We start from the raw sequence: 60,948 nt of genomic DNA, 5'->3' as shown, positions 1-60,948 counted from the left end.
TTGATGACGTCAACAGAGTGGCTGGTAGTACTGAATAAAAGCGGTGGTGTCCTGGACCAGCAGCAGCAGGCTTTGTATGGACAGAGCCTGCTGAGTGCTCGCATCACTGCCAGAGGGGGAGGGCGGGTGCCGCCCCAGCACCCACGCAGCTTCCCAGAGCCGGCTGTCTCTGTGGGGCCACGGGTGGGGACAATTATGGACTCTGAAGTTCAGTTTGGAGATTCAGATCTCTGAGGTCCTCCTGAGATCTCGCCCTGGCTGTTACCACTCCACCCTCGGGTCTCTCCCACTCCATCTGCGTGAAGGTGGTGTCTAATCCCCGTTTGGAGCTTAAAGACCTAGTCGGGGGCCCTGCACACAGTAGGACATCAGGAAACACACACTAAATGAGTGAACAAATGCACCAGTCAAACCGTCACTGCCTTTCCTGAGGACTCTTCACAGCCCTGGGGTGGAGGTGCAGGCTCTCCTTGGCGACCACACCCCAGCCTGGCGAAAACGGGCCTACCCAGATCTGGATCCCGGAGGAAGACGGGGTCTCGGCAGAAAGATCAAGCACGGAGGAGATCCTCTTTGACAAGAAGCCCTAACCAGGATCCAGACACGAAACTTAGTTGCAGGAAGGCATAGGTCGCGGCAAGTTTTAGGAACCCCAACATCCCGGGACCTGGGGAGCCCTTTCCTGCCCTCCTCCCAACAAAGGTCTGTCTGGGGTTTAGAATTCTTGGAGCCGCAAATGGAATCCCCCTGAGGTGGTCCAGCCTACTCAACAGCAATACCCCCCAGCCCCCACTTCCTTTGCCTCGGGAGTGGGGACAGTTTCCGTAAACTCTGGGCGGCTGCAGGGAGGACGGAGGACCTTCAGGGACGAGCTCCTGGGAGGATCTCCAGGGACAGACCCAGCTCCCCGGAGGCCCAGAGTGGGTGGTAATCGGGGTTTCAGCGATGGGGCGGGGGCTGCAAGAGCTCCCAGGGCCCAGGTCCTGGGTTGGCTAGAGTGGGCTCCTGAGAACCCCAGCACCAAGGATGTGGGCGCCCTCACCACTAGAACTAGCGAGGTCAAAGACCCTGGGGACCCCGCACTTCCAGCCAGGACAAACCCTTAGCAGCTAAACCGGACGTCACCAAGCAGAGCAGGGCATAGCCCGACAGCCCTAAAGTTGAATTTCTCTCTCTGGGAGCACCAGCCCCTCCTTGGTCAACTGCAAAGGATCCCACGGTACCCCGGCGCCTTTCTCCCTGTGATCCCTTCCATGAGCATCTCACCGCGCCCCATTTGGAGATGGAGGAATGGTGGTTAGACCAGTAGCAGGACTGGCCAGTCAGGATCGCCTATCTCTGAGCTTAGCGGGTCCCCGGGACCCATGGGTCCCACTTTCTCCACTCAGTCCACGCCTGTCACCGGTGGCGCGCGCTCCTCTGGGCGCCCACCTGGGTGCAGGGCGTGCGGGGCCGCGGCTTTCAGACCAGGCTCACTCGCACGCCCTTCCTCTGTCCGGGTCGCCGGGGCTCCGCCTCTGGACCCGGTAAAATGGACTGAAGGATGCCGATCTCCCTGCTCGCAAGTTTATCCCGTGGGGTTGCGGCAGGGGCATAACCGCGTCGTCTCCCCCCACCCCACCCCTCGCTTCCCGCCCCCGCGGCCGCGAGGGAAGCGGGCGAGCGCTAGGACCGCGCCGCTCCGCCTCCCGCCGCTATAAGAGGCCGCTCGAGCCCCACGCGGAACCGGCTCCGTGCCGCTATCCCCGCGTCTCCACCCGGCTCGAGCTCAGCGCAGCCGAGGCAGTCCCCGTCCTGCGTGGGGCGCCCGGGGCCCCGCGGCGCACCATGGGCGCTGCCCACTCGGCGTCCGAGGAGGTGCGGGAGCTCGAGGGCAAGACCGGTTGTGAGTACCATACGGTGGCTGGGCACCTTCGCCGGCGGGGACCGTCGCTTTCATGGCCCCGCTTCGCGCCGCCGCGCTGTGTGACCTTGGGCTAGTGGCTGGCCCTCTCTGTGCCTCTTTCTCCGGCTGCTTCAGATGGGTTCCCGCCAGCCGCTGTGCGGGCGACGTCGCCGGGAGGGGTTGGCGGGGACCCCGGCCTTGGTGGGAGGGTGGCCCGGGAGGCGACATGACCCAAGACTCTCCCGGGCCGGGCGGAGCCGGGCAGGTGGCCGCGGCTACGAGGGCTGGCAGCCCGGGAGAGCGCCGAGCGCGCGCTGCACCGGCAAGTCTGCGGCTGGGGATGAGCCGGGAGGAAAGTTTGGAAGTGGCGGGACCCGGAGGAGCCGCGCGGTCCGCGGTGACCTTAGGCGGGGGTCACCCTGCCGCCTCCCCGTGTGTCCCCGCTCCCCGGCTGCAGGCTCGGGCACTCTGCCCAGAGTCCTCCGTGCTAGCCCGCACTCCCCGGACCGCAGAGGCCGGGTGGGGCGCGCGTGGGGGAAGCGCCCGTCCGCCCCGCGCTTGACCCTGGGCTCGGAAGCGACGGGGGGACCTGGACTTGCGCGTGGGCGCAGCTTGCTTCGGTGGCCGGACAGAGCCAGTTGTTAGTTCTGCCAGGGCTGTGTGACCTTGGGCCAGTCAGTTCTGGTCTCAGTTTGCCTCCTCTGAGGAATGGGAGGCTGGCGCGGCCCCGGGAATGCTGCGGCAGGAGGTTGCTGCTGAGTTGAAAGACCCCAGTCAGCCCCACCCGAGAGGGGATCCGGCTGGCACCCGCCTCCCCAAAGCCCGGTGAAGTCATAGGAAGTCCCCAGCTGCTGAGTGTCTACACCGCGCACACGGTATGTGAAGTGTGCAGCGGATCCGCGAGAGTCGTTTGTTCGGCCCGCTAAGGGCGCGCGCCGTTGGGGCGGTCCCGGCGAGCGCCGACTGTAGGTGCGCTGCCGCGAGTGTGTGCGCACCGCGTGCAAGAGGAACGGTGTGCGAGCGGGAGTGTGTGCACACTGTGTGCAAGCCCGGAGTGTGTGCACACTGTATGCAAGCGGGAGCGTGCACACTGTGTGGGAGACCAGCAGGTGTGTGTGCAGTGTGTGAAAGTATACACACTGTGTGCGAGGCAAACGGAAGTGTGTGCTCGATATGTACAGGGATGACTATGTGTGCACACTGTGTAAAACCCGGGAGTGTATACACACTGTGTGCAAGGCAAGCAGGAGAGTGTGCGCACCGTGTAAAAGCCGGAAGTGTATACACATTGTGTGGGAGGCAAGCAGTGTGCGCACTGTGTTGAAGGCAACAGAAGTGTGTGCACGCTGTGTGATCGCGTGTGCACAGTGTGCACTGCTGTTTGAAGCACGGTTTCACGTTGGGGCTCAGGCTGCTGTGATCTGGGACACGCCCTGCCTCAGTCTCCCCAGTTCTGGGACTGCAGGGCAGCGTCTTCCCCCTCCCCCTTTTGTATTTTCTCTCTGAATTCATTTTACTGACCACAAACCAAAAGTTTCATAAACCTGTCCCGAGGCCCACGTGATGGAGGACGGCAGGAGTCCCCGCCCACTTCTGACTCAGTTTGACCTATTGCCAGTTGCTGTCCCAGCTGGTGTGGGGAGAGCTGGGATTCTGGCCGCAGATTGGGTCCCCACCGGAGCAGCACCCAGGGCCTTCTGGGGGAATTCCTGCGGGCTGTGGGTTTGACAGTGACGGGCTGCAAGGCATGCTGGGAGCCTTGTCAGTTTCCTGGGCCCAGCCTCCCACGGTGACAGATGCTCAGGCTCAGTGGCTGCCTGGAGGTGGCTGGGGTGGCTTCTTCACTTGCTGCCTGGGCTCAGAATTCATTTCTAAAAGGAGTTGGAGGGGAGAATCCCAGGTCCCCACAACCCCAGGAACAGTGTTTCCTGGGGTCCTACAGGCCCTGAAGGTGGCAGGTATGGTTTGAGCACTTTCACCCATTTGGCAAATCTATATGGACTAGAGTTTTTCAGGATTTTAGAGGATGTGGAGGTGACCCAGAGAAGTCAATATTCCCAAACAGGATGCACAGCACACAGATCCACCCCATTGGCATTAAGTTTCCAGGAACAGGAAACCGGGGGGAGCGAGGTGGGGAGGGATAGGCCGGTAACTAAGAAGGAGCCAGTTTTGTGACAGTGACCAGAACACTAGAGTGGCAGGTGCCAAGGCCCTGTGGCAGGAGGCAGTTGGTCAGTGAGATTGGCCGATGACACAGCAGTCCTTCAGGCTCAGCTGCACTGCAGACCAACATCAGGGGTCCCTTGTGTTCCTGTGCCTCAGTTTCCTCTCCTGTCAGATGGACGTAGCAAGAGTGCTTCCCAGCTCTCAGAGCCATATTGAGCTATTGAGCTCTTGGTCCCTGTATCCCTGCTGTGTGACCTTCAGCAGGTCACTGCCTCTCTGGGTCTCAGTGCCCACCTGAGTGTCACCTCTGAGCAGTTGTGTGGACCTGGGAGGTGACATTAGCGAGGAAGCTACTGGACGTGGCGTGGGATTGGACAGGATCATGATGTGAGAATTTTCGGACGGCCAGTTGGACACCACTGCACTTGGGCTCATGTATACAGGCACCAAGAACTTTACACAACACCCAGTAGGTCTTCACCCACATCTTCCGGGAAGCAGATAAGGCCGTTTCCTCTCCTGAGGGGAACTGAAGCTCAGAGAGGGACAGCGTTTTGCTCACAGCACCAGAGCTAGGAGTGTCGGGTTGGGAGAGGGAGAGTTGTCCACCATGTTGTGACCTCTGGGGCAGGAACCGCTGCCCATGATGCATTGTTCTAACTTTCCTCACCCCAGGACCTTTGCACAAGCCTTTCCGCTGCCCCTCTACTCTGCACCATCATGATCAATGTTTGCTGTTTATATGGGAGAATCTTCCTGTCACCTCCTCTTGGGTTAAGATTTCAGGGCAGAGTTCCCACCACCATCTAGGGCCCTGAGAGAATTTGCCTTCTTCCAGAAAACTTCCCTGCTTGGCCGCTCCCATGCAGCCTCGGTGGATACCCTCAGACCTGGTCTCCCTTGTCCCACGCATTCCTCCGCTCCCACCTCAGACCATCACCTGCCTCCCTCTAAAATGTGCTGGTCCCCACGGAGTTGCTGGCAATGAGACCATGGGAGGCTCACATGGGGGGAGGGGGTTTCTGAGCTCTTTATAACCCAGAAAGTATCGCTGAGACCAGGACTGCCAACCCCTACAGGCCTTGTCCCCTCCAGCCTGAGTCCCCCCCCCCCAGGGAAAACCTGAAGGGAGCTCAGGAGCTCGCCTGCCCCCACAGGGCACACCCAAGGCTGCGCCCCGCCTCCCTCCACAGTGAGAACTGGTTGACTCTTGTCTCAAGCCTCCCTCTGAGCACCCACCTAGACTGTTCCAGAGCAGCTGAGGACCTCAGCCTCTTTCCACCTAGGAGAGACATCAGGTCAGGGCTGTGACCCTCGGGATTCTGAGCTGGCCTGGTGCTCCCTGCCCCCCCAGTCCCCGCCCTACTCCAGAGCTCCTGATTGAAGGCAGACAGGAGGATGCTGGGAAAGGCAGGGGGTCCATCCTCCAGTCTCCAGACCTGCAGGGAGGCCAAGAAGCTGTCAGAAGAAGCAGAACCTTGGGCCGGAGCTCAGCCCTTATGGCAACATTGGCAGCGCCATGCTGTTTGCCCAGCGCCAAGTAGCCCGGGAGTCAATAACTAGGACTTGTTCCAGGGCCCTGTGGGGATGCTGCTGGCCCATTGCATGGATGAGGTCATAGAGGCTCTGCAGATGGATGGGGGGGAGAGCAGGAGGACGGAGTGGGGAGAGGGAAAGGGAGAGGAAGAGGGAGCGTGCCTCCTCTACAGGGGAGAGCCAAGGACCACTGGGGGGCCTGGATCCTGCTTTTTTTCTATTGAGTTCTACCCTTGAGGAGGCCATTGCTCGGGCCATAATCCTTTGTCTTGTAGAACTCTGGCTGGAACCCGGGGTCCTCACTAGGCAAGTGCTTCACCAGTTAGCTGCATCCCTGACTCACCATTTAAAAAATTTTTGAGACGTTGTAGACTGGCCTTGAACTCAGGACCCTCCTGCTTCAGCCTCCCAGCAACGGCACCTGCAGCTTCTTCACTGCCTAGGAGCCCTATGTGTACAGACCCTGGATGAGGGGTGGGGGATGGGCGGGACCTCTGTCCCACAGAAGCTCGAGAGTCTGAGGTGCAGGGGGTAAGCTGGCACGGGTGGGGCTGGCATTTCCTGTGTTCTGCCCCCAACTAAGGCATAAGAGCGTCAGCCAAAGCCTCCTTCCTCAGCAGCAGACCCTCCCAGGGAGCCTCACAAAAGGGGGCTAACCCCACAGCTCTCTCAGTACAAGAACATGGGAATCCATCTGTGTCTAGGAGGTGACAACAAGCAGGCACCTGTTATCCCAACAGAAGGAGCATGAGTTTGAGACTGGGCTGTCTCTAGAAAATGGGGGAAGAGATTAGATCAGTTACTTTGTTTGTTTTTGTGAAACAGGGTTTCTCTCTGTAGCCCTGGCTGTCTTGGGAAGGTCTTTGTAGACCAGGCTGACCTGGAACTCACAGACATCCTCCTGCATCTGCTTCCTGAGTGCAGGGACCAAAGGAGTTCCCCACCACACCCAGCAGCTTCTCTCCCTCCCCCCTTTTCCTCCCCCCTCCCCCTCCCCCTCCTGTAAAAGTTCATGGAGGGTCGGGTCGGGATCCTAGTGTGACAGCCCATGGTCACATAGATGCTGAGTTGGAGTCCAAAGCAGCCCCTCCAGTGAGGTTTCAAATGCAGGGGTGGGGTGCAGCGGGAGGGAGGGAGGGAGGCAGAGACCCCAGAGGTAAAGGACAGAGCCTGCAGCCCCAGGGGTCCCTGGTGTGCCCAGGGGAGACCTGCGTGTTACAGCCACAGGCTGGTGTACTGAGTTACTCTGGGCCTCAGGGATGACAGCACCGGTTCTGAGGGATACGGAATGTTCAAGCGTGTTTAGTGCTGGGCAGTTAGGTTGGAGTGGGAGTCGCCCCCTCTGTCTCCTGGAGGCTTCCTGGGTGGCTTAAAACTTGGGTTGCCTGTGAGAGAGCAGGTGGCAGTTGCTGGAGTTAGGGACCTGCAGTAATGAGTTTCCCCGTGCTCCTTCCCACACGGCCTACACACCCAGCCCAGTACAGGCATGCTATTTTGTTTTGAGCTGATGCCCCCACCCCCGGATGTAGCAGGGAGGTTAATCAGAGCTCAGGCATACAGCCGGCTGGGTGACACAGACCAGACGGCTAGATGACAGGCCAGACAGTGCCGTGCGCACAGATGAGCTCCTATATCCCCAAAGTGCTTTGGTCTCTGGTGCCTTAAGCTAAGGGATGTGGGGTTTGCGCATCTCAGAGGGACCTGCTGCTCTAGGAAGAAGGCAGGCCAGGGCCAGGGGGAGGAGCAGGGGTACCAGACAGCTTGTCACGTCCTCCAACTTCATCATTAATTCATGAAGCCAGAAGGTCGACTGGGCATTTCCATCGGTGGCAGCCATTACCTTCCGCACTAGGACAAAAAGGTTCTTTGTTGTCCCCGCAACATGACCTTTGCGGACAGACGTGCTGTCAGCAGTGGCCTTCCACTTGCGAGGCGACAGGAAGTGTTCGAGGCCATGCCAGGGCCTCGGGTCCTCTAGAAGAGGAGGCAGGAGGCAGAGACACTGCTGCTGAGACTGAGCCTCCCAGAGCCCCTTCATGAGGAGTCTGGCTGTGCCTCAAGGCCCTCTGTGGAGAATATCTTGCCACAAGGGCCACAGCTGGAAGAGGCAAGCTTGGGCTAAGTATCCGTCTCAAATCTAGAGGGCTCCCGAATACAAACTTTCTGAGCACTGGTGTGATACCCCAAGTGGAAAATTCCTCCCCATCTCATGTGATAGATGAGCTCAAGACACATCAGGGAGACTTCATGGGGGAGCGCAGTGGGAGGGCACGTGCCTAACGTGGGAGAGACTTTTGGATCAGTCCCCAACACCACAAAAAACAAAGTAGATACCTTAAAAATAAATGCTGGGCAGTGGTGGTGCATGCCACTAATCCCAATACTACGGAGGCAGAGGCAGGGGGATCTCTGTGAGTTTGAAGCCAGCCTGGTCTACAGAGTGAATTCCAGGACAACCAGGGCTACACAGAGAAACCCTGTCTTGAAAACCCAAGTATGGGCTGGAGAGATGGCTCAGCGGTTAAGAGCACTGACTGCTCTTCCAGAGGTCCTGAGTTCAAATCCAAGCAACCATGTGGTGGTTCACAACCATCTGTAATGAGATCTTCTGGCCTGCAGGTGTGCATGCAGGCAGGATGCTTATATACATAATAAATAAATAAACCTTTTTTTTTTTAAAAGAAAACCCAAATATAAACACACACACACACACACACACACACACACACATACACACACACACAGTCTCAGCCTATGGCATGCCTGCTGAGCATGTATTGAGCCCCTGGGTCCAATAACCCAGCACTACATAAAACCAGTGTGGCGATTCCAGGATTTGAGAGGTGAAGGCAGGAAGATTAGAAGTTCAAGGTCATCCTCAACTACATAAGGAGTCTGAGGCTAGCCTGGGCTACATAAGACCCTGCCTGGAAACAAACTATTACATAAAATAACTTTCGTGTCTCGACTTGGGCCCCATCTCTAAGATACCGCACCCTTTCACAAAGTAGCACCTGAAACATGCACCTGAAAAAGGATGCTAAGGCTTTTAAATCGTTGTAATTACAGGGTGATTACCTCTGCAGCTGGCCACATTCCAACATAAACGGTGATTTAAATTATATTTGCCTGTGCAGGTCAGTGCTTGTGTGGGTGCATACCCCACAGCACAGCCTTGATGGCAAGAACCTCTACCCTCTGAGCCATCTCGCCAGCCCTGCGTGGCAGTATTTACATCCAAACTCCATAATGTCCTCTTATCTTCAGCATGCCAAAAGTGAGATATTATCTCTCCCATTGTGCTTAATTTAGTCTGGCTACCTGGTTTTATTTCTGAAGCCTGCAAGCTAGCTAATTATCCTTTTGGGCAAACATCTCATTCAATACATTTTTCCATAGATTTCCCAGCAAGGGTCTTATAAACTGAACTCTCTTCTGCTGGTGTCTATGAATGAACATTGGGCTGGGTATAAAATTTTAGCTTTCTAGGCAGTCCTCTGCTCCCAGTGTTCTGTTTGGGATTACTGTTGATGAGGTTTTGTCTAACGGGTTTTTGTTGTTTGTTGTTGTTAAAACCTATTCTTGCTCTGTTTTAAAATTTGTGTCAGTGTTTTTTATACAATCCTGTCTGGGAATGCATTATGCTGTTCCAATCTAAAAAGGATTCATATCTTCATATCACAAAAATTATTGCTTCTCTATGAGTGATCTTATAGTGGTTCTTGTTACAAATATGTTGGATCTAGTAGTTGTCTTCTGAACACCTCTTGACCTTTTTTTTTTTTTCATGTTTTCTTTATTGCTCTGAGCCATAGCGAGCTTCGTTTTCTTTTCTTTTTTAATATTTATTTATTTATTTATTTATTAAGTACACTGTAGCTGTCTTCAGACACACAAGAAGAGGGCACCAGATCTCATTACAGATGGTTGTGAGCCACCATGTGGTTGCTGGGATTTGAACTCAGGACCTCTGGAAGAGCAGTCAGTGCTCTTAACCACTGAGCCACCTCTCCAGCCCGAGCTTCGTTTTCTTAGGTTACCTTCTTCTCTCCAGCTAAGTTGTAGCCTTTACTCATTGTGCTGGCTAGTTTTAAATCAATGTGATACAAATCAGAGTCCTCCCTGAGATCCTGCTGTAAGGCATTTTCTTAATTAGTGATTGATGGGGGAGGGTCCCGCCCACTGTGGGTGGAGCCATCCCTGGCCTGATCGTCCTGGGTTCTGTAAGAAAACAGACTGATCAACCCCTGAGGTTGTACTGAAGCCCGTAACCAGCACCCTCCATGGCCTCTGCATCAGCTCCTGCCTCCAGGTTCCAGCCCTGTTTGAGTTCCTGTCCTGACTTCCTACGGTGATGAAGAGTGGTGTCGAAATGTAAGCTGAATAAACCCTTTCCTCCTCAAGTTGTTTTGGGCAGTAATAACTAACCCTAAGATGCCCACTAAAGTTTTAAAACTCTAATTAATTACAAATCGTCTACAGGCTCACCCTGTAGAGTTTGAATATCCTGCTTTGATTTGTGTGGTTTGGCCCGATCTTGAGTTCAGGTTCTGCTGGGGCTTTCCTTCCCTCTTACAGGGCTCCTGTGTGTCCTGAGCCACAGAAGTGATTTCCAGGGTGCTCTGCACCTGTTAAGTTTCTCGGGGTTCTCATCAGTCTGCAAACATTCCCTACGTAGACTCAGTTTGGGACTGAGGTGGGGAGGTTCAGTGGAAAGTGCTTTGCCGCGTGTGCGCATGTGCGTACGTGCCCGCGTCCGGTCCGGGAATGTTTTCCAGCACTGTGCATTTTTGACCTGCGTGCGGCACCGGCTGTGGAGTGGCGGAAACATTGCCCTCCGACCCCCTGGGTGTGGATGGCTACCTTTTGCATGTCAGTGTTTTGTGGGGTCCTTAAGTTTACCCAGATCCAGGGCCAGGTGGGTCTCTCAGTGGGTTTAAAGCCTCCATTTTCGGCATCAGAGCTTGTAGCCATTCTAACACTGTCCGGCAACTTCAGCTCATGACCCTGTGGGGTCTCAGTCTCTCCTTGCTTCTGGCCTTTGGGTATGTCCTCCTCCTTCCCTGTGACAGGTTCTTGTCTGGCATCCTGAGCTGTCCTTGAACTGGAGACCCTCCTGCCTCAGCTTCCTAAATGCCGGATTTATGTATGTGCAACTCGGCCCTGCCCAGGGAAAGCCGTTCCTTCTAAGCTTAGCGGGTTATGTAGGTGGGTACTGGTTTCCTCCAGTGGCCACGTGTTTGGAGTGTCTGGTGAAGCCCGGCCTGGTTCTCTCTCTTCACTCTGGTTTAGGTTGCATGTGAGGTAAGTTACTGCCGCTTGATTCAGCCTCAGATAAGTTAGCTGAGAGAGTTCTGAGGGCGGGGCGCGGCTGTCTCCTGGGTGCTGTCACATTCCGCCCACTTTCTGAATGTCTGCATGGATGGAGGTTGCCTCCACCCTTCTGAATGGCTCCATCGTAATGCAGAAATGTAATGTGCCCCTCGCTCTGGTGCTCTCAGCTTTTGGATACAGAGCGCAGCAAGCGGCAGGAAGAACAAGCCCTACCTGTGGTGTTCGGAGTTGTGTGACCCTCAGGGAGCCTCACTGCCTCTGGGACCCTGTCTCCTCAGCGGCGAAGTGGGTGTGCTGCCTGCACTTTGAGGAGAGCTGAACTGTCGCTTGCCTAGCCCTGGCTCAGCTCCTGCCTGAGTCAGGCTGTCACTCTCTTTATTCCTGCTATAAGGCAAAAAGTAAAGAGCAGAGTAGAGCTGGGGGGAGGGCGGGCACACCGCAACCGTGGTGCTCGGAGCCGCGCTTTCCCACTCTTACAGCGTCTTGCATTGCCTCATCCGCTCAGCACGCAGCGTGCTCACGGGGCACGTGGCAGGACGAAGGCGGTCCACCCATCGTGTCTACTCCCCACCTCCCACCCCCCAGGGATGCGTTCTGTACAGAAGAAGCCCACAGTGTCCCCAGCAGGACCCTTGGTGCCCAGAGTGACAATGGAGGGCGTATCAGAGATGTCGTAGGCTAGGCCGGCTCTGCCCCCGGGAGTTGGTAGCTTTTGCACGGGCCCGAAGTCTCTATGAAAAGGGTCTGTGCTCCCGGTTGGATTTGAAAAACCATTTCCAAAAGGCCAGGTGCATCCTTGGTAGAATTTTAAGTCCATGGCAACTGGGTGGGCGCGACCGAGGCGTGGTTGCCAAGGCAGCAGGTGGAGGAGGGGTGCTCACAAGAGAGGGCAGCTGGCACAGGATCCCCTGCGAGGAGGCTCCGGAAGCCCAGTCTCCGTTCCTCCCTCCCTAGCTTCGAATTAGTCACTGCTGTGTCTGGAGCCCCAGGTGGCCTCCCTGTAGCGCTCAGAGCCAGCAGAACAGCCCTGAAGATTGGGGTTGTAGGGCACCGCAAGCCAATGATGGCCAGGCTAATGACTTGTTTCTCTAACCAGCTACATAGACGCTGATTTTTTTATTTTTTTTTTTGTTCGTTTGTTTTTTCAATTGGAGCCAAGGTTCACGTGACATAAAATTTGCCATTTTAGGCCCGGGGAGATGGCCCAGTCAGTAAAGTGGCACCTGTGAGCACAAGGCTCTGAATTGAATCCTTGGTACTCATGTAAAATGCGGTAAAAACCTACATCTATCCGCAGCACTGGGGATGCAGAGGCGGAGGAGCCCTGGGGCTCCACGGCCAGTCCTCCGCTGACTGAATCTGTGAACTCAGGTGCAGTGAGGGACCTGGCTCAAAACCCAAGGTTGACAGTGACAGAGGAAGACACCAGATGTTGACCTCACCCTTCCCACAGGCCCCCATGTAAACACACAAGCGCACCCACATACACACATGTATCTGCATATACACACACGCACGCACACACAAGCACACATGTACACCCATGTATACACATGCACACAGTTACGTATACATACGTGTGCACACACAGGCACATACACACAAACACATACACATATATGTAAAGACAAGTACATACATGTGCACACAGATATGTATACACATGTGTGCACACACATACAGGCACATACACACAAACACGTACACACATATGTAAAGAGAAGTACATACATGTGCACACAGTTATGTATACACATGTGTGCATACACATACAGGTACATACACACAAACACACATGTACACATGTATGTAAAGACAAGTACATACATGTGCACACAAGTACACCCTCTTGTATATGTACACACATACATATATGCATACTTACACACATACACACATATACACATATACACATACACACTCACCATTTTAACTACTGTGAACAGCTCGGTTGAATTCAATGCATTCAGTGTTCTAAACTACCATCTCGGTTTCCAGAACATTCCATCACCCCCCCACCACCACCAATTAAACTCTGTACCCACCCATTATCCATCTTTATCCTCTCCTCCTGCCCCTTGCCCAGCAAGAGTCCTGCTCCATTCCCATGGAGTCACCTGGCACATCACTTGACATGTAGACCAGGTGTGGACCAGGTGGCTTTGGTGCTGGCTATGATGTTGTCAATGCCCTGTGTGCCAGTGAGGGTACCCGTGGCCTCTCTTGACTGTGAACAGCCCAATGCATTTCTCCTTTCATGCAGTCATCCACAGGAGACAAGGCTGTTGCCACCTTGGAGAGCTGTGAATAGTGTTTGTGACTGAGATGGCATGTCACCACGGGAGCCACTTCCCAGGAGGTGGGAGGTGTTATTGTTTTCTCAGAGGAGGAGGCGGCAGGCAGATCGGCAGAACGGAGCCTTAAGGAGGGGCTCAGAGCTGCCTCTCCTTGCTGCTGGCCTGGGCCTGGGCTGATCTCTACGTTCATGGAGAGTCCTGTGTGGGCAGAGTCCTAGCCTGTCTATGAGATACTGAACCACACAGCTCCTCGTACCCTGAGAGTCCCCAGATCCTGCTTGGTTGTGCCCCTTGGTGTCAAACATCCATATTCAGGTGGTGTGGCTGCTGGGCACAGCGGGAGGTAGGGAAGCTTAGGGAGCCTCTGAGGAGAGCAGGGTCAGGCCCCTCTGGCTGATTTGCCTCTCAGTGTTTGGCCCTTTGCTTCTCTCTGGGTCCGCTGCACCTGCTGCTCCCACAGTTCCTGGCCCTTTCTGGCTCTATACCGGTCTTGGCAGGAATCCTACGTTCCCTGAAGGTGAAGGTTCTAAAACTTATCTAATGGATAAAGCCAGCAAAACTCCCCCTGCCATCTCCCCCCACCCCCATACCTCATGTCTCAGGCTGCAGGGATCCCCATCAAATGATCCTTCCCACCCCACCCCCAGAGCTGGAAATACCTTTCCCATCACTCTTTCCAGAGAAATGTGAGGAGCAGAATTCATATGGCCTCCTGAGGCCTCGTTATTACGTTATGTGGGTCACATGTCGACTTGGTAGTATTTCAGATATCGTGAACTAAAGAAAATACAATCCTAAAATTAATTTCACCCGCACGCACGTGGGCCAGCTGTTATTAGAAACTCTAGGAAGCACGATTTACCACTTATCAGAAGCACAGGCAAGGTGGCCACACCTTTGAACCCAGCCCTTGGGAGGGCAGAGGCAGATGGATCTCTGTGAGTTTGAGGGCAGCTTGGTGTGAGTTACATAGTGAGACCCTGTGTAGAGGGATTTTAATCCACCAATTTGGCTGCTCTGGCCAGAGGTCACACCCAAAGGCAGCCTAGGTCTGTGTGTTCAGGCTGGAGTACAGACACACCCTTAGTACATAGCGTTAATCCCTTTGACTAGAATACAGACACGGGGTTGGGGATTTAGCTCAGTGGTAGGCGCTTGCCTAGGAAGCTAGCAAGGCCCTGGGTTCGGTCCCCAGCTCCGAAAAAAAGAACCAAAAAAAAAAAAAAAAAAAAAAAGAATACAGACACGGCTTTAACCCTTCTGGCTGGAATACAGATGTGCACACACCTTTAATCCCAAACAGTGAAGGTAAAGTTAGTTTGTAGAAGGAAGCAGCCAGCATGCACGTTTGAAAGTAATGTCTAATTGAGAGGCAGACAAAGTGATGAACTGGAGAAAGATTTGACAGGATGAGTCAGAATACACCCAACTCTCATGAGAAGGGCACAGGAAAGAGAGGCTACTGAAAGTGAGAGAGAGAGAGAGAGAGAGAGAGAGAGAGAGAGAGAGAGAGAGAGAAGGGGGAGGGGGAGGAGAAGAAGAAGAAGGAAGAAGAGAGGAGGAGGAGAGGGGAGAGAAGAAGAAGAGAAGAAGAAAACAAAAAGAAGAAGAATAGAGGAGAAGAGAAGAGGAGAAGAAGAGAAGGAGAAGAAGAGAAGAAAACGAAAAGAAAAGAGAGGGGAGGAGGAAGAGGAGAAGAGGAGAAGAAGAGAAGAGGAGAAGAGGAGAAGAAGAGAAGAGGAGAAGAGAAGAGGAGGAGAAGAAGAAGAGAAGGAAAAGAAAATAGGAGGAGGAGGAGGAAGAGGAGGAGGAGGAGGAGGAAGAGGAGGAGGAGGAGGAGGAGAAGAGACAGGAGAGAGGAGCAGGCACTGGGGGAAGAGGAGGCAGTTTTCCTGAGACAGTTTTACACTGACGGGTTGTAGGTAAAGAATGAGCTGGAGACTGAGGAGGAGTCAGAAGTTCAGAGCAGATTGCCAGACTTGTTTGAGGCCAAGCAGAGAGAAGCTAGGTTGAGTCCATCAGCTTGGAGAGGAGTTTTGAGCCAGAGCGGCTGAGTTTAACCAGCCAACCAGAGTTCAGAAAGAACTAGAAAGGGTGAGCTTATTCAGCAGCAAGTCTCCGAGGTGACGATTACATCTGGCGAATACAAGTTACTGTTACAACCCTGTCTCAAATAGTCCAGGATGAAGAGCTGGGGCTATGGGCCCATCCATCGGTAGAGCATTTCCCTAGCGTGCATGAAGCTCTGAGTTCAGTGCCCAGCACAGCATTAACAGGCGTGGCAGCTCATGCCTGTAATCCCTGCTCTCGGGTACAGATGGGGGTTCTAGGTCATCTTTGGCTATGTAAGTGAGTTGGGGGCTAGCCTGGGTTTCCTGAGAGCCTGTCTCAAACTGGGAGAGAGCAAAGGAAGGGAGGCATGTCCTTTACAAGACCACGTGTGCCCAGACAATGGCACTGAGCCAAGGATGACTTATTAATATTTTTGTGAGCGTCTGCTGTCCCATATGCCAGGTGCCAGGTGCCAGGAAATGTCATCACGGCTGATGCCTACGCACTGTACGGAGAGAAACTGGGAAACACAGGGAGGCTAAAGACAAGTCTCAAGTCCCAGCACTGCGAGCTCCGTCACACTTTTTTTCTGTGCACTTACGTGCATTATCCTCTTGGCTAGTTAGACCGTCGCCTTGGCACACTGGGAACATTAAATATTGACTCTTGATACTTCAGAATAGTTTTTCAAGGGCTGGAGAGGTCTCTCAGTTGGTAGAGTGCTTGCTTAGCATGCAGGAGGCACTGGATTCAATCCCCAGAAGTACAGAAGCCAGGTGTGGAGATGCTTGCTTGTAGTCCCAGCACTTGGAGGGTGAAGGCAGGAGGATTATCCTCAACCAAGGAGAGAGTTCAAGGCCAGCCTGAGATACATAAGATTCTGTCTCAAGTTAAATTTTCAAGGCTGTATAGTATTCTAGATCAAGTGTCTCAAGTAAGTTTTCAAGGCTGTATAGTATTCCAAATCAAGAATGATGCAGGGTGACCCTGGTTTCCTGGGGTTTGGTACTTTCTCCATCGTATGGTTGTTACTAGCTTTTGTTACTGGGCAGGCAAGCTTCTGTGGCTGGCTTTGTATACTCATCCTTGCTCCTTGGGTTTGTTCTGCTCAGAAGAATGTGTACACCATCACCTGGTACAGATGCCACGCGGCACAGAATAGCCTGAGTTTCTGGTAATTGCGGTGCAGCCCAGTTCTGCCCTTTTCAGTATGAGTGCTGAAGAAATGGCTGAAGATGCAGCTGAGGCAGGGGGATTGTAGCCATGGGCTTTTCAACCCGTGCCCCAGTTCTCAAAATAACGACCCTGAGACTCTATATTTACAAACAAATGCCTAGGCCAGAAGTTTGGGCTTGTTCCCTGACTCGCTGTTCCTGGGCCTGACTCTATCCCAGGGTTCCTTTCTCCCTATGGGAACTCCCGCCTCCTATTTCCTGCGTCAGCTGATAGGCCATCGGCTTTTTATTGACAGGTGAAGCTTCCACACAGAACACAAGAGATTCTCTCTATAGAGGACTGCGTGGACACAGTTCAGGGCACCCAGCACAGCAGTAGACCACCGGGTGAAAAACGTAGCAAGTACAGATTTGGTACAGAAAGACATGTTGAAAACAGTCCCAGGTCAGAAGCACTTCCGGTTCTTCCCAAGCGTTTGGGCCAGAACGGTTGCAGGGTTGCCAGGGATGCTGGGACGAAGCAGGGATACACGTGCGCATGCTCCATACATGTTGGATTCTCACTTTCGGGACCCACACCTCCCTCCGCAGGGGAGTTCTGAAGTTGATGGATTAAGGTTTTGATTGACTCATGGGCATCAGAAAACACACAGAGCATTGGGTTTGGGCCCCAGCTCCTATTAAATTTGGACGTGGTGGCAAACACTTGTAATCCCCGTGCTCAGGAAGTGGAGGCAGGGGGATCAGGGACTTCGTCGTCATCTCTTGCTACAATAGTACGTTTAAAGCTATCCTGGGAGACATCAGACCCTGTCCAAAAAAAAAAAAAAAAAAAAAGTCACCTTTTAAAAAAAAAAAAAAAAAGATTTATTTTCATGTATATGAGTACACTGTCGCTGTCTTGAGACACACCAGAAGAGGACATCGGATCCCATTACAGATGGTTGTGAGCCACCATGTGGTTGCTGGGAATTGAACTCAGGACTTATGGAAGAGCAGTCAGTGCTCTTAACCACTGAGCCATCTCTTCAGCCCCATACTCATCCAAGGAGACCCCTGAGTCACTCATGCCCATATCAAGATATAGAATATTCTCTGCCCCCAAGGTCCCTCACACTCAATCACAGTACTCTGTCCCCTGGGGCAGACACTGCCCTGACTCCTAACCCCGTAGGCAAGGGTTTCCCTAGTATGAGTTTTGCCCGGGTAGAAACATAAACCCACGCCCTTTCATGTCCGGTTTTCATTGGTTCCACATCACATCTGGCACCAGTTTCATTACCGAATACAGTGCCATCCGCTGGGTTCAGAAACCTTTTGTACTCCAGCTGTTTACTGTGTTTACATCGGGGTGGTTTACAGTTTATGACACTGCCCACAGCACAGCCACAAGCATCCTGTGTCCATCCTCCCCTCTGTTAGGTGCTCACTGGCTGGAGGACCCTGGTCCGTTTGCTTGCTCTCTTGTGAGTGATACACATGGTTACATTTTTCTCCAGAAAGGAGAAATTGTCCTGAATATTGCTTAGCCTTTCTGATCATTGGTGACGACATGTACCGTGTGGGGGCACATCCCCGATGCCTGTGCTGTGTGAGACAGATGAGGTAATCCCTGGAGAGGTGCCTGGCCCACATTGGCAGGATTCTGTCGTCTTCCCTGGTGAGCTGCAGCTGCTGGGGCAGCTTGAGAACTCTGTGGGATGAGTTCTTGAGTAGTCCAAGGCCTGAGGTGGAAGGAAGGGAGGCTCCAAGATGAGGACCGTTAGGTCTCCGGTGTCTGCCTCTTCTAGAACGGCAGTTCTTAGCCGGTGGGTTGAACCAACCTTTGCTAGGTATCGCTGGAAAGGATCACAGCAGAAACCACAGATATTTATATTATCATTTGTAACAGCAAAGATTACAGTTACAAAGTAGCAAGGAAAATAAACAGGGCTGGAGAGATGGCTCAGCCATTAAGAGCACTGACTGCTCTTCAGAGGTCCTGAGTTCCATTCCCAGCAACCACATGGTGGCTCACAACCATCTGTAATGGGATCCGATGCCCTCTTCTGGTGTGTCTGAAGACAGCTACAGTGTACTCATACATAAAATAAATAAATCTTTAAAAAAGAAAAATAACCTTGTGGTTGAGGGTCACCACAACATGAGCTGAATTAAAGGGTCGCAGAGTGAGGAAGTTGAGAACCACTGTTGTAGAATAACAGGTGGGGGGGCTGGGGATGAAGTGATTGCAGGTGTGTCTGTCAGGTCTCAAGTCCTGTCACTGTTTGACTGACAGGAGTTGGACACGGTCCCTAGGAGGACTCGAAGGCCCTGAGCATCAAGCATCTGGGGTACATTGGTGATGCCCTGTGTGGGAAGGACATGCTTATATCTGACTTGCTGTGGTCTCAGCCTCTGAGTGTCTGGTAAAAGTCAGAGGTGACCATGGACCACCTCTGGTCACTCAGCACTCTCTAAAGTGGGGGGCATTGGGTGTCTTCGGGGCTCCCTCTTCCTTCCATGCCCACCCTCTCTCCCGTTTCTTCCTGCTTTCCCCACCCTGCCTTCCCGGACAAGACAGTCCCCACAGGCCAGTTTGGGGAAGGAGGGTGGGGGAGGGGTGGGCAAACTAGCAGGTCCAAGTTCCTCTTTCATGGGTGGTAGAAGGACCTGGGCGAGTGGCTGGTCCCTCGCTCATCATCATCAGCTCTGACTAACGGCTGCCCTCTTGCTAAGGTGAAAGCCCTGGAACTGTCCCCAGCAGGCAGAAAGCGAAGCTCTCCTGTGTCCCTCAGTCATGGTTCAGTGTGGTCAAGGGAGACGTCACCATGTCACAAGAAGGATGGCGGTGGGCAAGTGAGGAGGGGGGGGTCACAAGAACACTGCATCCTTCGACCACTTCAAGTTCAAAGTCGATGATCGATTTCTCTCTCTCTCTCTCTCTCTCTCCTCTCCCCCTCCCTCCCCTCCCCCTCCCCTCCCCTCCCCCCTACCCCTCCCCCTCTTAGTCTCCTCGGACCAGATAGAGCAACTGCATCGGAGGTTCAAGCAGCTAAGCGGAGACCAGCCCACCATTCGGTGAGACACACAGCCAGCCTTGGGCTTGAGTTACTTTCTGTCTCTTTTATCGCTTACCCTGGGTATATGGCTCTGGGCCGGCTCCAAAGTCTGTCCCAGTTTCTGAAGCAAACCTGTTGTTTGAATTCTCCTGGGTCTTGTCTGGTAAGACAAGAGGTGGAGGGAGGAAGGAACCCTATCTGGTTTTACAGGAACAGACACACCTGCAGGGATAGCCAGGGAAGAGACAACCAGCCGCCCGGCCCTGCCCCAACCTCTTTATGTCATGTGTGTGATTTGGACTTGTCCTGAAATTCCCCCCACATTGAGTGCCTGCTGAATCCTCCCTGATGCTGGGAGGTTGAGGGTCAACTGATAAGAGCTCTGTGCGGGCTGCTGGTGTCACTCTGCTGGGGCTATCTTTAGACTTTATTTCCTCTGGGTCATTCCAGCCTTGGGCAAGTCGAGCCTGTCAACAAGGAGGGGTCAACTTCCTGTTAGGGAAGTAGATAATTTTCTTCTCTGGTCTCATGTTTACTTTTTTTTTTGGTACTGGGGTTAAATGTGACCGCATACATGCTAGGCAGGTATCTTGCCTTTTCCCCTTGAGTGTACCACACTACGTTGCCCAGGCTGGCCTTGGACTCACTCTTGAGCCCAGGCTGGTCTTGGGCTCACTTGTCATGGCCCTACCTGCTGAGCAGTCGAAATGGCAGGTGGGAGCCACCAGACCCTGCAAAGCGGAACTCCTGTCACACACTTTCTAGCAGACAGCAGTGTCCTCAAACACACACACGGTCTCCCAGACGTCTCACTGTAACATAGTTGCAAACCTTGCACAGGCTGCAAGAAAGTTTCCTTCTTTACAGGCCGGCTTCCTTCTGCCCTTTGAGGGAACCATGTTTACACACACGTTTCCTCGAGTCCTACACAAAGGCACACTGTTAACTAGAGCGTCACCCGGAAAGTTTCCCCGTCTCCATTTGCCTCACACACTATCAAAAACAGGATCGATTTGTGCAGAGCCAGCCGTCCTACCCTTGAAGGCCAAAGGAAAAAGCTTGGGTACCTCTCGAAGTTGCCTGGCTTCTTACTGGCTCTCATGGGCTCAGGTGTCATGGCCAGCAGCCAGAAACAAACTGTTTGCCTTATGCACTGTGAAGGCTGCACTGTGGAGGCATAGACTCTGGAGTCAGACTCAGTCTTACCTGGCTTTGGGTCCTTCTCTTTAGACTTGAGGTGCAAGCGAAAAGCCTGAGAGACAAACTTCACGAACCTCAAGCTGTTGGCTTGTGTGGCTTTGGGCCAGCACCCACCCCACCCCATTTCTTAGAGCCAGCCTCCCGTGTGAAACAGGCCATTTCTTTGCGCTTGGATCTGAGCATTAAGCCTCAGATGCATACCATTGGTCCCCAGGTACTTGTCAAATGGGCCAGGTTATTGTGCCCTGCCTGAGATGGGCAACAGAGGCTGGTGATTGTGTTTGGAGGGTGGAGTCATCCTGTGGGGGAAGGGAATGCCTGAGAGGTCCCATCTGCACAGAGGTGGTCAGAAGAAGGGGGATCGTTAAACGGTAAGTTGCGAGTGGGTGCTGAAGAACTCCCATGCTGTGGGCTGCACGCTGCCTCTTAGCATGGTCAATAGCTATGGTTGGTGGTCTCAACCCATGAGTGTGCTCACACAGCAGGTGTCCAGGGCCTCTCCAAGAAGGCTATAGTATTGTCTTAGGGTTTTACTGCTGTGAGCAGACACCATGACCAAGGCAACTCTTTTAAGGCTGGCTTACAGGTTCAGAGGTTCAGTCCATTATCATCAAGGTGGGAACATGGCAGCATCCAGGCAGGCATGGTGCAGGAGAAGTTAAGAGTTCTACATCTTCATCTCAAGGCTGCTAGGAAAAGACTGGCCCCTAGACAGCTAGGATGAGGGTCTTAAAGCCCATACCCACAGTGACACACCTACTCCAACAGGGCCACACCCACTCCAGTAGGGCCACGCCCACTCCAGTAGGGCCACGCCCACTCCAACAGGGCCACACCCACTCTACTAAGGCCACGCCTACTCCAGTGGGACCACACCTACTAACAGTGCCACTCCCTGGGCCGAGCATATACAAATCTTCACAAGCATCTAAACCAACCCGTGAGTATCATGAACAGGGTGACCAAGTTGAGTTCTGTGGTGCTGTAGTGCGGACAGTAGCCTCAGGCTGTGTTGTCAGGGGAGAGGTTCTCACCCTCAACTTCCCTAGAGGAAGCTGTGGCTTGAAATGTTTCCTGTGTGCCTCACCAGGGCCTCAGCCCAAATGTTAGGACACATGGCAGCTGCACGGTGTCCCAAGGTCAGACCTCAACCCTCCCAGATGCTCCTTGGTCGTAATGAATGGGGCCTGCCCTTCTGTTGACCTCCCCCTCCTCTGTCCCCACCCAGAGCTGCCCTGTGCTCTCTATCTCACTTGCTCCTGGGCTATCAGAAAGTGCTCGACTCTTGAGTCTGGGGTTGCTGTCCTGTCCTCCTGTCCTCCTGTCCCTCTGTCCATCTCACTCAGCCGTCGCCCTCATGGTCCTCTCCCATCCTCCAGGCCTGTGTCGAGCACTGCCTAGGAAGACATTTGCTCTGTGAGACCTGGTTCCTTCCCTAAAGAGTCCCAAAGAGGCCAACCCTGGGTGCTGGGAGGACTTGGCAGAGCTGTGCACGTGAAGAGGAGGGACCACAACAGCCTTTCAGGATGGCCCCTCAGAAACCAGAGTCAGGCAGTGTGTGACATAGGGCTCACTGTAAGTTCTGCTCTGAGGCCTGACAGAGTGACTTTGGCAGCTGAGCTGAGCCTCAGAAGCCACCGGAAACTAGCCCACAGCCCTGCGCTTGCAGAAGGGGCCAGCCCAGCCCTCTGAGGTTTTCTTGGTTTTGTGTGTCCTTTGTGGGCTGAATGTTTGTCCCTCTTTGTGAGTCCCCAGAAGGGTTCAGGGTAAACCTGGGAAGGATTTGGGTGCCCATTGACCTCTAATTCTCTCTCTCTAAAGCTAAAAGGTACAACCTGGAGAAAGGGAGCAGGGCTCCCTGGTGCCCGAGCCCTTCTGCTAGCCCGCTGTGTGACTGTAGCTTACTGGCTAGTCCTCTCTGGGCTTCAGGCTCTTGTCTATGAAAGCGGGCCCACCGCTGCTGTCACCATTTGTGGGTGTGAGGTTCATTGAGCCTCACAGTGTGTGGTCTGGCATGGGGAAGACAGAATTTAGGGGAGACGGCTTAAACACCCCTCACCACAGGCTTCAAGCTGCCCTGGAGGAGGCAGGGAAGGTGGGATGTCTCTTGGGGCTTTCTGGTGGCCCTTCTTGCTGGCCACTAGGGTGGCAACACTGACCTGATGGTAAGTGGGTCAGCTTGGTCCCAAGGGCAATGATCTGCAAGCAGCCATGGCCCAGGGTAGAGAAGGGCTGGTTGCTCCCAGAGCTGAGCCCTAGCAACAAAACTCAGAAAGGATGTGGCGGGCATAAGACCCTGTGGTCACGCCACTTGGCCTGGCCCAGCATTGGCCACAAGACTTGCCTTCTATTCGTCAGAGTAGGGGGCAACAGAAGTCAGAGGTCTCTGGGTATCAAATGGCTAGACCTTCCTCTTGTGAGTGACTGCTTCCAGACCAAGGCCTTTGGGGCAGTAGCCTTATCCCTCCTTCCCTCCCTCTCCCTTTTTTGGGGCTTTCCACAAATGCTCTATACTGAGCCACATCCCAGTCCCCTTTCTACTTTTGAGACAGGGGCTTGCTAAGCTATGTAGGCTAGTCTCAAATTTACAATCCTCCTGCCTCAGCTCCCTAAGTACCTGGGATAACAGGTGCTACCATTCTGGCTAGGGGGCAGTTTCTCTTCCGACTCCCAACCCCATGCCTTGTTTGTCTAAAATAGGCTAAGTGCCTTCCCAGTGGGTGTTGTCCTGGGGGCGGGTTCTTCCTCCTTGGGAGGCCATCACTAATATGATCTCTGTCATTAGTCTACACTGCCATGGCGTCCCAGTGTTCATGTGTGACATCCTTATTCCAGGGTCCTGAGTATTCCCACAATCCCTATCTTACAAGTGGGACATCTGATGCTGGGGGGCGGGGATGCCCCCTCTCCCCCAGACCATGTGCTGCAGCGGGCTGAGCCACTCAGCACCCACAGTCCCTCTATTCCACCTATCTCACGGGCCAGGATCACAGAACAAGGCGTCTGAGGTGAGGGGGCGGGTAGGATAGTAGAGTGGAGGTGGAGGAGAGTGGAGAGGGAGGTGCCAGGGGCATGAACGTGACTTTGCCCTGCCTGGGTTCCAGTGTGATTTGCCACAGCTGGGTGAGCCTGGGCAGGTGACTGGCCCTCTGTATCACATTTACTTCAGGGATCACAGGAGCCCCATCAAGCTTCTCTCAGGTGAGGTACAAGCTTTGGGCCTCAGAGCTCACACAGCCACTGTGACTGTCATCCGAGCAGTGGCTAGGAAAGAAGAGGGCTTCCGATGATCTGATGGTGTCCGTGGTAACCTTGGCTCTGTCTGTCCAGGATTCTGGTTTCCCTTGCTTCTTCCTGTGGTTGTTACGGGGCTAGCCACTGTGTGGGGGGGGAGTGGGACAGAGCCCCGAGTGTCTGGCCCGAGGCTCGTGTGTCCTCTTAGTTGCCGGTTGCAAGGGCTGTTAGTGGTTATCCTGTGTGGAAACTCCCTTTGTAGAAATGATGGCGTTGTGCTTCTTATTGCAAGGAAACCAGAGGGAGAGTTTTTAGTAGTTTGGGGGAACAGGTCATACCCGTGAACAATCCAGCCATTAAAACCGCACTGCCACTTTAAGTGTCCCAGAAAGAAACCCTTTCCTGTCACCCACCCGCATCACCCTGGAAACCAGACTCCGTGTGTGCACGCTTCATCCTGAGCGTGATGTTCTGGAGGCTTAGTAGCACAGTGTGTCCTTGTCTAGTTAGGGTCTCGTCAGACAGAGCCTGTGTGGGTCTGGAATGGCTTTGAACTTGTGATCCTCCAGCCTCAGCCTCCTCTTCTCTAGGATCCCAGGCATGTACCACCACGGTGTTGGTGTTGTTGTTATTATTATTATATATTATTATTATTATTATTATTATTATATTATTAGCTTTGTTTTTGAGACAGGGTTTCTCCATATAGTCCTGGCTGTCCTAGAGCTCACTCTGTAGACCAGGCTTGTCCCAAACTCAGAGATCCACCTGCCTCTGCCTCCCGAGTGCTGGGATTAAAGGCGTGCACCACCACACTTGGCTGGACTTTTTTTTTCTTTGTTTTTGAGACTCTCTGTGTTCCCCAGGCTGGCCTCAAAATCCTGGGCTCGGCTTCTCGAGTCCCCGGGACTTGGGGTTGAACCGCTCTGCCCACCCGACTGGATTCCTTTTTAAAGGTGTTACCGTGTGTTCCAACAACGTTGTGGAGTTGGTTCTCTCCTTCCACATTTATTCGACTTCCGGGAATTGAACTCGGGTCACCAGGCTTACACAGCAAGTGTCTTCACCCTCTTGGTCATCTCGTTAGCCCCACAACTCCATTCCTTGTGCATCCACCCTGTCCCAAAGCTTGCTTGCTTTTTTCTCTCTTCTCTTTGCTTCTCTTTCTCCCTCCCCCACCCCTCTCTCTCTCATGGCGGCACCCAGCACACTCAGACAACTGTCCTAAATGTGTCCTTCCAAACTGGGCTCTGGTGAATGTAGAGCTGTGACTTGGCTATGCCCAGTCACCAGCTCCTGTCTGGCTAGATGCCACCAGTCCAGCCATGAGGGAAGGGCAGGAAGCCGCCCAGGGGTATCGGGAACAGGAGAGATCCGGTCACCTGGTCCAGCTCCAGTCTGGAGCCTGAGGCTCCTCCTGTGAGGTAAAGCCAGCCAGGGCAGGATAAGGGACTGTTTGTGGACCTCCCTAGTCAAACAGCCTTGACTCGCCTGGCTCTCGCCCTGGTCTAGTCCAGTGTCCCTAATGTCCTCTTTTTTTTTTTTTTTTTTTTTAAATCAGCCAACCCCTCCCCCGCCGGAGCATGCATTTTTGTCTCCTGGAGTACCAGACTAGGCCCGAGGTCCCTCAGAAGGTCATTGCTATAGGACAGGCGCAGGCAGCCTTAATGGAGGCTTTGGTCCTCCTCTGAGGATGGGCAGCTGAGACTGTGTCTGCGTCCCCTCTGCTGGGACCCATAGCTTCTGGTGGGATGAATGCCTTTTCTGAATTAAATCTCACACACCTTACAGCCCAATCGTAAAAATGCACAGCAGTGCCAGTGTCTCTGCAGAGCGAGTATACAGAATATTTGTCACCTAAGAGAAGCTTGTCCCCTTAGGTGTCTTCTGGCTCCCTGAGCCCTGGGCCATCCCCCTCCTGCTTTTTGCTTCAGCGGCTCAGCCTGTTCTGGACACATTTAAATGGAGTCATGTGACTTTTCACGGCCAATGCCTTTCCAACAGTGTCAGTTCTCAGGTTCATCCTCCTGCAGTGGGTATCGGTGTCCAGTTAGTTCTTTTCCTGGCTGTATAATGTTCCCCTGGGTGGACAGTCCTCAGTTCAGCTATCGATTTACCTGGGAGCAGGCACTGTTGGCCTTTCTGTGGTTCTTACGAGCCTTGCTCCCATGGAGACTGCCTGTATGTGTTGTATCTCTTGGGTGCATGCTGGGAGGCACCATGTCATGAGAGTCCATTTCCTTGAGGCCTGTCTTAGGGTTTTACTGCTGTGAGCAGACACCATGACCAATGTTAGTTTTATAAAGGACAACATTCAATTGGGGCTGGCTTACAGGTTCTGAGGTTCAGTCCATTATCATCAAGGCAGGGACATGGCAGCATCCAGGCAGGCCTGGTGCAGGAGGAGCTGAGAGTTCTACACCTTCATCTGAAGGCTGCTAGTGGGAGACTGACTTCCAGGCAGCTAGGATGAGGGTCTTAAGGCTCATACCCACAGTGACACACCTCCTCCAACAAGGCCACACCTCCTCCAACAAGGCCACACCTCCTCTAACAAGGCCACACCTTCTCAACAGGGCCACACCTCCTCCAACAGGGCCACACCTCCTCCAACAGGGCCACACCTCCTCCAACAGGGGCCACACCTCCTCCAACAAGGCCACACCTCCTGGGAGCCCAGTGCAGCCACTGCAGGGCTCCCCCTTCCACCTTTCCCCCTTCCCAGACTCTGCAGCTCTCCTCTCTGCAGTGTGAGGAGTGTGAGTGTGCCACCCACCTCTCAGCTTCCTCCAAGTGACAAGCTCCAGTGGCGCCCAGTCTGTAGGCAAGAGGCCTGAGGAGAGGGTGGGGCTGTCGGGGATGAAGGGATACCTCATGGCCTGTGTCAGGTGGCACTGATGACTGTTGTCTTGTGGCTTTCTCTCTCTGTGTGTGTGTCCTGGAATACAGCAAGGAGAACTTTAACAATGTACCTGACCTGGAGCTCAACCCGATCCGATCCAAAATCGTCCGTGCCTTCTTCGACAACAGGTGCGCTCCCTCTCCTGGTCAGGCTGAGGCGGCCCACCTCTTCTGTCCTCAGGCACAGAGAATGGGTGGGGGTGGACGGTTCTCCTGGGCTCCGTTCACTTCTCCGTGAGTCACTGCTGGCTGCGTGACAGACGGCTCCCAACCCAGCAGATGCTTTGGGTTTTCTTCACATTTGCCCGTGTGCACATGCCCGTGTGTATGCGGGTACACATGTATGTTTGTGTGTTCGTGGGTGCCGGAAGTCAACCTCAGCTGGCGGATCTCAGGTTGTCGGTCTCATGGGCCTAGAGCTTGCCAATTTGGCTAGGCTGGCTGGAGCCTAGGCCAAGGGAGCCCCGGGGATCCTCCTGCCTCAGCCTCCCCAGAACGGAGATGACAAGCACATGATCCCCCTGCACCCCAGTCCTTATGCTGGCTGGACAAGCATCACACCTGCTGGGCTAGCTCCTAGCCCCGCTTTTTGCATTTTATCCGTGACTCTGGAACAGAACCCAGGGCCTCAGGCGTGCAAGGCAGGCAGGGGCTCTACCTCTAGGATCTGCCCCAAGCTCAGCACCGACTTCTTGTGGCTTCTGTGGGCCGGAGAGTTCAGTTTCTCCTCCCACCTGTGGCCAAGGCAAAGAACAGGAGGTACAGTGGCGCTCATGGGCTTGCGTGCAGAAGGCATCATTCCAGCCCCTGGGCTCTAGAGTGCTGATTGGATGATAAGGGCAGTGGCCTCTTTTTTTTTTTTTTTTTTTTCTTCGAGCTAGGGACCGAACCCAGGGCCTTGGCCTTGTGCTTGCTAGGCAAGCGCTCTACCACTGAGCTAAATCCCCAACCCCTGGGCAGTGGCCTCTGAACTGGTGGGTCAAGTAAGTAAGGAAGTAACCAAGTAACTAAGCTAGGCTGAGGTCTAGTTGGAGGAGTCAGGAACACCGTGGGGTGGGGGATGGAGGGCTCAGGCACAGATTCTTGGGAACATGTACCCGGAGGGCCATGTTGTCTTGAGATTCTCTGTGTGTGTGTCTGTCTATCTGTCTGTGTCTGTTTAGCACTCTGTACATGCAGAGCCATCTCAAGAGATGCTTTATGTACTGAGGTCCTCCCTTCTCCTGCTGCCCCTTAGGAACCTGCGTAAGGGGTCCAGCGGCCTGGCCGATGAGATCAACTTCGAGGACTTCCTGACTATCATGTCCTACTTCCGGCCCATTGACACTACCCTGGGCGAGGAACAAGTGGAGCTGTCTCGGAAGGAGAAGCTGAAATGTACGTGCTGAGTCCCAGGTTCTCCAAATGCGGGGGATCCCCAACAGCAGGAGGCTAGGCCATCTGCCGGAGGGAGGAAAGACAGTCAGGGGACATAGCCTGTGTCCTTACACCATGAGCCCCTTAACAGCAGTGTTGGGGTGGCCTTTCTGAAGTTGCACCTTGGCGGCAGTCTCATTAAAAAGCCCAGCAGCTTCTGACCTCTCCAGACAGGAGGGGTGGGATGGATGGAGATACGGGGTGTGGGGTGATGTATTTTAAAGACCTGGGTTTCTCTTGAAATCGGACACTCAGCTGCGTGACCTTGAACCTGGGGATGGTTTATGGACTGTGGGGCTGAGGACTCTGTTGCAGACGGAACCTTACAACCAGAGCTGGGGAGCCCCTGAGTCTGGGTCCCATGCCTGCTCCCCCCATGGCATGCTTGGAAGCACAGTCTATAGCAGCCTTCTCCTGAGGCCCCACCTTAGGTTGTCAGCACTAGAGCACATTCAGTGGCCATCTTGGCTAGACGGCAGCACAGAGCAGTGGTCCTAGTCACGTCTCCTTTTTCCCCAGTGGTCCTTTCCTGACCTTTCTGACATCCCACCCCACCTTCTCGGGCTCTGACTGCTTGGCTATGTTTAGCTCTGGAGTGTATGTGAGGAGCTGGTGAGAACAACTGTCCTGAGTGTCCCCTGGGCCTCCTGCGTCACTGTTTAGGACAGACAGTCCCAGTGTTCACTCTGAGGGCTGGGGTGAGGATCGTGAGATCAGAAGAGTACAGGTCTGAACCAGTTCAGGACCGGTATCTTAGCACTTAGGGGCCTTGACAGCCCATCTGTGAGGTGGGTGTGGCCACCCTGATCTCATGGGGTCAGTCAGGACATTGTGACCAGGAAGTACTTTGCATGGTTCTGGGCACTTATTTCCTGACAGACGCCAGAACAGAGTGCTGGGCTGGTGGGGGGTGGCCACTCTGCACTTCATCTTTGTGGGCTGTTGCTAATCCTGAGAGAGGCAGCCAGGCCTTGCCACCCTCCGGATCCGCCTAGGACCAGCCAGCCATCAGGATGTGGGCATTGTGGTTCAAGACCTGGCATTTTAACGTGATACCCGAGAAGCTCTGTGCTCACGAGATACCCGATCCTGTCACACGTGTCTGAAGTGTAGTGGGGTTTCCTCCAATGTATGTCTTAAGAGATGGGAGACTGAGGCTTAGAGAAGTCACTTGCTCAACGCATCTGACTAGCTAGAGAACAGTTAGGTCCTGTGCCCCCAGGCCCTTCTGCCCCAAGGCTGTGGGATCTGGATCTCGCCATGAAGTTTTGCTTTTCGTTTGGTATAGCTTCAGAGTGGGGATCTCGGGGAGGATGGGACCCGGGTCCCACTCCTGGCTTGGCCTAACCGGCTCCTACCTACGTCCTCTGTCGCCCGCAGTTCTGTTCCATATGTATGACTCGGACAGTGACGGCCGCATCACCCTGGAAGAGTATCGAAATGTAAAGTATTCTCTCTTGGCCCGCCTGGGCTCCTGGTGTCTCCCCCTTCTCGGACTGTCGAGTCCCAAGATCACCAAGTGTCTGCCCCACTGGCAGGTGGTGGAGGAACTGCTCTCTGGAAATCCTCACATCGAGAAGGAGTCAGCTCGGTCCATCGCCGACGGAGCCATGATGGAGGCTGCCAGCGTGTGCGTGGGACAGATGGTAAGAGCCCCTGGGGTACAGGGAGGGAAGGGTGGCCAGTAGCAGTTACACCAGCAGACACAGCCCATTCTGTGGCTCTGTGCCACAAGTCAGTGGCAGGAGCCAGGTGACCTGCTCGCTGCTCTGACCACAGCCTGTCATAGAGCGAGCGGAGGTCATAACCCAGTGCAGGTTCTTCTGCCTCTGGGAGACTGCAGGTCTGGAGATCTGTGGACCTAAGGAGTACCACTGTGCCTTCCTTACCCCTGTCCTTACCCCTGAGGGCAGCACCGAACACAGGACCCCCATGTGCTCTGCGTCCTCACTAAGTGAAGTGGAGGTGTTCTCAAGCCTGGACACTGGGGCCAGGACCTTGCGTTTGTGAAGACCATTGGTGTTGGGGGTGGGGCGGCAGCTGAAGGACTTGAGTGGGGGGCTGCAGAACAGACATTTTCTATACGTGTCAGACATGTGTGACAGGACTGGATATCTCATGAGCACAGAGCTTCTCGGGTATCACCTTCAAATGCCAGGCAGTAGGTGTACACTGTTTCGTGGCTTCTGCCTCGTTCTACTGTTGGGGAAACTGAGGCTCAGCTCTGAAGATTTCTTTGGAGCATGTGATCTTCCCTGTGTAGGGTCTCTCTTGCAGGGTGGGGTTGTAGCCCAGCAGTCCCTAGGGTGGGTAGGTGGCCACCTCCATGGACAGGTCTTCCAGCAAAGCTCTAGCCTCCTTGTCTCCTTGTACCTGGCTTGTATCTCTCTGTGCTTTTCTCTCAGAGAGGCGACTGGCCCTGGTTTGGGGAGGGGGGCGGGGGAAGCCACACTGTGCATGCATGTGAAGTGCCTTAGGGCCCTGACCTGGTGGAGAATGGAGCTCCCCTTGTAACTTGTGGTGAGCTAAACACCCATTGGGCTTAATTAAACTCTCCTTCCCTCAGTGACTCCCAGCCCGCTTCACTTTTAGTTGGTGGTGACTTTTCCCTAATTTGCTGTAGTAAAATTGCTGGCAGCTGGTGCCTGCTGATTTAAATCAAATCCGCTCTGCCTCCGAGGTGGGGGCATCCCCAGTGCAGATCCCTGGTGCTGTGGGGACAGAGCCACCGGGGAGCTTGTCGTGTGTGTCTACCTGTGGAGTGCACACTGCCTATCAGCCAGATCAACACAGACCCCAATCCGCCCGCCCCTGGGGGTGTGGGGGCTGACGCTGGCTAACGCTTCTGACCACACCTCTCACCAGAGAGCCAACCGCCTTCTCTACTTTGATGCTGTTCCAGAGCCACTTACTGACTTGGGCGGTGACTCTCCAAGCACCATCTTCAGGTTCTGTCTGTGCAGGGCTTCTGGGCTGATGAGGGTGGGGTTGCTGGGTTAGCTCCATCCCGGGCTCTCCCACTCCCCGCCTTCTGTCCTTGCCAGCGCCACCTTCCTGTTCCACTCCTCACAGTGGAGCCCGAGTCTATAATTAGCTCCCCTCACCCAGCCTGGGAGTCTGGTGCCCTGGAGAGGCAGGGACAGAGGAAAAGCTCTGGGGACAGACAGGGCAGGCCCAGGCCAGTGGAAAACTGGGGGCTTTTGTGAAACGTTTTAAGAAACAAAGGGACATTAAAAGGGCATTGACCCTTGCCTCCAAGAGCAACCGGGAGAGAGTGAAAGGTCACTCCCTCTCCATCCCCATTTTAAGTCCTGCCCTGTGGAACCACCCTTGGGGTCCTTTTCCATGGTGCCAGCAGACACATAAGCGTGTGTCTTTGTTGTTTTGTTGGGTCTGGTCACTTGTGTTGTTTTGAGTTGTGTGTGTCTGGGTTTTGAACCCAGTGCCCAGGATGTGCTAAGCTCAGGTTGTACTAGCTCTAGCCTAGTCTAACTCCATTCGCAGTTACACCAGCCGGCCTTGATTGGCCATGGCCTTCTTTCCCCCTGGCAGAGACATGTGTCCAATGGGTGGGTGACACTTCCTCAAGCAAGGAGCTACACACACTTGTTCCTGTGTGTCTCCTAGTCTTGGCTTTGTGTACATCTCAGAGCCTTTCCACACTAAGAGGCTAGCCCCTTGATAACCATGAAGGGCAGGATCCGGTGAAGGACTCTGAGGCAGTGCAGGGGGCCCTCTGGGTACCCAGCAGGGACCTCTGGGGCCCTGCACTGCTGGTCACTGTCACAGTGAGCTGCTGGGTGAACTGTTTTTGAAGACTTGTTTGGCAGTGTGTGCCTTCTGTCCCCACGGTAGGAAGGATACGGCTGGAGACTCGCTTGGTCAAGCATGCTAGGCCCCTGGCTGAAGCCACACTGTTCCCTCGTTATCATGGTGACTCATGCGCACGCGGGTGGACACAGAGGGCCCTCCATGCCCCTCCCTTTACCCTAGTGGGCTGTGAGCGTAGATTAGCCCAGAATAGTTCTGTTATCAGGACCTGGGCTGACAGGAGGTATCTTGGTGGCCAGATTTCTAGTGACAGGGTAGGGTGGGCTGTACTGGGAAGGAAGGCCCATGTCTGGAGGTCCCACTGTTTCTTCCCCTGATCGTTCTGGGGGAGTTCGGTGGGAGACACACAAGGAGCGAGTACTGTGCCTTAGTTGGGGTTCCAAGAAACTGGCCTTGGCTAGAAGCAAATGATCCCGCTTTTCTAACTCTGCCTCAAAAATGCTACCTCTGTGCTCTGGGTGTTGGAAGGAGAGGTGGACTGTCTCACAAGACCCTGGGGGGACTCTCTGGCCACACACTAACTACAGTCTTGTCCTCAGGAACCGGACCAGGTGTATGAGGGGATCACCTTTGAGGACTTCCTGAAGGTGAGTGCCAGAGGGGCAAGATGGGGACTCTGGGCCACCATGAGGACCTTGTGGAGCTGTGGCCATTGGCAGATCCCCAGTGCTCACCAGGGCTGTTCTATAGGAAGAAGGCCTTGCGAGCCACACTGACTGACTTGCTTGGCTTTGTGGAAAGGGTGGTGTTGCTGTGTGGTCTGTGACTGAGTGGCATACAGGTAGATGGGAGAAGTGAGTTTCTCCTATCCTGGGACACTGGCAACCCTTTTTGGGAGCAGTTGCTTTTTCACGGCAGAACAGAGACTGCACCGGGACAAACACCAGGATTCTGCAAACAGACTGGAGCAGGCGGCATGCTGCTGAGGGTCATGAGTGGTCACCCACTCGTCTGTCCCCACTCGTGCAGTGGCATCTGCAGCCAACCTGGTGGACAGCCGTTACTGTCACCAACACACTCTAGGGCTGGGAGTTAAGGCTGACTCCTAGTGGATGCAGTGACCAAGGTATCTGGAAGCAGGAAGAGGAAAACCCTAAAGTCATGTCTCCGAGGCCTCCTGGGGATGAAGGTCAGGACGTAGGAAGACCTATGAACTCCCCGTCCAGTTTCCCAGCACACAGGCCTCGCTAAGGCCTGTGCATGGGGGAGGCCTGGAGCATCTAGGTTGTTTGCAGAGCCTCTGCCCACCAGGGGGACGCCGACTGCAGGCAGGCAGGCAGGCAGGCACCATAGCTCCAGCCTCTCAGGGAAGGAGGCAGAGGTCAGCTGCTGCCCGTCACGCCCAAGGCTACACAGGGTGTGTGGAGGGGGAAGCCAGGAGCTGTTAGTGGACAGATCTGCTTAGGCATGACTGGGGCCTGTTCATCTGGAAACACGACGCAGGATACCAGGACAGCAGGAGATGCAGTTGCCCTGAGCATGTCTCAGTGGCACACAAATGCCCAGGAGACTGAGGCAGGGATGTCATGAGTTCAAAGCCAGCCTGGGCTAGAGTAAGACTCTTAAGACAAACTAACCCCGCTGCTTCCCCCTGGGCTCTTCAGAAGCTAGCTCCCCACTTTGTCCCTTCTGGTGCCCCCCACCCCCCAGTGTCTGTGCTCTCTCCCAGAACTTGACTGAACTCATCATGGAGCCTAGGATCTTTCTCAGAGAGCATCTTCAACTCCCAATAGTTGGGGTTGCTCTTTGTGAAGTGGAATAGGACCAGGGCAGGGGACAGTGGGTAGGAAGCCCAGCTCCTAGGTCTGTCTCACCCTGGGAAGCTCAGGGAGGGCATCTCTGTAGATAATGATTGACAGCCTGGCAGTGTGACACCCCAACATCACAGAGACACACGAGGCACCTGCCTGTTAGATCCCTGTCCTCGCCCCTATTCTGACTCCCTACTTGTAACCCCTGCCCTGCTCATAGCCAAGGAACTGGAGAAAGGGTGATCTTGGGAGGGACAAGGCCTTGTCCTGTAGGCCAGTGGCCTCGTGACCTGAATGTCCAGGCCCTAACTGGCTAGGGTTGACAGTTCACAGCAGCATCACTCTATCTGAGCATAAGTTGGAAGCAGATGAACTCGTTTTTTTTTGTTTGTTGTTTTTTTTTCTTTTCCTTTTTGAAGCTGAGGACCAAACTCAGGGCCTTGTGCTTGCGAGGCAAGCACTCTACCACTGAGCTAAATCCCCAGCCCTGCAGATGAACTCTTATCCCACCAAGGTTATGGTGACCAAGCTGGCAGGTCATTTAATGATGGCTGTCTAGTGACGCCTGCCATGGGACGGCCCCCAGGCATCTACACTGTGTTCTGTTGGCCCATTCTGAGTCTGGGAAGTGGGCAGCATGATGAGGAGACCCTGGAATTGCACTGGGGAGAAGTGGCTGGAACTTGTAGAAGCCACGGGAGTGGGTGGGGGAGTGAGATCGTGGAGCCCATTGAGCCCTCACTTGGATTCAGGACTTCATCCTTACTCCACGGTGACCATCTCAGCGAGAGCCTGAGGGTCATAGCCAGGGTAACCAGCAGACACAGGGGCTCACTTAGCTCGGCCTCAGAACCATCCTTCTTGTGAGCAAACAGTGGTTCAGTCTGTGGCAGGGGCAGTGGGTGGGCAGGCCAAGGACCTGGTTGGGGGCATCCGGCAGTGGTGGGGACGCCTGCTGATGCCACTCCCTCCATTCCAGATCTGGCAGGGCATCGACATCGAGACCAAGATGCACATCCGCTTCCTCAACATGGAGACCATTGCCCTCTGCCACTGATCGTGCAGGGAAGGGGTGGCTAAGGACCAAGGTTCAGCCCTTTGTCTGGGCTGCTGTGACAATCAGTAACCCTTCAGTTAGCCTCCCTGTGTGGTGTGGCGTGTGGAACTCCGATGTTTTTATCTCTAATGGTGACAATAAAGGTTTCCTAATGAGCCCGGCATCCCCATCTGTCCCTCACACCCCTTAAAGGAGCCTGGTCTCCAGTGACCTAAGACTGATTCCGAGGGGCAGGCAGACTGGTGAGGAAGACCCTCTGTCCTGTCTGCTGGTCCTCCTGTATCATCTGTTTTCTCCTTGAAGGACCAGGCATCCACCTGTGGTCTCCACCCAGGGGAAGCCAGGAAGTGTCTGTCTGTCTGTCTGTCTGGGCAGGCTTCCGGAGACCTGGCATGTAGGTAATGGGGTTTTCTCGGCACCATCACGGCTGGCTGACTGCTGACGCCAGCTCCTGATGGTGGGTACCTGCAGCTGGGGCTACCATGGTTCCTGACAGCATGGACCCAGATGTGAGCCCAGGACACTCCAGCCCCCAGCACAGCCAGCAGTGGAGACCAGAGGAGCCTCCTGCAGGTAAGCAGCTTGTGCGGCTTGGCTGGTCATTTCAGGATGGGTGGGTGCGGGGCCCATAGAGCAGAGCCCCTCACAGCCTGTGGCTCCCTGGTGTTTGCTCTCCAGCTCTCTCAGGTGTTGCTCTGCAGTGCTTTGTTCCCTCTGTTGACACAGAGAGGTGCTTTTCTAGACTCCAGAAAGTTCTTTGGGTAACTGGTGACTGCTGCTGTTGGCACGCTTAGTTAGACATCTTGTTCTGAGCACGTTTGATCTCATTTGTGTAGTCTGTGAATGGCCACGTCATGGGTACCACAGCCGGGGCTCCCTTAGGCCCAGAGGGCAGTCATGATGTATCCCCACTCAGTCCCCTGCCATGTGTGTGTAGGTGGATGCGGCTAAACAGCTTTTCTTTATATTTTATTATTGTTACTTGTGTGCATGCATCTGTGCACAGGAGTGCATGTTGGCTGGCGGGGTGTGCGTGTCAGAGCCTTTGGAGCTGGAGTTAGAGGTGTGGCTTGTTCTGTGGGTACCAAGAGCCAAACTCTGGTTCCCGTGTTCTTAAACACGGAGCCACCCCTCCAGCCCCCCATCGTATACATTTTAAGTTGTTACTATCAGTGTGTGACCATGGGTGTGCACGTGCTATGGTGTGTGTGGTCAGAGGACAGCAGGCCGTTCTTGCCTTCACCACATTGAGGCACTGAGGCCCAGGGCTTTCCCAACATCTGTGTACTCCAGGCTTCTGGCAGTTGTTGTCTCCGCTCCCATCTCACTGGAGTTCTGGGATACAGATGTGGGTTACCACATCGGCCCTTTGATGTGAAGACAAAACGTGTATGTACCTTTGTACACACGAGTGTGGTGCCCCAAGCTGAGGCCATTGCCCCCCAGAGCTCGTTACAGGCAGCTGGGAGCTGCCCGATGTGGGTGCTGGGAGCTCAACTGTCTCTTCGGCCCCTCCCCCCCTTTTCCACATGGGCTTTAGGGTTCAAACTCAGGCTGTCAGGCTCTTGCAGCAAATGCTTTGACCTTCTAAGCCATCATGCCGGCCTGGCACGTGCATCTTAGCTCTGCTGGTTTGGTGAAATTGTGCTGTCTGCCATCAGTACTACTGCCCAGGGGACGGTGACTCCCGCCTGAACAAACAATCTCGTTGCCAGAACAGAGCGGATTGTTCTGGTCTCAGCAGAGACCCCTGCAGCCTCCTCTTTGCTTGTGGGTGCTTGTCATGACTGATGGCAGGCTCTGTCTCCATGGTGATGTGCCAGATTCAGTGGCTTCTTCTATGGGTCCCCGCCATGCGGCCGTCCCCAAGCAGGCTGACTGGAGTGGTTCTGAGTGGTGGATGGATCTTCTCATCAACACGTGTCCTCCCTGATGTGCATGGACTGGGGAAAGGTAACCTGACTAGAGTCCCGGGTTACTGCTGGGGATGGGCTCAAACTAGTATGTCTTACTTAAAAGCAAAACACGCTGTGTGGCCATTACAGGCGTGTGCAGAGGCTGCTCGGGGGATGTACACACGTGAGAACGTGTGCATGTGTGTGAGGGTGCTAGACTGGTTACTGTGTCGGACCCCAGAGGCAAGTGAGGAGCATAGGGGTCTGCAGGTGTTCTGGGCAAGCACTTGGCAGGCAGGGCCGGCCTGTGTTCGGCCTGCGATGGATGCTGGCCCACAGGGCCACCCGACACCACCCGCTCTTCTGGACTGGTGAGGAAGAGAGGTCTGAAGGCACTGCCAGGGCCGTGCTTCCCAATGCAGGCCTCAGTTTGGCGAAGGCTCCAGGAAACCAGCAGGCAGGAGCAGATGTTGGGGCTCCCACCTCCCTGCTCAGAGCCAAGCAAACTGCCAGCTTTGGAGAGAACCCCACAAAGGTAACCCCACAACTTGGGAACTTCCTGGCTTCTAGGTTTCTCCTGGCTCTAGGGCTCTAGAAAGCCAGCAGGTCAGCACGGGGACTTAATGCGTAAAGTATCTGAAGCTTGGCTTCCTGGACTCCCTGGTGCTCCCTGGCATGGTTAGGAGGGCAGCCGGCACCATGGCATCTCACGGGCCTGGGTTTCGTGAGACTCCCAGTTTGTTTCAGTTGTGTCCTTCTCAACAAAGGCAGTTCATGAATGTAAAATGTTTTTATAAATAATGGATCGCCTTCCCTCGGCCGAGCCCGGAGGTCTAGCTGGGGAGATGCTGGGATGGGCCCGCATCAAGCGAGCTGGCTTGTGCTCCCCTTTGAGGGCCTGCTAATGTCTTTGAAGCTCTGGGCAGGGCTAATCCAAACAGCTAATTAAAACGATATTGACTCACTGGGAGCCCAGTCCTCCAGGCCCAGAAGCAAGCTGGTTTGAGCCCAATGGCTATGCCAGGCTGCGTTCCCACTGTAGAAATCACCTGGAGCACCTACTGCTGGGCTCCCAGCATGCTCTGCAGCAGGCAGGCAGGATAAGGACCATGAACTGGTGCAAACCTGCTCCCAAGGAGTACAGACTAGTTCCTTAGTTTAACGTGGGGCTTCTGGCCTTGCAGCAACAAGGGCTGAAGGCTACTGCCCTGGGCAGCCCCAGCTGTCGTGTGACCTGCAGGGCAGGGAGGAAGCAGGTATTGTTTCTTACAGGGCTGTGTGTAGGTGGGTGGTACTCCGCGCTGTGCAGCCAGGCCTCCCGTGTGTGAGACATGAGCCAGATGAGGTGCCTGTCAGCAGCGTGAAGCAGGGTTTGTGCTAACACTTATTGTGGGACAGGTAAGTAAGGCTCTCCACCGGTCACACTGGATAGTGACCTTCAGAGACCCAAGCTGACCAGGTGGCACCTAAGGCTGCTGAGGAGCTCTGAGGCCCCAGGGGTGTGGGTGAGAAGCAGGTGGAGTCGGGTTCTCAGCAGCTGGGTGGAGGTCAGGAGTGCTCTGTATTCTATAGCAAGTTGACGGTGGGATCTACCCTATATTATCGTCCTGTTGCCACCTTTTGTTTCTAGAGACAGGTCCTCCAACTTAAAATCCTCTTAAGTGGTGGGATAGCAGGTGGGAGAAACTATGTTCTACTTATAAAGTTGCCCCCACCCTTCTCCCTCCCTCTCCCCCTCCCCTACCCAGTCTGGAGGTGTTTGAGGCTGATGTTTAACCTGGCACATTTCCCAGAGGGCTGTGTGATACAAACCTTATGGCCCGATGGATTCCTGCAGCCTAGTGACACATAAGTCATGGGTAAGAAACGGCAAGAGCAGAGCAGCCTGCAAGTCTGACCCTTGGCAAACCAGGTTCTTCAAGGCTTGAACACGCTTTTTTTTTTTTTCCGGAGCTGGGGACCGAACCCAGGGCCTTGCACTTCCTAGGCAAGCGCTCTACCACTGAGCTAAATCCCCAACCCCTCAAGGCTTGAACAAACCCACTCTGTGAGGATCTGGTTCATACTCCTGTGCGCTGTGCTAAGTGGGGGAGAGAGGGCAGGCCCTCAGGGCTGGTCCTGGATCCTGCAGCTGACCAGGCCAAGTTCCACTGTGCTGGAAGAGGCTCAGGTTGGTGAACAGAGAGGAAGAAGTGCAAGTCACCTTGAGCTTTGGCAAACACCTGCCATAAAGGCTGTCCTTGTATGCCGTAACCTTGAGGGAGCTGGTGCCGGAACTGGGCCACTCCCAATGGCATCAGTGGCACCTTTGTCTTCAACGTGAGCTGGGCAAATGCCAACGGGGACTGAGGCAGGAACATGGCCACAGGGGGCTCAGAACTCTGGCTAGGGAAGGGTGGCAACACAGTGATGCCAAGCCAGCAAGGGACAAGCTCGTCCCCACAGGGAGAGTGGGGGTACTGCAAGGGCCCCTGCAGCCGTGAGGCAGTTTGTTTGTCCAGGGAGGGGCAGCTGCCATAGCACAGGCTAGAGCTCCCCTGCTCCAGGGAGAAGTTCCCCAGTGCACAGCAGCAGCAGCGGAGGCTGAGCGCAGGCTGCTGCCCAGGAGGGACTCGGCTACTGCGCACACGGGCAATGCCGGCCAAGTCGCCGCAGGCCTGCTGCAGTAGCCAGGTAACCATCTGGCCTGGCTGTGTGGCTACAATGCCACGGCCCGTGCCATCTGCTGCTTCAAGCAAGAGCTCATGGGTAGTGGTGTCTCCATCAGAGGCACTGGCGTGAGGCAGTTATCACCTGAAGCCCCTCACCAGGGGAGACCATTCTGAACTCCAAGCAAACAGTCTGTGCTGCTGCCCTGACAAGTGGACTGGGGCACCCACCTCATACAGGGAACCAAGTGATTCCTCCTTCGGCTGCGGGGTTTCCCATTCAGGAAGAACTCAAAGGCCCCTGCTGGGAAGGCTGGCAGTTCTGTGCTCCGCTGTAAGCCGCACAGTAACCTAGAGACTCTTTCCACGGGAGCTGTCTGAGCTTCAGAAGCATGTCACCTCCATGGACAGACAGCCAGTCTGTATACGCAAGTCATGTTGTGCCCCCGCACCCCAGCTGTGAGAAACAAACCAGAGCTACACGTGGCGGAGGAAGACTTCATTGAGTCCAGGATCAGCCCTGTGCACCTTACAGGAGCAGCAAACAAGGCCGTAAGTCCAGAACTTTTAATAATACAGCAGACGTGGCCGCTTAAGGCAAAAGGCAAGCTGTAGATGTGTGGCCACTTCTGGCTCCCAGGGACATACCCTGGTGTCTTCTGTCTTTAGAGGCAGCACAGGGAGCTAACGGAGATCACCTGTCCCCCACCCTGTGAGCAGCTGCAGCGGCAGCAACCTCAGGAGTCAGTGAGGACAGATCTTGGGGGTAGATCGGATGCTCTGTGGGGAAGGGGGTGTCTCCCCGGAGGCTGACAGCAGAGGAGCTCAGTGCTTTCCTAATCGGGGCAGGGGTTGAGGGGCTAGGAGGGCACGTATGCGTAAACTACTCTGGTCACTTCTGCATCTGCTCTTAAAGCTCTTCAGTGACCTTTCATGGCTGTGAAGGCCAGAAGGGAGCTGACCACACAGCCGATTTCTCTGACAGAAGTCTCTCCAGTGACCTAGCTCCAGGGTTGGGAGAGCTCAAGGGAAGATGTAGCGAGACCAGGCCAGCAGGGGGCGCCAGCACAGCAAGAGGGAGGCGCGCTGCTCTGGGCATTTCCAAGTGCTGAGGAAGGGTTCTGCATAGGAGAGGCCTCAGCCTCAGCCCGCTCTGTGTCCTGTGTAGCAGCAGACTGTGGACCTCTGAGGCCTCACAAAACCACACCCTGGTTGGTGGTGTGGCTCAGTGGCAGAGGCCTCAGGCCCCACCCCAGCACTGGAAATGAGCAGGCCACCAGGGCAGTGAGGATGATTTTCTGCTGGCTCCCAGCTTACTGCAGCTAAGAGCGGTCAGCCTCTTCCCTCGGAAGGTGCACACCCTCTCAGGCCCCCCAGCACCTCTGTTTTGTTACCACCTTGGTCTCCACACCGTGGAGCCCACCCCCACCCCCCTTCTTTGGGGTTTCCCGGCCCACTTGTGGTTTGAGCTGGTATTTGCCGGGAGGAAGACTCTGCTTCCTGAGACCTGGTGGCCTGTGCTCTGTGCAGGCCTGTGAGGGGCCTCCTGGCACTGTGTGGGGCAGACTGGGTGAGCTACACTGCCTCAGTGTGTGTCAAGAGCCCAGCAGCTGCTGAGGGAAGAGACACCACCAGCTCGGAAACTGACCCAACCCCATCCCTGTGGAATGGCCCTTTCCCTCTGCAGGGAAGAATGGCTGTCTCCTTCATAGCACATGTACAGGACAGAACAGCAAGTGACGCAGGACACTCCTCACACAGGTAAGGGTGCTCTATAATTATGAACAGTGTGGACTGGGGTGGGGTCAGGAGACCACTGTGAGCTGGAAAGCAGCTTGGAGGCTGAGCCCTGCCTGCATGTGCGAGACTCTGGGTTCCGCCCTCAGCACCACACCCAGCAGAGCAGCAGGAGTGAAGGCCTGGGTGTCCCCAGGCTGAGGGGGAGGAGCCACCCTGGAAAGGTTAACTCTGAGTCATCAGCCAGTCCTACCAAAGCCCTAGGAGGGAGGAGGAGGAGGGGACAGCAGTGGGCTCTGGCTCAGGCTCTGTACAGGTGCTGCACGGGGTGACAAGGCTGTAGGGCCGCAGGCACACAGGGCACTGCCCCCACACTTCCACTATGTACTGCAGCGCCTCCCTCCAGCTCTGATATTTGTAGGTCGCCCTTCCCACTTCTACATGAGGTGACACCCTAAATACTGTCATAGGGGAAAGACAGGGCTAGGTCATAGCTGTATCCAGCCACGGCGTCACGGGGTAAGCGGCAGATAGGAAGAGGGCTCTGAAAGGCCAGCTGGTCCACAGCAAATTCATAGGCATGGATCAGGCCACGGTGTCTAGAGGAAGCAGAGATAAGCACAGTCACCAAGGCTGCAGTGGGAGGAGATGCATAGTCTAGGCTAGCCCTCCACTGTGCTCACCAAGGCTGCTGTGGTAAGAGATGCATAGTCTAGGCTAGCCCTCCACTGTGCTCACGTGCTCTGAGGCCATAGTGTGTCAGATATGCAGACCCCAGGGCTGAGGCGAGTAGGGAGGCCCAAAAGACAGTGCTTATGAAGAAGCATCTGAAGGGACCTCAGCGCAGTCTTTTCTTGTCAACTGACATTGTATCTCTGTGTCCCCAAATGCCAGGAGCAGCTGCAGAACACTGCAGACACTCAGCATATGCTCCTGCTATAGCAGTCACTGTGCTCCCAATTTCTACAAAACCAGGACCAAGGCTGATACCCTGAGAGGACGATGTGGCGGGGACGGAGCAGGGAAAAGCCCTTTCTCAGACGCGTGCGGACTCCACCCAACCCCACACTGACCTCCTGTGACAGGCAAAGTTGTCCAGGTCGGAGTTTCGCAGCACCTTCTCGTAGGGCACATTGGCGGTGATCAGGCTGTGGCTGTTGAAGGAGATGTAGCGCACGGGGTGCCTGCGGAGGTAGGAAGAGCACTGTAAGGGGGAGCAGCCTTCCTTCCACGCTGTGCGCGGCAGAACCTTCTGGGCACTTTGCACTGTGGAGGACTGGGCCCAGCTTCAGCTCCCAGAGCATTCGCAAGCACGGTCTCCTCTGGCACCACGCCATTCTGCAAACGCACTCCAGCTTCTACACTCAGCTGACTGCTTCAACAAGCTGGTGTGGGATATAAGAACACTCAACCTGAGACAAACCTGTGACGTGGCATAAAGACCTGACAAGCCGCTCGGGCGACCTCTCATCCTCATGAGGGGCGAGGCCCCAGTCTTGATGGCCACAGATGACAGCTCCTGTGCTGTGAGCCAGGGGACAGCAGAGTTGGGTGCTCCCTCTCAGAGGCTCCAAACTAGTGGGACGGTAAGGTGCTCACCTCTGCGAGAAGGAGGGATGCCACACCATACAAGTGGGGCTGGCTGAGGCCAAGGGAGGAGGCGGCCTGTAGCAAGAACGGGCTTTTGGGCAGAAGGACACAAAAAGGAGGGAACCTGTGAGGGAAGACGGGTGGTCGGACAGCAGCTGTCCTAGACAGAGCTTGGGACAGGCACAGGCACCGACGGAGAGAGGGCCTGGGGGAGGGGCTGGGCTGGACCTCACTTCCTTAGCCTCCGCTTGGTGGTGAGAAGGTGTGAGCCCTGCAGAGGCCCAGAAAGGCTGGCGCTGTCTTGGACTCCAAGTACCTGCTGCTCTGAAGGCTCAGGCCAACACTTTTCCGAGTGGAGCGTTTGCGCTGCCCTGTGGCACCACCTGGTGGCAGCATGGTGTATCATCGGGGAAGTTAGGGAAGGGCAAAGACACAGTGTGTGGTTGGTAGGACAGGGGGTTCTGATCTGATAAAAGTTGCTAACCAAGTACTCACTACTTTACTTTGCTGCCCTTGGGAATGTCTGTGGAGCCACAGACCTTGAACGAAAGGAAGGCAGAGCTGTCCTGACTTTGTATAACAGCTCCCACGGCTTCGTGCCCTCGTCACAGAGGAGCCAGCGTTCGGCTTAGAGGGCAGACTCTGCCACTGAAGGCACACGACCAAGGTGGGAACTCCTGGCTGATTCTAAATTCAAAAGTGAGGCAGTCTCACATGAACGACTTCACAGGACTGCTCCAGTTCGAGAAGCCTGGGCCTGGTCAGGATCCGCACCTCAACACTCCTGCTCAGGTTGAGATGAGCTCCCCTTAGCTGAGGCACGAGCCACACAGAGCACACCAGGACACAGAGTCTGGCGCATAGGGTGGGGCTGTGCCAACCCTTCCACCTGCACCCTGGGAATTCGTCTCCCCACGCTGGCTTCTTCCTTCTGGTAATTAAGGTAAAGGAATTCACACAGTAACCTGCACAGTAATTGTGAAGCATTCAGTGATCCTAAGAAACTGGCTGTGTGTTACTGAGGGCAGCATTACTGGAAGAGAGGAGCTCAGGTCTCCAAGCCTAGGTCACCTCCCCTGCAAAGTGCTTTCAGCAAGGCGCAGCCAGGGCACAGGTGGCCTGGGAACCACAGTCTGTATCCAGGAGGCAGCTTACCTGGAGTGCACCTCCCAGAGCTTCTGGTTCATGCGGTAATCCCACACAGACACCAGCCCCTCCTCGCCTCCACTAACAATCTTCCAGTCATCCATCTGGACTGCAGACACCCCCAGCTGATGGGCGGACAGCGACAGGGCAATCTTATCGGTGCGGAGGTCATGGAGCCTCACTCTGGAAGAAGAGCACCAGGAGAAGGGGGTAACTGAGGATGCCTGCAGGTACCAGCACCGCAGTCCCTAGAATGTCCCAGTGGGATTCCCCATGGGGAATCTCCTGCAACTCAGAGAAGCTTTGTCTTGTGATCAGAAACAAATCTGACAAAAGGCCAGGGTGAGGCAGGAGCAAGCATGTGCGCTCCCAGACTGCACCCACACAGGAGCCCTAGCTGCTTCCAGGGGCCTGGGATGACTTGAACCTCGAGATTATGCCTCACTCACTCCCCAGGCCCTGAAGACATCACTGAAACCTGCCTGTCACTGTGTGGTCGGTCACCAGGCACACACGGGACAAGGATGTTGCAGCTCTGAACCGAAGAGCTGGACTTTAGGGCAAATTTTACCAAAAGTTTGGCAAACTTGCCCATGGGGAGCCGGAGCCAACGCTATGGAGGACTAAGTTAGTCTAAGTTAGGTGTTTTTGACTCCATGTCTCTCCTGGTCTGTGCCCTCTCCAGCTTCCTGGGTCCCTAGTTCTGCCCAGGTTTGCTGCTTGAGCTCTGCTGTTGTTCAGTTTCCAAAATCAGAACTTTGAGTAAGTGACGTTTTAGGGAAAGAGAAAACCCAAAGAGCTTAAGCAATAAACAACAGTCATAACAGGCATGGCCAGCCACGTGCAGAGCAGCCCTGCTGGCTTGGACCTCAGGAAGGGAGGGCAGCTCCACGCCCAGAAAGGTAGGTTGGTGACGTCAGGCCGACAACAGGAGCAGGAGGAGCCCCTGGAGACTGGTCAGTCTCTCGTGCACTGTCCATGGAGGAAAACTGCCGTCAGCTCCATGGGGCTGAAGTAAGCCCCTGTTCTAACGGGACCCTCCAAATAGCCAGACACCTAGCAGCACTGTTTCTGCCCACTGTCAATCAAAAAGGATAACAGATTTAAGAGAAACAGAACAATTTATCAATAATACGCCCAAATCAACAATGACATTTAAAAGTATGTTTATGTGTGTTTATTTGCAAACCCGGGGGAGGCCTCAGATGGATCCTGGGGACCTGGAGTGGCAGCTGAGCTGCCATGTGAGCGGTGGGCCTGTGCTCGGAACCCATGAGCCACTTCTTCAGCCCCAACTGCTCCAGTTTGTGTAAACGACCGCTGATTGTAAGACACACACTCGGGGCTGGGGCCAGGATCCACAGGTAAAAACATGGACTGCTCTTGGAGAGGATCTGAGTGTAGGTCCCAGTACCCACATCAGACAGACCACAGATACCGTACCTCCAGCTCCTGGGCTACGTGGGCACAATCTGATCTTAAATGCATCTTTAGTTTTATGATAGCAGTTAATGTTAGTGTATGCTGTGCTTTCTCAACTTGGAGCCAAGTTCCATATAACACCAGGTACCTGAGAGGCTGAGGTAGGAGGGTGGGCAAGTTCTAGGCCACCCTCAACAGCTCTAATCACATTCTGTGTCACATAAAAATGGGCCTGTGATATAGTGTGGTGGTAGAGCTCTTGCCTAACATGGGCAGGATTCTGGGTTTACTCAGGAAGCTGAAGCAGGAGGACTGCTGAGAGTTTGAGGCTAGCCTGGGCTACATAGCAAGACCTTGTTTCTAATAAAGAAAAACCCACAGGCTGCCCTAAAAAGACTACACAAGTCTGTCAGATGATGAGCAAGTCTGAGCAGCAGCTCCTCCATAACAGGTCCCTCCAAGTGAGGACACAGAGAAAGGGCAAGAAAACCCCACGGGAATGCCTTAGGCACACAGCATCCAGTTATAAACACTAACGCCCCCAGGTGGGGAGGCAGCATGACTGCTGCACCTGCAGACCCTCTGCAGGGACTGAGCTCAGGCTCCCCAGTGTGAGGCGTGGGCTGGATGGCTTAGAAGGCACTGCTGCTGCATGCTTCTGGAGTGGACAGGAAAGGCGTCCAGCCCCAGCATGCGTCCTTTCTCCTGACTGCAGGTGCAGCGTGATCACGGCCTCCTCAGATTCCAGCCTTCAGTGACGCCTACGATGAGGGAAACCCGCTTACCTGCCTGCTTGGGGACAGTCAGGCTGTCAGCCACAGGGCTGCATCAGTAGCACAAGACAAGCACAGAGCCTGATTCAGAAACCTTGGCAGCTTTCTACCACACACCATCCCCTGTCCTGCAGGAGCACAAACCTTTTAGACTCAGAGCAGGGCGGCTGCTGCCCTCTATTCACGGTGCAGGGGCAGTGAGGAGCCATGAACACCTTAACCCCTGCTCACAAAGATGGCTATCCATCCTCCAGAATGAAGACCCTGACCCTGCACACAAACTTCATGAAAAAGCAGCAAGGATTGCAGCATGGCAGACAGCAAGAGGTGTGGAGGGCAGGGGCATCACACCGAAAGGAGGTCCTGGTGACGCCCTGGGCTTAGTGATCGTGAACACTAGCCAGAATAAAATACACACTGGAGAATGTCCCCTTAGAAATGGAAGCATACAAGAACCTTTGGCAGCCCGAGGGAGAAGGAAGTGCCAGTTAAGGAAATCATTGGCAGGAAATGAGAGGCAGCTGCTGAGTTTGTGCACCACTTCAGGCAGCCATAGGACATGCCAACGGTGGACCGTGGACTCCCAGGAGCCGGATGAGTGGGTGCAGATGGAACCACAGGGACAAGAACTGCCCAGCTGTTGATCTAATGAGTCCTCAGGAAAAGGTGTGTGGGGGGACCCAGCCAACACAGGGCTGCCCTGCAAAAAGACTACCCATAAGCACAGTTTAGAAGTTAAATGCTAACAGCAGTTCCTTGGGAGGGGAAATGTAACCAGAGCCCTAAGGGAGGTTTTTACTTTACTCAAGGTTCTGCCATGCTGTTTAAAAATCAGGCCTCAGGGCATGCACGCACACAATTGTTTCAGACAGTTTACAAGGTTCATAGCCAGTGTGAAGTAGGTATAATGTGGGAGAGTGGAACCTGGGATCCCACACAAGAGAAAGGCAGGAGGACAAGAGGTCAAGGTCATTCTGGCTGTAAAAGTTTTAACCTGTAAAAACACACGAACAACAAAATAACACATGACCACAGTTCTGAGGTGCAGAATGGAGACCACATGGCAAGATGGGGGAGAGTGTAGACTTACCCCCAGTCTCACTCAGTGAGGCATGCACGCCTGCCTGTCTTCAGGCCTCCATAGACAGAGACCCAAGGTTGTGGGGGACCCAGGAGGGATCCTCCAGCTGGAGCCCTGAAACAGATGAGATCTCCTTCGTGCTGCTAGTCGGATCTACCAGAAGCCCTCTGTGGGTGTTTAGTGTGGCTGTTAGGAATACAAGGGCAGGGCTGGAGAAATGGCTCAGCCGTTAAAGGCTAGGCTCACAACCAAATATATAGGAATACAAGGGTAAACACCTTTGGTCCATTAGTTCAAAGTTTGCCGTCTGTTTCTGTGCTTACAACAGCACAGCACGCCAAACAAGACAACACACAGCAGAGACACAGCGGCTCAGGTTTGCTAATGACTCAGAAACCAGCCAGTCAGTAGAACCCAGTTTTGAGACATCTGGCTTGTCTCAGGCAGAACTGCATATACTGCAGGGCCTGTCCACTCAAAGCATCAAATTCATATTAGGAAGCAGGTATCGGCCCAGAGCATCTGACCGTGTGCTGTACTAACCCACAATGCTGCAGCTCTGGCAGAGCCGGCAGCCTCAGCACCCAGCTCAAATCGCACACTCCACACTGGGAAACAGGTAGCCCAGCAAATGGGCAGAGGCACATGCCAGGTTCACTGATTCCAGGGACAAGCAGGGGCCAACGGTAGGAACTGTGAATCCTCATCTAGTGAGTGTCACCACTTTGCCTGCTGAAAGAAAAGTAATTGGTCTGAAAGCTATAATTGTCCTATGTTTAATATTCATGGATGGGCTTGGAGGACAGCCCCAATGCTCCCTCTCTGCAGCCCTTGCTAATGAAAACCGAACCATAGGAGGCGGCTTTAGCCCGCCAATTAAAACAAAAGACACCAGAACCTTCCAAAGACTCCAGCAGAGGAGCATCCATCTGATGGGCAGGGAAACGCGCTGGAACAGAGAGGGAGGCACGCTCTGGTTGGTCCTGTGTAGAGCTTTGAATAACTCATTATAACACTTGCAGATGGAGTGAGCACAACGTTCGTTCACACCCTGCACGCTCCCTGGCAGCAGGCAGCACTCATGAGCACACTACAACTCTCTGTGTGCTGGGCTGGAAGGAAGCGAGAAGACTCTTTAATTGGGGGGTCACACCTTGGGGCGTGCTTCCTGTTGGTTTGAATTCAACAGTGCTGCATGGTAACAAGCAGACTGAGGCAAAGCTGGCAGGGTTTGGATGCTGGGCTGGCTGCATTTCTCTCCAGGAACTAAAGGTGATGTACAGAAATGTACGTGGGAAACGTATTTTGAAAGGGTCAGCACACACCGCCATCTGACCAGGCTGTACCGAGTTGTGGACCAGGCTGCACACAGTGCGTGCAGAACCCACACCTCACCCACACGGCACCGCAGCCTTCCCAGAAGGCTCAAGTCCATAGCAACCAAACACTGTGTGTGCAGGTGGACCTCGCCAGCTCTGTCCGGCTGGGCTAAGCTGCATGCTGTGCTAAGCAGCAACCCAAGGGGTGATCCTGAGCTCTGAGCACCCGATTGCTCAGGGACTCTACTAAACCCCAAACTCCATGGCTCATGAAAAGCCAGCCTGGGACACTGCCCAGGACAGCACTGCTGGACAAAGCAGCGAAACGGGAAGCATGGACGCTTTTAGCTTGTAAATGGCGCTTTAAGCACACGAGCTCAGCAAGCTGGCTCGGCAAGGGCAAAGACTGCAGCAGCCTGGTGACCTGAGTTTCGTCCCTAGAGGCTTGGTAAGGGTGGAAGGAGAGAACCAACTCCACAGTTGTCCTGGGACCTCCAAATGCATACTGTGGCCGTGCACCCTCACCAGCATGCATGCACACTTTTAAAAACAATAAGATTTTAGTTCTGACTGTGTGTCTATGTGCGTTTATGTGCACATGTGAGTGCAGAGGCCAGAGGAGGGCATCTGGTCCCCTGAGCTGGAGTTGCCTTTAATGGCTGCTGAGAATCACACTGAGGGCCTCTGGAAGGGCAGTGCATGCTCTGGTCAGCTGGCCCTCCTTGCGGCCCACTCTCACCGACAGCCTCACCGTACAGCCCAGCTGTCCTGAGACCTGCCTCGCCCTCCAGGTGACTCTCACACCCACGTCCATCCACAGTGACCGACCACTGAGCAAGGCCGGCTTTAGAAGGTACCTATCCAGTCCACCCTAAACAATCTGTGCAGGAGCCCACCCAGCTGGGGAAGACGTCAGCGGGCGGAGCAAGAGCTGGCGCACGCTGGTTTACAGTCAGTTCAGGTAAGGACAGAAAGAGCAGTCTTGTCAACAAACCACACCGAGACAACTGAGTGCAAAGCTAGGCTCCGCCTCACTGAACCCCAATCACCTGACAGCTAGGTCATGCATTTTAAATATAAGATTAAACTTTAAAAGTCAAAAAAACAGACCGACAACCTGGACTAAGGAACTGTTTCTTATAAATACATGCTAGCACAAGCAACAAAGGGAAAATCAGGTAAATCACACTGAACTAGCATTTAAAGCCTATGCTGTGGAGAAACTGTCTGTCAGCAGTGAGAACACCCTTCACACAAGGGAAGGAAAGGCTTGCAGAGGACTCATCTGACAAGAGATTTGCACCCAGAGAAGCAAAAAACCTGCTACAACTCAACAATAAAAACCTCCATTGAAAATAGGATTTGGAGCAGGGCAGTGGGGGGAGTGGGCACACCTTTAATCCTAGCAGGCAGAGACAGGAGGCTCTGAGTTTGAGGCCAGCCTAGTGTACAGAGTTCCAGGGCAGCCAGGGCTACCAGAGAAACCCTGTTTTGAGAAACAAAAACAAAACAAAAAACAAAATTCGTACCAAATGTTACACAGTAGGCGCTAAGCCAGTCGGCTACACAGTGAAACCATGCCTTCCCCTTCCTTCCATATACCCACAGTAGGATTTGGACAGACACATCTCCATGGAATGTATAGACGGGTTCAGGAATTGGGTCCTTAGACATCAGCACCAGGGCAATGCAGATCAAAGCACAAGGAGACCAGTTGCCTGCCACAAAAACTGAGGACTGCCTGGGGCTAAGGACAAGGAGAAACTGGGCCAGGGCAGGCAGGATGAGCAGCTACTCCAGAAAGGCGTGACAATTACCACTGAAGCCAGCAACTCAATTTCCAGGTGTCTACATTCATACAAGAACTGAAGATACACAAAAAATTACACATGAATTACTATAATGGTCAAAACTATTAAGAGATTTAATTAACTAAAGCACCCACATGTCCACTGGCTTAGAGATGGACGGATGCTGTCTGTCCAATAATGGGCACTACCCGGTCCCATCTAGTGTTAGTGATGTACACACATGGCTCACCCTGAAAACATGAGACTATGTAGCAATAAGTCATACGAGGCCTCGTGTTGAGCATGTACATAGATGTCACAGGTAAGTGCACACTGAAGGAAAGTCAGCTAGTCTACTCAGAGTGCAGAGCCTGGGCAGACAGGGACTGCTCATGGCGCGGGGCTTCTGTCTGGGGCACTATTCTGAAACTGTCTGTGCGTTTAAGTTGGCGGGTTACACAGCACATGAACTCCACCTCAAGGAAGAGTTTCCAAAAATGAACTTCTGGTGGAGATGGCTTCGTGAAAATGCTTGACAGACAAGAATAAGGACCTGAGTTTGGGCTCACAAGGCCCAGGTAAAGCTGGACACAGGAGCACACATCTGTAATGTGGTAGTCGCATGATGAGATGAGAGGTAGAGTTGGGGGGTCCCCACAAGCTCCCAGAGCAGCTAGTCTGTACACACGGCCAACATGGAGGAAGCAAGGCCTGAGATGATGCTGTCCTCTGATCCCCGCGTATGTTCTGCAACATGCACTCTCTCTGTGTCAAACAAATGAAGTCTAGGAGGGTGAGAGCGCTTGGTCCAAGCAGTGTATTAGCATCCCAACAGCTGCGCTCAGCTCCACATGAGCTGGCAGCACGTGAGTGTGCCCTACTCTGGTCTCTGGCTGTCACTGGCCAGGGACTAAGGCACACAGGGAAGGGCTCACTGGACACAGCCCTGAGCCAACAGCTACCAGCATCTTCCACTCACCGACAGACATGGAGGCTCTGGTTGTAGTTGCTGCCCTCAGTCTGACCACCAGCAAACCCACAGATGCAATAAGAAAACCAAGCCCCGAGCTGTGACGGTGTCAGCCTGACGGACTGCAGCAGACACTGGGGAAGTGGCTGTGCCAGGCTTCACACCATCCCGGTGTTTTCTTGTGGCCCTGCCCTGAACAGGGGCTCCCACAACAGAACTGTAGGGTGGGGCAGGGGGCTGTAACCACTTTCCTGGAGCTGAATGAGCCTAAAAACCCCTGCTCTTCCTCAGGAGAAAAGAGCAGACTAGTGACTAATGGGAACAGTGTGTCCACGTTATATGCCTAGCTGTTGGACAGGCTGCCCTAGCAGGGGCTAGCCTGGGAATGTACAAGAACTTACCAATAGGGGCTTACATATGTTTCAATTCTTCCATAGAGGGAGGGATTGAGGATCTTGACTTTTAGGTGAAGCAAGTCTTGGCTTTTCCTCCAAAGGCTAACTCTAAGCCCTCACTTGGGATGCAAGCCCAGGCCTGTAGCCTGGGTTTACTGTCTGGGTTTATTCTAAAGGGTAGGGGTATCCAGGGCTCTAACTCTGAGGAGCTCTGCCCCTGCCTGTCATCTATTGACTGATGCTGTGCTGAGAACCTGTGACCTCCCTGTTTTATTTAAAAATTTCAATTCCACTACATTCTAATAAATTGGATTTCTCAAAATTAAAGTTGGGTTTCACATAGACCAGAGGGCCTTCGGAACTGGGCAGACAGTGCCTCATCAAGTCATGGTGCATGAGGAGGCGGGTATCATCAATCCAGAGTAAAAAAGGCAGCTTTACCGAGAATACCCACATGTCCCAGATGACAGCTTTCGAGAGTCAGCTGACAGCCAGCGGCTGTGACATCCTGGAGCTATCTGGGCTAAGGTCTTGAAACACAAAGGGTCCTGTGCTCTGGAGCAGGTCTCTGACTTCCCGCCAGCACCAAGAAGCTCACAATGCACATACACTCCGGCCAGGGTCCACAGCTCCAGGCCTGATTTGGAGGTCCCTAAGAGCCCCTGACGTCTGCTTCACTAGAAAACGGCTGCGACTGTCAGCTCAGATCGCGGACTGATCTGTGTCCCTGGTCACACACTGGAGCTACCTGCCTTGGTGGTGATGGTTGGTGTGCCTGTGTGTGGTGTGTGTGTGTATATGTGTGTATGTGTGTGTGCACTTGGGAGCAAGGGCATGAAGAAGTCAGAGGGCAATGCCAGCTACCCTCAGTTGCTGTCTTCCTCATCATTTGAGACACCTCTTTTAGTTGTTACTATTTTATTTTTAGACAGGGTCTCCCTATGTAGCCTTCACTGGCCTAGACCTCACTATGTAGACTAGCTTGGCTTTGAACTCACAGAGACCCACCTGACGCTGCCTCCCAATGCTGAGATTAGAGGTGTGAACCACCATGCCCAGCTTGCCTCCTTTTTATTTTAAACATGGGTTCTGGGATCTACCTTTAGGTCACGTTTGCCCAGCAGTCACTTACTGACTGAGTCATCTCTCCAGCCCCACAAGCCTTAGCACACCAAACTCAGAGCTCCATCTGTAAGCCCTTGTAAGACAGAGACTGAGTGCCTTTCCTTGGGCTCTTTTTCAGTAGGTGGCCATGGGGCTAGTGGGTGAGGTTCAGGGGTTGGAAATAGTATGTGACCCAACAGTGACTTGGGCAAGCTGCTGCTCTACTGGGACAGAGCTTTGGGATGTGGCACAAAGAAATGCCCGCCTCAGAGCTGATGCCCACAGCCGAGGAGCCCGGCACCTGCAGCCTGGGCTGGGCCCAGGGCAGGGGCCAGCAGCATTGGCACCCATCCAGCCTACCTCTCTCTGGGGCACTGGAACAGACACAGCAGGTAACTAGCCAAAAAACCAGAGAGAAAGCAAAGAAGACAGGACAAGGGGGAGGAAACTACAATGTGGACAGGAAGGGTCTCTCGAACACTTTAATCCTGCAGTGAGAAAGGCTGGCACTGGCCTGTGCGGGGGAGGCGGGGAGGGGGACTGACTCCCTCAGCCAACGTGTTAAAGAGAAAGCCACTAATCAGCTAAAAACAAACTGGAATCTGTTCCCATCAAGTCTCTTTCCTGTCACCAGAGGGACACACAGTCTCTGAAATACAGTCTTGGCCTCACTTGGCAGACAGCCCTATTATGCTGAACACAGCCATCCCTTAGGTTATTGTTTTTAATGTTGGAAAGTGAGTTTTTCGGTGCCAAACAAATTCTGCAGCAGGGGACAAAAGATATTCCAAGCGATCGCCCTGGACCATCCACTGACTGCCTGACAAGGGAGCTGTCCTGTCGAGCTTCAGAAGTGGAGTGAATGCACAGCAGGTCCAACCATTACCTAATGTGTGACTGTGCTCCAGGTCCAGAGGATGGGGGCTGGGCCTGCGGGCAAGGCTGAAGCATGAGGTACTCACGGCTCGGGGCCACGTCAGCCCTGACCTACCTCCTGTCCATGTTGCCGCTGACCATGAGGTTGGGAGGGCTGTCCCGGATGTTGACACAGGTGAAGTCTCCAAGTGCATTGCCCAGCTTCGAGAGGCAGCGCTCTGCTTCCAGGCTGTACACCAGGATCTGAGGGGGAAGAAAGCGCAGGGTGTCAGTCACATCTGTCAGGACATCATCCACTTTCCACTGTGCCACCCTTGAGGAGTGCGCTTCCCTCTGTCTCCAGAAGATGCTTTGCTACCCAGTAGCTTGGACACTTGCAGGCCACTGAGAGTAGAAGGACATGGCCAATCAAGTGGCAAAAGACCAAAGAGTCTGGATGAGCAGCAGTCAGTCAGGGAGCTCTCCCCACAGCTGACCTGAACCTGAGCCCACAGAGCTGCTTTCTGGGTTTGTCTGTCTGTTGGTGCTTTTGTTTTAAGAAGTGGAAGCGACAAGCACTAGCTTCTGATCTAGGGCTAGCTGCAGAGCTTACAAGAGCTGAGGGCAGCCGTACTGCAGACACCACAGCATGGCGGCTCACACAGAGCAACACTCCAACAGCATACTCTCCCCACTCTCCCCTTGGGGATGGGAATTTGGTTCTGGGTGTCAAAGGCAGCAAGCAGATGCCTGCAGGCTCCAGATACTGTCAACCTCCAGGATGGCTGCACCTCTTCCTCAGCAGAGGAGAGTGAAGGACAGATCACAGACATCCCCTGGAGTCAGGCCCTGAGGCAGGGTTTGGGTTTAGATTTTTGTTTTTTGCACAGGGTCTCACTGTGTAGCTCTGGCTGTCCTGGAACTCACTCTGTAGACCAGGCTGGCCTTGAACTCACAGAGAAGTACCTGCCTCTGACTCCTGAGTGTGTACACCACCATAGCTTGTTGTCCAGTCAGCTTTTTAATGAAAGACATTTCTAGCTCCACTGGGCAGCAATCAGTAAACAGTGCACAGCCTTCCCACCCCACTGTACTGCTGAGCACACGGTGAGCATTGTGGGTCTGCAGTGCTCCTGGTTGGCCAGACACTTAGCACTCCGTAGTGGAGCTTCTTGTGTCAGTCCTGAGAAACTCCTAACACTCAGTCATCTCCACCGTGGGATCTCAAGGAGGCACACACTTCTAACACATGAATCTTCAGGTCTAACACCACAGTCAGGGTAATTAACTACTGTCGAAAGTCAGAGGCAGAATCCACAACACCTTCTCAATGCCTAATCCACAAGACAAGATGCGACGAACAAGAAAAGTTCCGGACAGAGAGGTAAGTGTGCTTGTTTGTTTAATTTTAAAAAACAGGGTCTCACTGGGTACTGTAAGCTGTCCTGGGACTCAGCGTGCAGACCAGGGTGGCCTCCAACTCAGAGACCCACCTGCCGCTGCCTCCTGAGTGCTGGGGTTAAAGGCCTGTGTCATGCCTGGCTCCTGACAAGACTGTTTTAGACAACTTAGTAATAACTAAGATGGTGCTGTCTCCAGCACTGACGAGATCAAGTCTATCCTCAGCAGCTGAGCTGGACACTATTACAGTGGCCTCTGGAAGGGGAGCGGTGAGAGCCGGCCACCGGACGGTGTCTGGAACAGGGTCCCAGCACTAAGCAGCAGCTCCACGGTGAAATGCTCAGTGCAGGCCCTGTCCACGCGCGCACAGATGCCAGCCACAGTAGACCCTGGACTGGACAAGCACAGCTTCTCTGTAACAACCTAAAACGATCTACTAACTTTTTAAAAAATGAAGCCATTTTGGACCTAATTATCGTCACAGATTTCAATACTTTGGACTGACCTTTTTGTTTCTACACTACACTGGTGGGCAGAGGAGAAACACAAGAACTAGGCTCACACAAGCCAGCGGCAGCCTTCACTTTCTTTCAGTTCCTCTCTGATAAGTGGATGAATCATCTCTAAGTGATGCAGAGAGATAACCCCGCCAAAAAGACTGCAAATTCATCATAAAGACATCCAAGTCAGCAGTCAAGTAGTTCCAAAATGTTCAATAATTCAACGGATCAGAACTATCCAAAGAGAACCTTTACCATTGCGTTTAGTTAAAGACCACAGAGATTGGAAAACACATTACCATCTCCAAGGCAGGTCTTCCACACTACAAGTCCCTTAACGACCTTTACCATGGCTCCCTCCCTCCCACACTCTCTCTCTTTTAATAAGGTTGAGCAAATGGGACTTCATTTGATCTGATTGCCACAGCCTAGTGACATCAATTATTCATGCTCACACTCCCTCTTGTTAAGACCATGCATTAGACTAATTTTTCTCTTTATTGCCCTGGTTGGGTGAGTCTTAACCCACGACCACTTGAGTTGTTCTCAGAGGTGTTCAGAAATGCTTGAGAGAAGGGGAAACTCCCCCCAGCTACAGTGTGGGAGCAGGTGCTCTACACTAATGTGGCCGCCGAGTCGATAGATTAGCGGAGCATCAAATGCAGGTTCAGCAGTGTTCAGCAGTGTTAGCAGCAACCACAGCGCAGGCAGACGTGCGCTGCCATCCACTGAGTCTCCAGCACATCTGTGGGCGGCGTGAGTGCTGTGAGCTCTCATTCTCCCTTCTGAAGGGCAGGTGGATCTGTGGGACCCTCTGGGAATGAGAGCCGCATTGTCACAACAGGCCAGGCAGCAAGTTTCCTATTTATCTACTTCCCCCTCAGAAAGATTAAATTGTTTCTGATAAAACAAAGCTTTAGAATCCCAGCTTTCAACTATTCTGACTGCTCTCAATTCTACTTATAAAGGCATGTTTTAAATATAATGCCTCTTATAGTAAGTTTTAACAATAAAATATGTAACAGAAGCATGTGGTGGCCCACTGAGGCCACCCTGAGCAGTCTGGTAAAAAAAAAAAGCATAGATCTTTAGTTTGAAGGTCTGTCTTTCTTGCTCTGTACAGGCAAAAGTCATCTCTGTGTGAGGGTGGTGTTTACAGATGTGTCCCCACTACAAGAAGCTCTGGGTATTTTGAATGGCTAGGAGAGCTTCCATGATGAATACATAATTCCATTCTGATAAATAAGTTGTTTCTATCTGGTTTTTGATAAATCATTCAACAGCCGGGTGACAAGCATTTACAAATCTTCTTCTGTGTAGCGGGCACTGGAGCGAACGGGTGTGGCAGCCAGCGTACTGCCAGATGAGAGAGACATATCTGTGCCAGTTGCTGCTGGCCCAGCTGGCCCACTCTTCCCCACGTGGGACCTGCCTCCTCTGGGATCATGAGCCATCGTAACGCTGTGTCCCGGCAGCTGATGTGTCAAGCAGGAGGGCTGTTGTACTGGCCATAGCATTAAGAAGGAGATGGCCACAGGTCTAGCATCTGGAAAGCGTCAGCCACTACTCTAGGTGGGGAGGCCTGCATCTTCTACGTGTGACCAGGTCTGTTGAGAGTGCCTAGAGGTTATGGCTTTCCAGACAAATCCTGACAGAAAGGCCAGAAGGTGCTCACTACCCTCACAGTGGGGTCAGCTGGAGCTCGCCACCCTCTTCTCCTTCTCCACTCCACTCCGAGCTCTTTTAAACCTGGGGCTGACATCACCCATCTGTAAGCATGAACCACCAACAAACAGAGATGCCTTCGAAGAGCTTTGCTGACAGAACTGTGGTTGTGTTCTGATAAACAAGACTTTAATTTTACCAAAACTTTAGAGAGTGGCTGGCTCATCTCCTTGGAGCCTCAGGCTGCCTCACCAGTGTGGTCAGCAGTGAAGATGCGGCTCTCCCCACAACAGCAGCATCGTAAGAACCCTTTGAACCAAAAAGAACCTGCCTGCTTCCCTTTAAACAAGGGGCACGCCGAACAGGGATGGAGCGCATTCCAAAGACATGGAGAGAAGGCCTGACCCAAAGTCTTGGAGACTGCAGACACAGCTTACCCGTCTCCCTCCCTGCTACCCGGCCTCTCCCATCACTGCCAAATACACTTTGCTCTTTGGATGAAAGGCCGGGGCAGAAGCCAGCTCTGAACAGTGAAAGCCAGCCTCACGCTCTGCATCTGCACCCAGTCAAGGGTGCTCTGCTCTCTCCATCACCCTCGCCACACATGCGTGCTGCATTTGGTGTTCCTGAGTGCCACCCTGAACTGTGTCATCCGCTCACAGCTCTCAAACACTGAGGGTAAACAGTCCCAGGACTGTCTGGAATGTCAGGTGCAGCCTTGTTACCTTGCACTTACACCATGGGAGTGCTTCCTTAACTGAGGAGGGGCGCTGTATGCTCCCTGGAGCAGAAATGCTGCTGCCCTACCCTTGAGCAGCGCTCAGCATGACCAGCAGGTACCAGATGTCTTTATGTGGGCCTGCATCTGGCTAGCCGCACGCTTTTGTATTTAGTGATGACTGGTGCAGACTAGGGACCCAGCAAACCTGGAATTCACTACAGTTTGGGCCTTTCCTTTACTGCGCAAGTCTTCCTTTTAGGGCCAGGTGACCTGAGGTCTATACAAGAGCTGCTTCATCCTGCCTAGGCAGAGGTCCCAAAGCACAGCAACCCTGTCTGTGGGTTCTCCTGCTGTCTGATGAGGTGGCAGACTGGAGTGCCTGACAGAAAGCTTCTCAAGGGTGCTACTGAACAGGCCTTTGCACATTCCATTCACAAGGGAAGCAGTACTATGCAGAGGGGCCCAACGTGAAGGGAGCATGGAGATTACAAAGGCGTGCGGGGCCTGGCTGGGGCTGCTCTGGGGACCCTACCCATGTCAGGTGGGGACTCAGCACTGTCAGCACAGAGGACATCACACTGAGATCTTTGCAAAAGCTGAGCCTGTGGACCTTACATAGTGGTGGGGTGAAGGTGGGGCCCTGCTCTGGTGCGGCTCAGCTCAGTTCAGCTCAGCTCAGCTCAGCTCAGCACAATGCTCCCACACCAACTGGAGCCACGCAGACCTCTGTGGTACTTGAAGATCAATAGCAGCTGCGTATCAGCTCGAGATAAAGGAGGAGTCCTGGACACACAGAGAGAAGCAGGGATGGTTTCAGGTTAAGGACAGAGTCCGCTGCATCCAGTCTGGGGGTCGCATGTGCAGCCACCTACTGTGTGGCCGGGCAGGCAGCAGCAAACTGAGTACATTTGAGAAAGTGAACTCAGAATTTCTAGGATTCACAGTAGATGGATGAACTAAGCAAAGACTGAGGGCAATCCAGGGAGACCCCACGAGCAAGAAGCTAGAGCAGTTCCTCAGAACACACTGCAGACACGCAGATAGGACTGAGGCCGGATTCGTACACTGGTCCAACACATACCTAACCTGAGCTCCAGAGTGAACAGAGAAGCTTGCAACAGGCGCTGCCTGGGTGTTTGCTATGGCTGAAAAGAACCATAGGAAATCCCCAACAGGATAAATGAAAACCAATCCATACGAGGCCGTTGGAGCAAAACCACAGAGAATTAAATCCAAGTGATGATCTCAGAGGTTCCGTCCTCTGTTTTTGACAGAGGGCTCTGTTGGGTCCCGGGCTGGCTTGGAGCTGGAGGACTGGATGTTCCAACAGCAAAGGGAGAGGGTCCTCAGAGGGACGAGCAGTCACAGCCACAGCCAGTTTTGCACCAGTGTCAATGGATGTCGGAACCAGCAGGATCTTCAAGGAACCGAGTGAACATTGGCAACCTAGAACCACAGGTATCTGGCCAGGCTGGTCTTCAAGAGGGCCAGCGAAATGAGGACATTTCAGGTAGAAAGGCAGCCTGGGCTTCACTGACAAAGTAAATGGACTGAAAAGTGCTCCAGAAAAAGTGTGAGTGGTTGGGAGAAGTGACTCAAGTAACCACAGAGAAAGAATGACCCTGACCGCACACAAAGAGGTGTCAGCACTGTGGGCAGTAACAGAACAACTCCAGCTCCTATTCCAGTCCAATGCCAGAAGGGAGGGAAATGTCCCATAACCACCAGATGCCAGCCACACAGGGTGAACATGGGCCCACGTCTCTGAATTCCAGAGCAGTGCCTGGCTGTGCACCAGATGAACCAGACGAAGCGTGCGGCCCCCACACACTGTCTCTCACACCATGGTCACGAGCAGTGCTGTCTCAGAAAGACAGGCTTTGAGTGTGAACACAAGCACTCATCTGCTGTCCACCCGGTGGTTCTGCCGCACGGTGCAGCTCTGCGGAGGTGGCCGGCAGCACTCAGTTTTGTGAGTAGAAAACACAGGACGGGAAAGGCCGTGCGTCCTAGTAACAACAACTCAGACATTTCACCACAGAGCGAGGTGCGCACGCTGCTTCACACACAAGGCTAAGTGAGTGGCCCAGGGAATTCACAGATGAGCTCAGATTTAAAAAAAAGGACGAGAAAGATGGACAACTGGGGAGGGCAAGGAGGCTGGGGAAAGTAAATCACACACAAAACAGCCGATAAAAAATAAAAAAGCAGTTAATATACATGAATAATGGATGTCTGATTTAAAAGCAGTTTACTCTGATATGATGTAATTTTTGACAACCAGCCAGAGAGACGATTTTAAGTCCTTGCCAGAGATAAGTCATAGCGTGAGGCCTGGCGCAGCCGTGTCTGTGAACATGTGGAGAATGACTTTCAGCACCGTCTCAGAGGTGACTTAACTGTTGGCAAACAGAAGCTGCCTCTCAGGTGCCCTGAGCAGCACCCTGCATGATGCAGCGCTTGAAGAGATGGCTCCCTGACATGAGCACAGCTCCCTGAAAACAGCCCCCCAACAGCTTCCATGACAGGCTCTGGCACTGTCCACACTCCCTCACACAAAGGAGAAGCAGCCTGGCCGCTCTTGTGCGTAAGTTTTAATTGGAGCGACAAGCCCACAAGGCCAAGATACTTCAGGGATGGGACGGTGTTGCTGAGCGGCGCCAGGCACTGGGTAGGCAAGGCTTCCACACTTCCTCCCATGGCCAATGCACCTGCAACCCTGCTTGTTCCAGGACTGGGCTCTTCCTGGGAGGCAGTGCCAATCACACAGGCTGTGCCAGGCTTGGGGCTTTGTGATGTGGGCAGATGTCTACAAAGGACCAGACCGAGGCCAAACCAACACCTACTGTGACCCAAGCCTGAAAGAACTGAGTGAGCGCATCCTGTGGAGTCCCAGGGCTCTCGGGTCCCTGTGTGCCTCCTTACACATGCCCAGGGTGGTGAAGGTTTCCTTAAAGCAGTGAGCAGAGGCAGCTTGTGCCTGCTTCAGCTACCTCCTTACCTGACCATCTCCCAGGGGAAGAGGGGAAGGGGAGAGGAGGGGAAGAGGAGAAGAGA

General features: G+C 53.9%; 2 protein-coding genes across 2 annotated transcripts in view; one reads left to right on the top strand and one right to left on the bottom strand.

Moving 5' to 3' along the window:
* The first annotated feature begins 1,724 nt into the window (after positions 1-1,724).
* Tesc (tescalcin) lies at positions 1,725-35,034 on the top strand. The gene is made up of 8 exons (XM_032887029.1): positions 1,725-1,885; positions 19,439-19,508; positions 26,873-26,953; positions 28,062-28,201; positions 29,621-29,682; positions 29,779-29,886; positions 32,611-32,658; positions 34,802-35,034. Exons 1-8 carry the CDS (start codon positions 1,828-1,830, stop codon positions 34,877-34,879), a joined length of 645 nt encoding a protein of 214 aa, XP_032742920.1. The 5' UTR covers positions 1,725-1,827; the 3' UTR covers positions 34,880-35,034.
* Positions 35,035-41,178: 6,144 nt separating this feature from the next.
* Fbxw8 (F-box and WD repeat domain containing 8) overlaps positions 41,179-60,948 on the bottom strand; it is an 87,853-nt gene continuing 68,083 nt past the window's right edge. Inside the window, exons 8-11 of the mRNA XM_032886376.1 lie at positions 53,741-53,868; positions 43,905-44,078; positions 42,233-42,343; positions 41,179-41,758 (exon numbers count right to left, since the gene is read on the bottom strand). Coding sequence (XP_032742267.1) covers positions 41,614-41,758; positions 42,233-42,343; positions 43,905-44,078; positions 53,741-53,868 — 558 coding nt within the window. The 3' untranslated portion in view covers positions 41,179-41,613. The remainder of the gene's footprint in view (positions 41,759-42,232; positions 42,344-43,904; positions 44,079-53,740; positions 53,869-60,948) is intronic.

The sequence above is a fragment of the Rattus rattus genome, chromosome 16, assembly GCF_011064425.1.
Source record: "Rattus rattus isolate New Zealand chromosome 16, Rrattus_CSIRO_v1, whole genome shotgun sequence".
In the NCBI taxonomy this organism is placed as follows: domain Eukaryota; kingdom Metazoa; phylum Chordata; class Mammalia; order Rodentia; family Muridae; genus Rattus; species Rattus rattus.
This window is presented reverse-complemented; position numbering and strand designations above follow the sequence as displayed.

Coding starts and splice junctions, on each gene's coding strand:
- Tesc (XM_032887029.1), top strand. CDS start 1,828: ATGGGCGCTGCCCACTCGGCGTCCGAGGAGGTGCGGGAGCTCGAGGGC. Junction 26,954..28,061: donor CGTGCCTTCTTCGACAACAG/GTGCGCTCCCTC, acceptor GCTGCCCCTTAG/GAACCTGCGTAAGGGGTCCA. Junction 28,202..29,620: donor TCGGAAGGAGAAGCTGAAAT/GTACGTGCTGAG, acceptor TGTCGCCCGCAG/TTCTGTTCCATATGTATGAC.